The following is a 72,089-nucleotide window of genomic DNA, read 5'->3' as shown; positions in this document are numbered from 1 at the left end:
TTGCTTAAAACTATAGTAGTGTATAAAAGTGAAAGGGATGGGATACATTTTGAACATGAATATGTCCTTAGGCTGTAATCTTCTGATAACTTCATATCACATGGGAGCCTACAATACCTGTCGAAAGACCTTTTTACTAATATTATCACAGCCTATTTGTCCCATCACCAGTGTATGTGTTTGTCTTTACAAATAGCATAAAAACATAGTACGCTACTAATTTTTCTAACAAAATATTTTTTACAAAATATACGAAATGTAAAGATTCTTGAAGAAGAATAAAAGCCAAACAGCTGATTGATGATGAGCCAAAATGTGTTTCGTGGCCTCTGATGTTGGTTGTCCAATATCACCAGAGGCACTGAAGGAAATGGGATCTCTTTACCTAGATCCAAATCACTCCCTCACACCCACACTTTTAATTATCTCAGAATAATTACAATGCACTAGGTTGAAAAGACTTTTGCTCATAAATGAAATGTAACACTTCCAGAGACATTTGGTGCAATGATGTTTTCTAAGGAGGTGAAAATACATGTTGGCTCATCTAAGTTAGTCAGCCGGTTGGCTCCACTTCATGAATTAGCTTTTTCTATATTCTTCAGTTCTTTTCCTTGATCAGCAAATCTTCTGTATTCTTTATAATTTGCCATGGAGTAATACCTCCAATTAAAAATAACTAACTAACTTTCAATAGTAACTCTCCTCGTGCTTCCATGGGAAAATCACTGTTTCTGTTACTTCATGGTAAGAGACCACACCCCAAGCTATCTCCTTGGTAGATTTCTCAAGTCAACGGTTGTGAGAACGTGAACAATAACGCTATCTGGAAAAGGAAAGAAAAGAGGTAGAAGAGAGAAAAGTAAAGAACATTACAAGAAGTTTAATGGAGTCAAGGTTTGCAAGGTAAAAGTGAGGGGTTGAGTATATGTGAAGGTACCAGTAGAAGATGCTGCTTGGTCAAAATATTCCAAACTCACCAGTTTAGTTACAATCTTCGACAAATTTTTTGAAAACAAGTGATGGAAGAATTTAGGATATCAAAAGGATTTCTGTGTGTGTGTTTGATAAAGTTGCTGGCAAGCCATAGGAACCTGGAGATGGTGTGCATGATATCATGAGGTGATTAGTGGGTTCCTTGATTCAGAAGCAACTGGTTTGTGGTGGTAGTAGAAGAACATGCAAGAGACCAAAATATACTGATGACTATGTAACAAGTTAATTTGTAACTTGGTATGTATTTTGTTCTCAACTGTTACACTATATAGTGTTTCTTTAATTCACTTTTAATTATTTTTCCTGTTGTTGTTATCTTTTTGTTTTCTGTTAATTTGTATTGATTTATTAAAGGGGAATATGTGTGTCATCTTCCCTGTGTCTTCTTTTGGGGACCCTCTTCTGCTCAGACTATGAAACAGTTATGTTGTGGAACTGTTAGTTTAGGATACTTTAAACCTCAGATACATTCTGTATCAGTTCTTTCCTTCTCTTTCAGTGGATGAGTCTCTTAATAAAGCTCCATATCTGGCCTCCAGTTTCTGCATGGATTACGTTATTTACAAAGACGGTTTGGGTCATGGTAACATAGCCAGAGGTATATTAGAGGTTAAGAAAGAAAAAAGAGGAGGCAGAATGCAATACAAAACAGGTAAATATTGAAGTGAAAAGATGGGAAAGAGGCAATTCAGTATGATTTTAATCTATCAAATATACAGTACACTACCTCAACCTCTCTCATTCCTAGTGCTCAATAGATTCCAAGTGCCCAACTTGAGATTTAAGATGTGTTATTAATTAAACAACACATTTTATTATGTTTTATTAAAATTTAATTTGTAAATGTATAATAGTTGAAGGTTGGAAAGAAAAGCAAATTGTTAATTGGGACACAAATGTCGGCTAGCATATTGTTCCTTGGACAAGCACATTTCTTTCACAATTATGTATTACATGCCATATGTGTCAGATTGCCAAAATTCCTCATTGAGATGGGAATGTCTTTTTCTGAAAAGTGTTGATTGGCATATCAAAACCATTCAAACTATTCTCTGTATTAATCCTTTTACTGTATCAATGGCAATACATTTTACAAAATTCCTTGAACAATGTATAACTCACCCCTAAAGATCGTAATCTTTACTGTGCCATGACCTGAGAAACATGTACCTCTCTTATTTAGCATCTTTGGAATCCTGGATACCAAGACAGTATTAAGTCTTTATTGATTATATTCTCCTCAAATGGCCTTGAATAGCAGTTGTTACCCTTATGACTTACATGAACCTACACTTAATCTTTACCGGAATATGTGGAACCCCACTGAGCCATTAATGGAAACTGGGCCAGCCTAAGCAATTTTGGCGATTTAAAACTCAAAATAATACACACAAAAACAATAACAAGTATTCATTAAATGAACAAATGATAAAAGAAAAACTGCATTTAATTCATAAACAAATACAAAATTAAAATGTAATTTTGATGGGAAGGCTCAGTGCTTCTACAGTTAATTAAGGAAATGCATCCTCCATGCTGTATTATGTTTGCCCCCACTCATCAATCTGAGGATCCCAACTTAATTTATAACTACTAATTTCACAATCCTTCACATTTACAAAACATTTTAACATTTTCCATTTTAGATTCTGTGTCTTTATTTATATACACTTTTTAATGTTAATGTTATTTCATTTTCTAAACAGTCTCAGACACCCTGAGTAGACACCCTGGGCCCCAGGGGTCCGCAGACCACATGTTAAGAACTGCTGGTCTTGAACATTCATCTCCAAGTTTTCCGCTAAAGGGTTTGACTAATGACTTGCATTTCCGGAAAAACAGTTTATGAAGTTAGTCAGATTCAGTATGATTTAATCTATCAATCTATAAAATATGCACTACACTACCTCAACCTCTCTCATTCCTAGTGCTCAATAGATCCCAAGTGTGGAGAAGTGTGGGTCACCGATTAGAGCGGCAGACCCTGAAGCAGAAGTCTGGCTCGAGACCAGGGTTCAATTCCCGACGCGGCAGGGTCTTGGGCTCAATGTCCACGGACTCGATAGTTCTCGCCTAGGTGCCTACTCTAATCATGGGTCCCACTCTGCAACTCTGGGCAAGAGCTTGCTTAATCTCCACAACGGCCCCGAAAGCGCTAGGATGCCTGGCCTCACCTTGGAGGTGCCCAGTAAGGGGGCATCTCACAGGGAAAGCCAGGAAGGGTTCCACAGCGGTATACAGCGCCAAGATACTTTTCAGGTGATAGTGCGCTTTATAAGTATACCCACATTTACATTTACATTTTACATTTACATATTGATTACTCCCAAATTTGTAAAATGCCTAGTGTGGAATAATGGATTCCTATTTTCCTATGTAAGAATGCTGTGTGTGCAGCCTGCCAAGTTTACACTTTTACTACAAACTATTTACTATCACAATGCCTGTTCTCATCAGGATGGGATTAGTAATCAAAATGAAATATGGAATCAGAAAAGTATCCTGAGATTTCAGAGGTATATCCTAAAACTCAGAAGCCAATGTTTGTCTTCATTATCATTGTAATACATTTTTTTAAATCTCAAGTAGTGTAAGGCAACTTCCATGCAGCTATATTTTATTCCTATGCATTTTTCCTTGACTCTTACTTATAGAAAATATGTTTCGATGTAATTTTACATGTAATTTTACAGCTGTTGACCAGAATTAGTGTGTTACTTAGAAGATGGAGAAAGCGGGACATCTGTCAAAAAATGGGAACTGTCCTGTCCACCGACCCCGCAGATCCCTGTCTCAGGTATAGATGGGCGGACCTTCAAGTTACTCTTGGTAGAATCAATGCTGGCTCTGCTACAGGAAATCTTTTCTGAAGCCCATTAAATCAGAATTCCAATGCCACTTAAGGCAGCCCTTCCTGCATTCATTTTTTCTGTTCACAAATGGCATGATAGGCAAAGCAATTGCACACATGAAACAATAAAGACCTGCCCTGACACCTGTAGAGATAGCTCTTTGTACATCTTGGACATTTCTCTTTTTGTTTCACAATAATAAACCCCTGCTTTTAGATTTGTTTCTTTTACACACAAAAACAATGGCGAGCAGGCTGCCTTAGCACAGTGCCTGATTGACATACAGTTTTCACCAACAGTGCTTCTGCCGGAGCAACCGCCACACATTTCCCACTCACACAGTGGGGAAATCACAACTTAGCAGGCTGTCTATCGAACACCAATGCCCTGGCTACCAGTTATAAGGAACAAAATGAATGAATGCTTTTATGCGATCATTTTGTTCTGCATAAATTATGAGGTTTGGTATTTTCCTTATTCTTTTTTACTGGGTTCTAGGTGAACCAACATAATATTTCCAGACAGTAATCCCGGGTGTAAAAAAAGCATTATTCTTTGGCTGCAGCAGTAACCAAGTCTCATTTAAGAAGAATTTTAGGAAAGAAGCTTCCCCTTCCCTCCTTCCCTCCATCTCCTTCACCTCACCCACTGGCCGTGCAAACATTTACCACATGCTCAGAACTGTAAGCAGTAAACCACATGAATTGTGATATTCCATGTGATTTTATAACTGGAAAATCCATCCCATATAGTAATTCCCCATTCCATTCCATGGGGTCTTTATCCTAATTGCACTGTACGAGAATGATTTTACTGGATAGTGACGGTAAAATCACATATGATTTTACCATTGCCCTAGGACCGTGCAGCTCGGAATCATGGCCAAATTGACCCAATAATCTTTTAAATGACATAATGATTTGAAGTTTGTCCTTCCTCTTTGTTATTACTGCTGCTGACCATCGATTTAGAGCCCAATAATTTCATTTTAGCATCATGAAAGAACTGAGTTACTGAGGCCTCTATTATATGAGTCATTCTTCAATAATATGACAGCCAATAGCTGAATGATCATCATCAGCACAGCTGAGTATATTGTATTAACTAAATAGGGCTATTTTCCTATTTGATCCGTGCATATCCTCTTTGCACCCTGCAAAAGATATTCAACTGATGTAGTTGTTAAACCAAAATATTAAACAATTATATTTTTAATTTATAATAATTAGTATATATTTGGATACTAATGATTAAGTGGCGCACCCACTGAGCTTTTCAAATTAAGTGCTAATTACCTTTACTCAACAGTCAGTCAGATGTAAACATATTTCCTTCTTAGAAATGTTATTATTATTATTTATTAAACTGTAAGTCCCACCCGCTGATGTAATGTGTGTGGCATCTCTTTACAAAGCAACAAGAAGCACATAATTTTTATGGAAATATGCCAGTGAGGCAGTATTCATATCAAATCTCCAAAATCAGTAATTGCGCAAATGCTCATAAAGTCAACTTTAACATTGAAATAAATCAGAAAACATGCAGGGCCGAACGAACCAATTATTGAATTAATGCCATATATTTATAGTAATTGAATGACAATTAATCATGCAGTCAGACATATGTGCAGGGTGAGGACGTGCTTGTGCAGTGCATATAAAAGTAGTGATTTTACCTAAACATAAAACAACTCGATTCAGATTATTTTTGTAGGTCTACCTGTTATGTCCCAGTTTATAGTCTGTAATCAATGGGCTGATTATCGTATGTCAATAAAGGCCCAAATGGGGAGTTACAGTGCAGGCAGCAACTAGAATCGTCGATGTTTCGACCCTCTTATAAAATGTGTGCCTTCATTAAATCTAATGGGGTCTTCATCAGGACTGCTAAGGACAACCTGCTTGCAAAAGCATATCATGTCAGGCCTCATGTATTAACAATTGATACATGGTCGTGGAGAACCTTGAACCTTAGGTGTGACCAACCTGGAGTCGGAGAAAGACTTGTTAGACCTTCTTTTGAAAACCAAAACATATTACTCAAATGTACCACCTAATAGATTCCACTGAATGCCAAACAAGACGGTTTAATTTGTTGATCTTAAATAGGGGTCCCCTGCGAGGATGACTCCTAATGAAACGATAAAACTAGCTTGCCAAAAGTGTTACAAAAAAGAAGTATGTTTAATAAAAAAGGGGGATCACTACAGAATTCCTCCAATTATAGTGACAGATGTGTGTGGATTAATTTAAATGTTTCACATGATTCTAGATGCCGCCTGCACTGTAACTCCCCATTTGGGAATCTATGGACATATGATAATTAGTCTATTGACGAGAAACTATAAATTGGAACATAACTGGCAAGCCAACAAAAATAATCAAAATCGTGTTGTTTTATGTATATGTACAGTCAGTACTTTTTGATTCACTACATGAGCACTTCCTCACACAGCTTATATGGAGCATCTTATTGCCTGACTGCATGATTCATTGTCATTCAATCACTATAAATATATGGCATTTATTCAATAATTGCTTCTGTTTCTTATCCATGTTTAAGTTTACTTTATGAGCATTTGTGCAATTACTGATTTCGGTGATCTTCATCCGATGGACCATTGTTCTATGTACCATATGTTACCCATGTTAAGAGGAATATAAGGTTACCCCATGGTTGTTTAATGTAGTGTAAGAGCATTGTCAGCCATTGAAATGTGGAATAATGTGACCTCTGAAATGGCCACCAGCACCTGCACATTCACACAGATGGACCCAAAGCAACTGCTCCACAATTTCAAGAGGCAATATTAGCTCAAATACATCAAAAAGAAAATGCTTAAAAGATTGGAAGAACATGAAGCAAAATAAGTATCACAGGGAAAACCATAGAAGGATAATGCTATTAACCTTATTGGGCTAACCTGGAAGCAGTGCAATTCATAATGAATGCCTATGTTATGAAGTGAAATCTGTCCTAAATGACAATGATTAACCTATTCATTCACTGAAGGAATGGCAGAACCATAAAATAAGCCATTAGGACAAAGAAAATGCTGAGTGATTGTTAACATTCCCAGAGCAAGAAAGAAAGAGAAAGAGCTGAACTGCAATAAACCCATTGTAATAACTTCCTGCTTGGTCCTTTTCCTAAGAAGGCTCCTTCCGAATGCCCTTATAAAATGATGTGCCCGCAACGCACAGGGAATTACCAGTGCTGAGGGCTTGTTTTTAGGTTTGATGTGTAATATCGCTTATATTCTGTAAATACTCTATGGATCTTTGGTATCAGACTCCTACAGCCAATGGATTATTTGTCTTGTGAACCTTCAGCCATTGCCTGAGGTAGCGTAAATCAAATCTTGACTCAGCCAAGAGGAGTATTTTAGCCCAATTTTCTTTCCTTTAGTTGTAGCGTTTTGCCTCCTTTGGGAATGCATGTAGGACAATTTTACATTCAAAAAGTACACTCTGTCATCACTGACTTAATTGTTTACTTCATCTATGCATTGTTTACAGAAAGCAATGCTTTATTTATTTATTTTTCACTGCAGTAGGCATTTTTTATTTGTTTTTGTCAATGCTCATTTGTGAGAGTTAAACCTATTGCCTTTGCCAGTTCTTGTTTCCAGTCTGTGGTGCAACCATGTCCCGAAGACCTCCTCTGTCCTGAATTGGTATTGGGGATAAACCTGCCATTTTACATGATTCTCTTCATTCCGAGCTCCAAACCTGACAATATAGAACCAGGTGAACGTTATGCAATGACAAAACTGCCAGGTCCCTGCAACGTCATTATTTAGGGGACAAATCACATGTGTGCCCAAATCAGAAACAGCAAGGCACTCATCATGAGGGTCTAGATGTTTGATGAGTGCTCCTGGCAATGACCATGACATGTAGAGCACTTTGCTTTATTCTTTGCCACAACCTAACAGTAAGAAAAATAGAGTGCTCAAATAGTTTTGCACCTCTCCTCACACATTGAAACCTTCAGTGCAGTAGTACAGAAACATAACTGAGTAGCTGCATCCTCTGGATGTTCATATGCTCCTTAAGCACTCATTCCCTAAATCAAGCTATAATGTCATTCTATGCTGTTGATGTTTAAATATGTGTCTTAGAAAATTAGGCTCAATTTTGATCACAGTGGAAGGAGGCTTTAGATTCACTCTATGGTAAGTTAAGTACAATGTTGTGGTGCAGGTGGGAATTCAGAAAATCAAATGTGAAATCCATACCTTCACTCCATCATTTGCCCATCAAACTCTCATCGGGTCAGAATGCAGTGGAGTCATTCACTGCTGAGTTTGGCATAGCCGGGTGGCAAGGAAGGATGGCTGTGGAGTGGCGTTGAAGCCCGCTAGCTCTGATATGTTTACATTGCCCATATGTTCACAATGTTAGACAAAGAGAGATAAGCTGATTTCCTCACAATCACAAAATGCTTGGTCAAGTGCCAAAGGTGGGATTTGAACTCAAGTCATTTTGTGATTCACTACTTGCGTGTAGCTTCAACATTTTAGTAAGTACATTTTGAGATTGCAATCTGCTGATTGCTTTTGCTTCACATAAGCTAATAAAATTCGAATGGAAACAATATAAATCAGGCTCTTAAATGTAAAATCTTTTTCTCAAATGGCAACTACACATTGACTGCATTGGTACTAGGGTAGACCATACACACAGTGAAAGTAGTGCATGGATATAAAAATCTGAACTACAGGGAGAAGAATCATGTTACCATTGCACACGATAATGCTGATGGATAGGTACTGAAGTCATCTCATGAACCCTGGACAGAATCCAGTGAGGGACTAGCTGTATCCCAGCTGAAGGATGGCCTAATGGAGTCTCTTTATCTAAGACGTTTTCAGTGTAGAAACAGTGGTGCTGGATCCAACCCAGGTCCATGCCAGATTTTCAACTATGCATGTAACCATATCAATTGAACCAATTTGCAAAGTCTGTGGTCGTCGTGAACAACCTGAATGTCTGGCATGGAGCCATATGGACCAATACTGCAGTGCCAACACATATATAGATACCAACAGCTCCATCACAAAAGGGACCAACCTCAAATTGTTCACATTTGTGATTAGATGGGTGTATAAAGTTCATTCAATTCTGTGACCCTCTTAATAAATATTGTTGTGTAATGCATTGCTGAGGAAAATTAACACTTCCCCCTGACTTCAATGGAAAAGAACCTTGTCACAGCTTAAAAAAGATGGCCTCTTTGACCCTGTAACAAGGATGTGCTCTTCTACTCCATTTCAACCTCGCTATTGGACCTAGGAATCAGCCTGAACAATCATGACTAAAGGTCACAGGACACAGGATACAAGCAACCTAAAAAATATGGTACTGTTAATCAGCACGTCCTGTTCAAGTGGAGTATTGCATGATGTTTGAAATCCAGCTGGTGTGCAGATCTTGTGATGTGAGATAGTGTGATATGAAGTTGTATTGATATAAGGTATTCTATCACTTTTTGGTCTTGTGTGCCATGCCACGCTGTAATTGGTTCATATGTGCTCATTGTGTCCTTGTATAGTGGACGGCGGTGTGCCAGGGTGCTGTCAGGTGGAAGGTGCAGTAACGGGTGCGTATATGGTGTGGCTAAGAGGTATTGTGATCTGTTGAAAAAAGGTGTGAGGCTGAGTAATACAAGATGCTCTATTATGTGACATGGAATGGTGTAGCATCATTTTGTACGGTGTGATATGTTGACAATCAGTGTTCCATCTTGTTATGTGGTGGTGTATTGTGTGATGAGCTGTTGTGCAGTGTGGTATAGTTTGGTGCCCTACACAGGGGACTGAGTTCTGGTGATGTATTAGATGATTTCTCATGCACTGATATTTGAGATTTGATGTAGATTGGTGTGAAGTGTTGTGACAGAGGTCTGAATAGGTGCAGGATGTTATGTGTATATGGGGTAATGTGTTGCAGTGTGTTAAAGTAAGGTGTGCAACAATGCATTATAAGGGCCTGCAGAGCGGTGCAGTTTTGGGCTATGTGAGGAGGTCTTGGCTTCTGTTATGTTGTCTTATATAGTGTTCTGAAGTGTGGTGTATTATGGTATGATGAGGAGCAAGTAGAAAAGATGAGGTGTTGGATATGTGAGATGATTTGATGGGGTAGATGGGTACGAAGGTATAATTATGGTTATGTGTGATTTGGATTAGGAAATTTTAGTGTAAAAAGGAGTATTGTGAGCTGGTAACTTGTATGGTTTGGAATTTTAAAGGTGTTGTGGGGCAGTGTGGAGTGGGTAGTGAAAAACGGCGTGATGTGCTTTGTTAGGGTGTGCTGGATTTTGGTTCAAGCAGCTGAGGTGTGGCGTGACATGGAATGCTGAGATGGTAGTGAATGTGTAGTGAGGTGTGGTATGATACTGGACAGTCTTGTGTGCGATTGAATGGTGCAGGATGTGTTGTATAAAATTTTGAGGGTACCTTCTCCACAACAAAACAGGAACGGTAAGCGGGGATGTCAAGAGAGGCATAAAGCAAGTCCATATTAAGATGGGCACGGTCAGAGAACATGCGGTGAGGGGGGATGGGATTCAGTGGGTTCTGGGGTCTACACAGCAAGAGAGAATCTGTGGTTATAAGGCTGTGAGAAAAAGGAAGCTCGGTTGGAGGATGATCCTTTTCCTATATCGTTCCGAAGACCTGAAACTCCCTTTCTCTGCACGTCAGGCAATCACCGTCACTGCTTCAATTCAGGAAGGACCTCAAGACCTGGCTCTTCGACAGAATTGCAGAACCCCCCAGTGCCTTGAGACCCTCATGAGTGAGTAGTCACACTCTATACGAGCCTTGGTTGATTGATTGAAGTCTTCAGAGCTCTGGGCATGAGCATACTGAAGCACTGTGGAGACATGGTGAGTCAAGATTTGTAAGGAAGGAGAGAGCAGTGTGCTGTCGGAGGGTAAACTTAAAACACCCACTTCTGTACTGTACTAATAGAAATGAAATGAAATGAAATGAGGGCATTTTGTAAAGCGCACAGCTACCTCACCCGAGGTGTCCCGGCGCTGTCCGTATACCGCTTAGGAACCCTTCCTGGCTTTATGCCTGTGAAATGTCCACTCCTGGGCATCCCCAAGGTGAAGCCAGCCATCCCAGCGCTGTTGGGGCCGTTGTGGAGATTAAGCAAGCTATTGCCCAGAGTTGCAGAGTGGGACCCATAATTAGAATAGGCACCGAGGCGAGAATTATCAGGTCCAAGGAAATTGAGCCCAGGACCTACCGAGGCGGGTATTGAACCCTGGTCCCGGACCAGACCTCTGCATCAGGGTCTGCCGCTCTAACCGAAAGCAGCCAGGTCTCAAAAATAATACTAGGTGATATGAATTCCTGCAGACATGCTTGCAACAGCTCTCTGGTCTTTAGTAAGAAGAATTAACTGCAAGAAAATGAGAAAAAAACTTCCCCATAGGATAGATGTGCCAAATATATCACTTGATTTCACTTAATTAACTGTAACTTGAAATACCAATATGGACTGCTTTAATTACCCACTTTCACAATCCTAGTAGCCATGGTGATAACAATACAGAAAATACAATGCAATTACAACACATATTTGAAGCATTAGTCTGTGTATATTCTATTTATGTTATTTCATCTCCTGACTGAATTGATAAACTAAAGTAAAAATCACATTTCCGAGTTATCATAGCCATGCAAAGCATATATGTGAAGCTAAAGAATGCTGTAATCGTCCAAACTAATACCAAAATCCTGAAAAGGAGCATGCAATTGAACGTAATACCTTCATTAATTATGCACAAGCATGTAATTAAATATCTTTTTTCCCCAAATATTACAAAATGTTATGGGATCCACAAAATACACGCAAAAATGGAGTGCAAGGAGTCTTGAGATTTCTTATTTTCAATTATTCTTTATTTGTGGTCAAATGCATCAGTGGAGCCAACGCGTTTCGTTCAACATGGACTTCATCAGGGTTGGAATTGTCTTTTTGAAGATCGCCAAGATGTTTCTCTATTATAACCACCGTAGCATCTGTTAGATAAAGACTTTGAAGGAATTAATGCCTTCAATTCATATTGAGATTATCGTATTGATGATCACCCAGTAGCTTAATTTATTGCCCGATGTAGTGTCAATGCGCTGGTGATCACCGTTACATCCGTTCAACAAAATCTTAAAAGGATAATTGCTTTAGATCACTGCTAGCATGTTATCCGCTCTGGTATGTAAAGCCATCTGTCTATCCGTTGAGCTCAAGTCTTTGTCTAACAGATGCTACGGTGTTTATAATAGAGAAACATCTTGGTGATCTTCAAAAAGATAATTCCAACCCTGATGAAGTCCATGTTGGATGAAACACGTTGGCTGGGCTGATGCATTTGACTACAAATAAAGAATAATTGAAAATAAAGAAATCTCAAGACTCCTTGCCCTCCATTTTTGCATGTATTTTGTGGATCCCATAACATTTTGATAATTTGGTAAAGCAAAGATGTTTAACTAAATGCTTGTGCATAATTAATGAAGGTATTGGGTTCAATTTTATGCTCCTTTTCAGAACCTAATTACTTTGAGAAAAAGTATTTTCTCTTATATTTGTGCCTTCTTAGCAGTGGGGTCACTGGGAAGTTGTATTGAATACACAGGTGCAGCCCCTATTGCCCACACTGCTGTTTGCATAACTTCAAATATTACCAAGATCCCTCTAAATTGAAAAATAATGAGCACAAATATTTTAAGTAATATTACATATGCAAGAATGTTAAAACCCAAAAGCACATTCATGAAATGCTAATTTTTTCAGAATTTTCTTCATTCCTGGGAGAAAAACACTCCAAACCTCCTCCTTACAATGTCACAGCCACACCCCTTCTTAGCGACAAACATTCCTTTCAACTTTTTTAATTTCGGGAGATATCCCCCTGAACTCCTTTCTCAAATCACTCATTCTTTCTCAAATCACCTAGGGCCAGACGTACGACCCATGTTTGCATGTGCAAACGGGTTTGCGACCCGTTTGCACATTCAAAAACTGATAGGGCCATGCACAAACCCCATTTAGAAAGTCACAATTTAGTTGCGACTTGCTAAATAGGATTTGAGACAATCAATTAGGAAGGGGCGTTCCAAGGGCGTCCCTTCCTAATTGCGACTTGCTACCCTATGTAAGAATGTTTTGCGACCGCAATTGCGGTCGCAAAACACTCGCAATTTACCGCCCTCTTCAAGAGGGGACCCCTTCCCATTTGCAAGTGCGGGGGAAAACATTTTTAGGGGCAGGCAGTGGTCCCAGGGACCCCTATCTGCCCTTAAAAAATGGAACGAAAACGTTTCATTTTTTTTTTTAAATGCACCCCGTTTTCCTTTAAGGAAAACGGGCTGAATTTTAAAAAAAAAGCTGCTTCAATGAAAAGCAGTCCCATGCATGGAGGTCTGCTGGGAATCGCAAACTGTATCTCTGACACTGTTGTACATGGCATCTAACGACTTGCAAATTATGACTCGCAAGTGAGCGCAATTTGCGAGTAGCTAAAAGCCCCAATTGTTCATCTGGCCCCTAATCCCTTATATCTTTCCTCGTCGACCTCAATGATCACCTTTTTAAATAGGTCATGAACCTGTTTTATCATTGTTTGAGCACGATAAGTAATATCATGTTTTTACACCATATACATATATATATATATATATATATATATATATATATATATATATTCACGCTCCAAGGTTGTCCACCATGTGAGTAGCACGCGAGCAGCAGCTTTATTTATGTATAGGTGAGGATGGGGATCCGCTTGTAGACGCCGCTCCGTAATGGATCTGCCCGACGCGTTTCGAAGCTCCATCTGCTTCTCTTCAGGGGCTTTAACGGAAGCGGTGTGCGCACCCGCTACACTTCTCCAATTATATAACTCGCCCGTCGATGGGAGGCTCCAGTGAGACTTCTGGGAAGTGTAGTACGGAAAGCACACAATCAAGTCCTGTATGGACTCCACAAGTGGGCCCGTCCTCGATTCCATGTACGGCTGCTACTTCACTGCCGTGACCCCCACGTTAACGGGGTGGTGCATACTCTGCGGCTGGACTGCCGCATATAGATTCACGCTCCAAGGTTGTCCACCATGTGAGTAGCACGCGAGCAGCAGCTTTATTTATGTATAGGTGAGGACGGGGATCCGCTTGTAGACGCCGCTCCGTAATGGATCTGCCCGACGCGTTTCGAAGCTCCATCTGCTTCTCTTCAGGGGCTTTAACGGAAGCGGTGTGCGCACCCGCTACACTTCTCCAATTATATAACTCGCCCGTCGATGGGAGGCTCCAGTGAGACTTCTGGGAAGTGTAGTACGGAAAGCACACAATCAAGTCCTGTATGGACTCCACAAGTGGGCCCGTCCTCGATTCCATGTACGGCTGCTACTTCACTGCCGTGACCCCCACGTTAACGGGGTGGTGCATACTCTGCGGCTGGACTGCCGCATATAGATTCACGCTCCAAGGTTGTCCACCATGTGAGTAGCACGCGAGCAGCAGCTTTATTTATGTATAGGTGAGGACGGGGATCCGCTTGTAGACGCCGCTCCGTAATGGATCTGCCCGACGCGTTTCGAAGCTCCATCTGCTTCTCTTCAGGGGCTTTAACGGAAGCGGTGTGCGCACCCGCTACACTTCTCCAATTATATAACTCGCCCGTCGATGGGAGGCTCCAGTGAGACTTCTGGGAAGTGTAGTACGGAAAGCACACAATCAAGTCCTGTATGGACTCCACAAGTGGGCCCGTCCTCGATTCCATGTACGGCTGCTACTTCACTGCCGTGACCCCCACGTTAACGGGGTGGTGCATACTCTGCGGCTGGACTGCCGCATATAGATTCACGCTCCAAGGTTGTCCACCATGTGAGTAGCACGCGAGCAGCAGCTTTATTTATGTATAGGTGAGGACGGGGATCCGCTTGTAGACGCCGCTCCGTAATGGATCTGCCCGACGCGTTTCGAAGCTCCATCTGCTTCTCTTCAGGGGCTTTAACGGAAGCGGTGTGCGCACCCGCTACACTTCTCCAATTATATAACTCGCCCGTCGATGGGAGGCTCCAGTGAGACTTCTGGGAAGTGTAGTACGGAAAGCACACAATCAAGTCCTGTATGGACTCCACAAGTGGGCCCGTCCTCGATTCCATGTACGGCTGCTACTTCACTGCCGTGACCCCCACGTTAACGGGGTGGTGCATACTCTGCGGCTGGACTGCCGCATATAGATTCACGCTCCAAGGTTGTCCACCATGTGAGTAGCACGCGAGCAGCAGCTTTATTTATGTATAGGTGAGGACGGGGATCCGCTTGTAGACGCCGCTCCGTAATGGATCTGCCCGACGCGTTTCGAAGCTCCATCTGCTTCTCTTCAGGGGCTTTAACGGAAGCGGTGTGCGCACCCGCTACACTTCTCCAATTATATAACTCGCCCGTCGATGGGAGGCTCCAGTGAGACTTCTGGGAAGTGTAGTACGGAAAGCACACTATCAAGTCCTGTATGGACTCCACAAGTGGGCCCGTCCTCGATTCCATGTACGGCTGCTACTTCACTGCCGTGACCCCCACGTTAACGGGGTGGTGCATACTCTGCGGCTGGACTGCCGCATATAGATTCACGCTCCAAGGTTGTCCACCATGTGAGTAGCACGCGAGCAGCAGCTTTATTTATGTATAGGTGAGGACGGGGATCCGCTTGTAGACGCCGCTCCGTAATGGATCTGCCCGACGCGTTTCGAAGCTCCATCTGCTTCTCTTCAGGGGCTTTAACGGAAGCGGTGTGCGCACCCGCTACACTTCTCCAATTATATAACTCGCCCGTCGATGGGAGGCTCCAGTGAGACTTCTGGGAAGTGTAGTACGGAAAGCACACAATCAAGTCCTGTATGGACTCCACAAGTGGGCCCGTCCTCGATTCCATGTACGGCTGCTACTTCACTGCCGTGACCCCCACGTTAACGGGGTGGTGCATACTCTGCGGCTGGACTGCCGCATATAGATTCACGCTCCAAGGTTGTCCACCATGTGAGTAGCACGCGAGCAGCATCTTTATTTATGTATAGGTGAGGACGGGGATCCGCTTGTAGACGCCGCTCCGTAATGGATCTGCCCGACGCGTTTCGAAGCTCCATCTGCTTCTCTTCAGGGGCTTTAACGGAAGCGGTGTGCGCACCCGCTACACTTCTCCAATTATATAACTCGCCCATCGATGGGAGGCTCCAGTGAGACTTCTGGGAAGTGTAGTACGGAAAGCACACAATAAAGTCCTGTATGGACTCCACAAGTGGGCCCGTCCTCGATTCCATGTACGGCTGCTACTTCACTGCCGTGACCCCCACGTTAACGGGGTGGTGCATACTCTGCGGCTGGACTGCCGCATATAGATTCACGCTCCAAGGTTGTCCACCATGTGAGTAGCACGCGAGCAGCAGCTTTATTTATGTATAGGTGAGGACGGGGATCCGCTTGTAGACGCCGCTCCGTAATGGATCTGCCCGACGCGTTTCGAAGCTCCATCTGCTTCTCTTCAGGGGCTTTAACGGAAGCGGTGTGCGCACCCGCTACACTTCTCCAATTATATAACTCGCCCGTCGATGGGAGGCTCCAGTGAGACTTCTGGGAAGTGTAGTACGGAAAGCACACAATCAAGTCCTGTATGGACTCCACAAGTGGGCCCGTCCTCGATTCCATGTACGATTCTATATGCGGCAGTCCAGCCGCAGAGTATGCACCACCCCGTTAACGTGGGGGTCACGGCAGTGAAGTAGCAGCCGTACATGGAATCGAGGACGGGCCCACTTGTGGAGTCCATACAGGACTTGATTGTGTGCTTTCCGTACTACACTTCCCAGAAGTCTCACTGGAGCCTCCCATCGACGGGCGAGTTATATAATTGGAGAAGTGTAGCGGGTGCGCACACCGCTTCCGTTAAAGCCCCTGAAGAGAAGCAGATGGAGCTTCAAAACGCGTCGGGCAGATCCATTACGGAGCGGCGTCTACAAGCGGATCCCCGTCCTCACCTACACATAAATAAAGCTGCTGCTCGCGTGCTACTCACTTGGTGGACAACCTTGGAGCGTGAATCTATATGCGGCAGTCCAGCCGCAGAGTATGCACCACCCCGTTAACGTGGGGGTCACGGCAGTGAAGTAGCAGCCGTACATGGAATCGAGGACGGGCCCACTTGTGGAGTCCATACAGGACTTGATTGTGTGCTTTCCGTAGTACACTTCCCAGAAGTCTCACTGGAGCCTCCCATCGACGGGCGAGTTATATAATTGGAGAAGTGTAGCGGGTGCGCACACCGCTTCCGTTAAAGCCCCTGAAGAGAAGCAGATGGAGCTTCGAAACGCGTCGGGCAGATCCATTACGGAGCGGAGTCTACAAGCGGATCCCCGTCCTCACCTACACATAAATAAAGCTGCTGCTCGCGTGCTACTCACTTGGTGGACAACCTTGGAGCGTGAATCTATATGCGGCAGTCCAGCCGCAGAGTATGCACCACCCCGTTAACGTGGGGGTCACGGCAGTGAAGTAGCAGCCGTACATGGAATCGAGGACGGGCCCACTTGTGGAGTCCATACAGGACTTGATTGTGTGCTTTCCGTACTACACTTCCCAGAAGTCTCACTGGAGCTTTCCATCGACGGGCGAGTTATATAATTGGAGAAGTGTAGCGGGTGCGCACACCGCTTCCGTTAAAGCCCCTGAAGAGAAGCAGATGGAGCTTCGAAACGCGTCGGGCAGATCCATTACGGAGCGGCGTCTACAAGCGGATCCCCGTCCTCACCTACACATAAATAAAGCTGCTGCTCACGTGCTACTCACTTGGTGGACAACCTTGGAGCGTGAATCTATATGCGGCAGTCCAGCCGCAGAGTATGCACCACCCCGTTAACGTGGGGGTCACGGCAGTGAAGTAGCAGCCGTACATGGAATCGAGGACGGGCCCACTTGTGGAGTCCATACAGGACTTGATTGTGTGCTTTCCGTACTACACTTCCCAGAAGTCTCACTGGAGCCTCCCATCGACGGGCGAGTTATATAATTGGAGAAGTGTAGCGGGTGCGCACACCGCTTCCGTTAAAGCCCCTGAAGAGAAGCAGATGGAGCTTCGAAACGCGTCGGGCAGATCCATTACGGAGCGGCGTCTACAAGCGGATCCCCGTCCTCACCTACACATAAATAAAGCTGCTGCTCGCGTGCTACTCACTTGGTGGACAACCTTGGAGCGTGAATCTATATGCGGCAGTCCAGCCGCAGAGTACGCACCACCCCGTTAACGTGGGGGTCACGGCAGTGAAGTAGCAGCCGTACATGGAATCGAGGACGGGCCCACTTGTGGAGTCCATACAGGACTTGATTGTGTGCTTTCCGTACTACACTTCCCAGAAGTCTCACTGGAGCCTCCCATCGACGGGCGAGTTATATAATTGGAGAAGTGTAGCGGGTGCGCACACCGCTTCCGTTAAAGCCCCTGAAGAGAAGCAGATGGAGCTTCGAAACGCGTCGGGCAGATCCATTACGGAGCGGCGTCTACAAGCGGATCCCCGTCCTCACCTACACATAAATAAAGCTGCTGCTCGCGTGCTACTCACTTGGTGGACAACCTTGGAGCGTGAATCTATATGCGGCAGTCCAGCCGCAGAGTATGCACCACCCCGTTAACGTGGGGGTCACGGCAGTGAAGTAGCAGCCGTACATGGAATCGAGGACGGGCCCACTTGTGGAGTCCATACAGGACTTGATTGTGTGCTTTCCGTACTACACTTCCCAGAAGTCTCACTGGAGCCTCCCATCGACGGGCGAGTTATATAATTGGAGAAGTGTAGCGGGTGCGCACACCGCTTCCGTTAAAGCCCCTGAAGAGAAGCAGATGGAGCTTCGAAACGCGTCGGGCAGATCCATTATGGAGCGGCGTCTACAAGCGGATCCCCGTCCTCACCTACACATAAATAAAGCTGCTGCTCGCGTGCTACTCACTTGGTGGACAACCTTGGAGCGTGAATCTATATGCGGCAGTCCAGCCGCAGAGTATGCACCACCCCGTTAACGTGGGGGTCACGGCAGTGAAGTAGCAGCCGTACATGGAATCGAGGACGGGCCCACTTGTGGAGTCCATACAGGACTTGATTGTGTGCTTTCCGTACTACACTTCCCAGAAGTCTCACTGGAGCCTCCCATCGACGGGCGAGTTATATAATTGGAGAAGTGTAGCGGGTGCGCACACCGCTTCCGTTAAAGCCCCTGAAGAGAAGCAGATGGAGCTTTGAAACGCGTCGGGCAGATCCATTACGGAGCGGCGTCTACAAGCGGATCCCCGTCCTCACCTACACATAAATAAAGCTGCTGCTCGCGTGCTACTCACTTGGTGGACAACCTTGGAGCGTGAATATATATATACCCCAGCACAAGAACTAGCTTTTTTACGCATGCAGCGCCTCAGGACCCTACGCCCGCGGAACCCACAAAACAGAGGAGACGGTGGTGGGAAAAAGAAACAACCCCAGGGCCAAAAACAACCACAAAAAGCAGGAGGAGAAAAGACAGGAGGTGGGGGAGAAGAAACACAAAGACAAAACAGACCAAAGACCAGACAAAACAGACGCAGATATTGAACATGGAAAAAGACAATACAGTCATAAACCTTTCCAACATGGAGTTGTCCGCTCAGGAATTGGAAATTTTATCGTTAGGATTGACATTTTGCAGCAATACCAACTTTGACTATGCCCAGACACGAATTGATTTGTTCCTTTATGTCCGTAAATTAAAACTCCAGAAATATTTCGCTAGTTCAAAACAGAACTCATCTGAGATGGTAGTTTCAGAAGCATCACACACAAGGTTAAATGTGGAAGATATGGCAACATTACAAATCATGATTGATCTCGAACAGCAGAATGAAAATGAATCAGAAAGCATCACACTAAGTGGGGTAGCACGTAACTCAGAGATAGATATCTGTCAGTCTACCACAACTACTTTCAAACCAAAATCAACGTTTATGCCTATAATGCCAAAAGATGGGCTGGATCTTTTTGCCGAATGTGTAACAAGAGACCTCAAGGATCTATCCATTAAAAGTACCAAACAGAAATATTGGGAAAACATGGATCAGACACGCAAATACAATGACCTTATGGAGAAGATAAAGGCAAGATCAGACATTGTGGTAAGATGGTCCGACAAAGGCGGAAATATAGTGCTCTGGCCGCTTGAAATGTACAACGCAGAAGCATTGAACCAACTGCATGACAGAGAGTGCTACACAAGGATCAGCCCCACGCACATCGTAGGAATCCAGGAAAAGTACCATGGTGACCTGTACAAATGGAAAGGCAAAGGTCTTTTGAGCAGAAATGAATTTGAATTTCTGAAAACCGACTACCCAGTGACAGCACAACTGTACCTAATCCCGAAGATTCACAAAGATGACAGAACACCACCGGGAAGGCCGATAATCTCAGCGATAGGCAGTCTGTTTGAGAACACAAGCATATTCATTGACCAGTTCTTGCAACCAGAAGTCAAAAAACTACCTGCTTATATAAAAGACACAGGAGATTTCCTATCCAAAGTGTATGATATTGGATGGAAGAAGGAATATGTGTTCATGACACTAGATGTCCAAGCCCTATACACCAGCATCAGACATACGGATGGCCTAAACGCCATCAAATACTTCCTGGGAAAAAGACCTATAAATCTGTTTGAACACACCCAAATGATTTTGGCAATGACAGAATGGTGTCTTACGAACAACACATTTATGTTTGACAAATTGTATTACAAACAGGTACAAGGTTCGGCCATGGGAACTTGCTTCTCCCCCAGTTATGCGAATCTCCACATGGGCTGGTGGGAGGAGCGGGTGCTGTGGGTACAGCACAGAGAAATCATGGAGAAAAATGTGGTTGTGTACAACAGATTTATTGATGACATTTTCATTTTGTGGGAGGGCGATGTGCAGAGTGCTGTGGAATTCACGGAGAAACTTAATGAGAATAGTTTAAATCTAAAGTTCACTTGCAACACCAGCACAGAAAACATACAATTTTTAGATATAGAGCTGTTTGTTGAGCATGATAAAATCCAAACACGCACTTACCGCAAACCGACTGCAGGGAATGGAATCCTACATGCCCATAGTTTCCACCCCACCCCCCTCAAACAATCAATCCCTTATGCAGAATGCCTCAGGATGACACGCAATTGCAGCACTCCTGAGGGTCTTACCAATGCTAAAACTAATCTATTCTCACGACTCCAACAAAGAGGATACACCCCAGAAACGTGCAGAAAAGCTGAAGTGAAATGTGAAACCAAGAATAGAAAGGATCTAATGTTCCCAGTGGTAAATGAAACAACTACAAACAGTAAGGCGAGACAACCCCCCAGACTAATAACAGGCTACAACCGATATCACTCAAACCTCCGCAAAATCTTAAAGAGGCACTGGCCATTAATCCACAATGACCCTACTATAGGGAGCGAAGTAGGAGAGAGTCCACTGATATCGTTCAGGAAAGCGAAATCAATGCGGAACGCCCTGGTGGTGAATGCACCGGTTCTTAAACAGAAGAAAAACTGGTTACAGTCACAGAAGGGGTTCAAAAAATGCATAAAATGCAAAGCCTGCATGTATGGCATCAATACCACTGAGGTCCAGTTACCATTCAGAAGAAAGAAATACTCCCTGAGGGCACATTTCACATGCAAAACTGATTTTGCTGTTTACGTGCTAACATGCCAGTGCGGCAAAAGATATGTGGGATCGACTATTCATCCCGTCCATGTGAGAATTCTGCAGCACCTAAGGGCGATTGCGAACTTAGACCAAACGTACCCCGTGGCGCGCCACATCCATGAGGCCCATGGGGGCAATATGGATGGTCTAACTTATTTTGTTATAGACAGCATCCCCAAGAATCCGAGAGGTGGAAATCGGAAACTGGCGCTACGCCGCCTGGAGTCTAGATACATAATTCTAATGAACTCCAAGATCCCGGCAGGTTTAAATGCGGATGAGGCCCTTAGTGTCCACATTTAAACAAACACATCCCAGCGCCTCTCTCTGCCTTCCTTATCCCCAGTACCCGTGAACATATGCATAGTTTTAATCCATAATCACTGTAAATACACTTTATAAGCACTCATCACTTAAGGGAGATGACCGACCAATAGATAGTAAACATCACACATTGTGCCACACAGCAGGCAACCCCCGCCGCTACGCTCAGCAGCACTTGCTATATAACAATACAATGTCAGGTCCCGCTCGCCATCCTTAAAATAGAAGGAGCAGTAATCTACATTCAATAGTTCACTTGCATTAGGCTATCAGGCGAAACAAGAAACGCGCGCGCAGCGGTCTCACTGTAAACACTCACCGAGTCTGAACAATCCAGATGCTGCCCACTAGCAGAAGCGCGCCTCAGGGAACTGACACTTTTGAGATTACAGCGCCGGACCAATCCACATGTTTATATGAGCAGCAATGTGCAGCCTGTGTGCATGGACACACGGGATTCGCTGAAGCGCAGATACAAAACATGTTAACTAAAAAAGGCTGATATTGAGGGTTGCTGTGTCACCAGTAATGCGCACTCTCACAGTAATGTTGGGCACAATTTTTCAAACTGTACATATTAAGCACGTAATTGTTTGGTCACATATGCTGCAAGTACCTGTTACATGTGAATTAACAGTAACAGTAGAAAGACTACATGGATGTTCTAAATGTGCAAGTCATATGCTAAAGCAGCGTCATCACCTTGGGTGTAACCGAGGTAACTATAGCAACTGTCATTCAGCATTAACTGAGACTACCCAATCAGTGAGAATGTGCTTTTGTGTATATATAAACCGTAATGTCAGTGTGCATTTGTTAGTGATCAAGGCGGCAGGAGTCCGTCGAAACGCGTCTGAGCAGAAACTGAAAAGGAATAAATACGTTTGAATTGAAACTCACGGAGTCAGCGCCTTCTTGAATCAGAAGATTGGTTTGGTAATCAATATATATATATATATGTATATATATATATATATAAATACATATATGTATATATATAAATATATATATATATATATATATATATATATATATATATATATATATATATATATATATATATATATAGAGAGAGAGAGAGAGGGAGAGAGATAGATAGATAGATATATAGATAGATAGATAGATAGATAGATAGATAGATAGATAGATAGATAGATAGATAGATAGATAGATAGATAGATAGATAGATAGATAGATATTACATTGTATCACAAAGTTTCTCTATATTTCCAATATTAAAATAATATTCCTTTTTTAACCAAAATAAAAAAAATTGTTGGTTTAATTTTGTGGTTAGGTCATTTCTTGTAAAAATAATCACATAATGGCCATATTAGTACACATACACACATGCACTTGCACACACAGAAACACACATCATACACACACTCACCCACTGCACTCAGCAATATAGATAGCATGATCAATGACATCTACATCAATCAGAGATACTAACTGATATGATTTGACACTTCCCCATTAGCAATTCATTCCCAGGGTTTTAAATTATTAGGTAAAATTTGTTAGACCACTATGGGCCTCATAGGGTTTGGCCAGGTTACTGATGGCGGAGCCTCAGCTGGCACCTCTGTCAGGAACATCGTACCTGGCCCCTATTCATCACGGGGCTGCGAAGGCATAGGGACCTCCCCTGACCTATTTAGGATGAGGCAACCATCACCTGATTTCCTCACCTGGGATCAACTCATGAGGCAATGGGGTTTTGAGTAGGGAAATTGCTCTTCGAACTCCATGAGTGGAAGAACCCTCCAAAAGCAGCAGAAGTTTATTCTTGAACGAAGATCCTTTTCTGAGTGGGCACATCCTGCAGGGTGCCTGCCCAGCATACCTCAGGGCGTCCGCTCAAGGCGTAGAGATCCCTGACTGCCTGGTAGAGATCTCTAAATCTGGCAGGGATCATTTCTCCCGGGAAGCAGAGGAAGTAACATTCGCTGACCTGGTCATCGGACCAGTCCCTGCATAAGGCCCTCTGTCAGTAAAGCCATATGCCCAGGTGCCTGCATCTTCTTGGATATATGCTAGGTTTTCAGCTTCAGTCAGTGTTTAACTTGAGCTCGTGGTTTCCGGTGCTCAGCACCTAATAGTCAACACCGGAGCTTGACAGTGCCACAAGGTGGCGTTGTCTGGCTAATTTAGAGATTACCTCAACAACTGTTAATTATTAATTCAATATACATTCAAAATTACTGTTGTATGCACTTTATTCGATAAAGGATTTATCATAAAAGTATGTACATCCTTATACATTATAGATAAAAGAAAAGATCCATCAATCCAATATACATACAACCATAGTACAAATATTAAAATACGGTTTTAAAAATAGTATATGTACAATAAAACAAAGCACATAGTCTCAATATAAAAAGGTAAAAATGCCTTAATCAGTCAAGAACTCAACTTCTATAGAGGAGTTCTCTTTAGCAGCCTTAAACGTGTCTGCCAGGCGTTGCCCAGATACTTTGCTACCCCGCAAACTGTTACAAGGGACGATGTATCAGTGGTTAAAACGCGTAGGGCCATCTTGTGGCACCTAAGACCCAGCTCTTTACAGATTGGTTTTAACCATGTCTTCCTAGCAGCCCTGTATGCCGGACAAGCAAAAAAGAAATGAGCCACAGACTCAGTGGGGGCAGAGCAACCGGGGCAAGATGTTGTAATGGAGCCTGTCTTTTTCCAACCTGCTAGGGTTTCATATACCGGAACGATCCCGAACCTCAATTTTAAATAGAGCGATCTATCTCTAGGCTTTTCTATAAAATCTAGAAACGGTTCAAGCATTCTAACAGGTTTATGTACCAGGAATTGTTCTGTGAGGGTCCCCCATTTATAACAACGTAGCTCCTCCTCCTGCACCCAATCCCAATATAACTTCTTCATTATTTGTTTTGGAGGTGGGCATTGACTGTCCCAGATTTCACTCATCCCTAGTTTCAAGACCAGCCGCCTGAGATTACTCAACCACTTGATCTTGCTAGCAGTGTCAAGTTTAATTAATTCATCCAGGGCAGTCGCATAGTTTGCCAATTCCGGTGTTCTTCTAAGGCGAACCCAGAATAGTAAAGGGCGAAGACAAACTATGTCCTTTAATGAGCGCCTGCCCAGATCGTGGCGCAAGGGTTTTACACGGGTGGAAACGGGGAGTGAGACCAGCTCTATCAGAAACTTATTTTCTGATCTCACTAAATCAGTAGTATTCTCAAACCCCCACAACTAGGATCCATAAATTGCCGAGGACAATGCTTTCCCTTCATACACCACCAGGGCCGGGGCTATGGGTTTGCTCATGGACTCTCGATGTTCCCTTAAGATTGCTCCTGTTGCTCGCTTATGATTAAGAAGCATTTTGGCCAAATGGTTTTTCCAATTCAACTGGCTGTTAACCCTTACCCCCAAGTAGTCAAATGAGTCAACTACCTCCAATGGAGTACCATTGAGCGTGACGTTATTCTTAAAACGCTTTGAGGGTGAGATGGCCTTGAGCTTCGTCTTAGTAGTATTAGTAGTAAGGCCTCTTTCATAACAGAATGTGCTGAATCGATCTAACAACTTTTGAAGGCCTACCGGGGTTTTAGATATCAGGAGGGTGTCGGCGGCAAAGAGCAGAGTGGGTATTTTCTCCCTTGCCAGGGCTGGGGCATCGGCCGGGTCCTCCCTCAAATGGTCCACCACCCCATTAACAAAGAGAGAGAACAAGGTCGGTGCCATCACACAGCCCTGGCGGACACCCCTGCTCACAGCCCCCCTCTCTGTCAACTGTCCCTGGTCCCCCCATCAGATCTTTGCGTAATTCCCCTCATGCTATTTCTTAATGAATTCAAGGAGAGCAATGGGGAAGCCCAGGTCTTTCAGCACCTGCCATAATTTCGAGCGTGGCACTAAATCAAAGGCTGTCTTAAGGTCTATAAACGCTAGATAGAGACTGTCTTTCCTGATGGTCACGGTTTTCCAGTACACAGAAAAAAGTCTGAATACCTGGTCCATCGTTCCCACCTTACGTCTAAACCCAGCTTGGAAGTGGGAGAGAATATTCTCCTCCTTTATCCATGATCCTACCCTAGAGATGATGACCCTGCCAACCACCTTCTGGATCACGTCAATCAGACTGATCAGCCTGTAGTTGGCAGGGTCCTCTCACTCGCCTTTTTTATACACTGTTACGACCTCAGCTCCCTTCCATGAATCCGGAACTGGGTAACCCCTGGTAATCAGATTCGTTACTCGGGAGATGAAGTCTGCCCAGGTTGGAGGGTCATGTAGAAGCAGATCCCCAGGGAGCCCATCTGGGCCTGCCGCCTTTCCGGGGGCTAGATTCTTAATAGCCGTTTGGACCTCATTGGTGGAGAAGGGTTCTTCAGGAACCTGCAATTCTAGCCCATCACAGACAGGTACAAAAGGCGGGGGACAAGGCTCAGCTGCACCACAGTATAAATCATGAAAGTGTGAGTACCATTGCTGTTCCGTTATATGGTTAGAAATCCGATCAACTCCCCTTCTCTTGGCTTTATTAATTAAATCCCAGAATAGGGTAGAGTCTTTCCTCTGGGATGCAGATTTAAGGTCCTGCCAATGTTGTTCCTCCCAGTTGCGTTTTGCTTGTGATATTGATCTAGCGTAGTCTTTTCTAGCCACTCTTACTAATGATGGGTCTTTTTTGAGCAGAGCTGTGGTGAGCGCCTTCCTCTTTCCCCTGCATTGATCCGTGTACCAGGGGTTACTTGATTTTACTAGAGTCCGTTTCTGTATGCTGCCACCCTCAATAATAAAACACTGACCCGCTCTCTCAATTACGTCATTGTAAAGTGTAGCGAAAGAATGGCCCTGGAGATGGTCAGTATCACTTTCGAGTTGTTCCAACACAACAATCTTCAACGCTATATGCTCACTAATCTTACTTAATGTTTCTGGCTGGCATTTGACTCTATTCCACTTCAACCGGCGGTTACAATTTGATGGCATAACCTCCTTAGTTAGTTTTAACGGGGCCATAGTTGTATTTCCATTGATCATCCCCCACTTTAATTTCATGCACAAGGGGTTATGGTCACTGTCCTGGGACGATATTACCTCCATATCAAGCAGATTTCCCCAGAGACGAGTGTCCAACAAAATATAATCTATACGTTACGGCCCACTAAGCCTGTTGAAAGTATTGGCCCCATCTAGGTCAGAACCAGTTCTACCATTTGCAGCTCTTAAATTATATTCTAAAGTCAGGGCATTGATTTGAATTGCCCTGGGTGACCATTTTTTGATAGGCGCCAACGTCTGAGTAGGTATAGACCATTTAATGTCTTCCTCCGCGGCTCCTAGGAAGTCTTCCCCACTTAAGGGTTCAAAGGTACAGTTTAGATCTCCTGCCACAATGACTTTAGTAAGTGGGGAGCTATTAGCTAGCTCTGACTCTAGGGCTGCTATTGTGGTGGACATTTGGGCCCCTGGAGATCCTCTTGCGTAAACATTGTATAAGTCTACATTATTGCCCTTGTGGTACCCCTTGATTGTAAGATGTAAAATATCCTCTGTCACGGGGTTATGGGTACTAATGGCCCAGTTTAGTGCAATTTTAATCCAAATATGGAGGCCCCCTGCTGGACGACCCTTCCCAGGGCTTATTGCGGGGGTGAAAAAGGTGGAGTACCCAGGTTTGTATAATGGGAGTGTACTCCAAGTCTCCTGAAACAAGCAGACATCGAACTTGTTAATAAAATTGTTCCATTCCGGTAAGACTAGTTTTGTTTGTAGTCCTGCTATGTTCCAAGAGAATAGTTGTATCACCCTAGGTTTTACTGTTGGAACAACTACAAGGTCACACTTATGCCCACCCTTTCCATCCCTCCTACAGGGGCTTAGTACCGGACTAACCACACTTGATAAAATTACTCCTTCTGCCACCTCTTGAATTTCTGGTAGATAGGGCCAGCGGGGGGTTTCATCCAGTCAATCGACAGTGTGTCTGTAGACCAAAGGGGCAGACGCCTGATTTGTATTTCTGAATGTTTAGGGGGTGAGGTACGATATTCCAAGGCCACTAAATTCTCTGCTAATTCTGCATTAGATAGCTGTAGCTCAATGCTATCTGTCCGGGAACTGAATAGAGAAACCCTTTTTACCCTTACCATATCCTCCCTGATAATAGACCTGCAGCCCCTCATGTGCCGTATCCAATGGATTGCTTTGTTGTGGATGGCCTTGCTACTTTCGTAGCCGGAATTGCTAGTTAATTTGGGAACCGTAGTCATTTAAACTACTGTGGCTGAATTTCTTACAGGGGAGCTATTACTACTTGATCCTCATTGTTTAGATGACCCAGTAATTGTGTGTTGGTGGGCTAGATTGGTAAAAGATGGTCCCTGCTGCTTAGTACCAACGTCCTGAATTCTCTTCATAGCGCCTACACTCGATCTATTCGTAATTGTTACAGGTAGTAATGGGCTAGGTCTCTGCAGCGTATTAGTAGCCGACCTTGTTCCCCCCACTCCTTTGATTAGTGTAGGCGCTGGCTGCACCTTAGGTGCTTTACGTTGTTTAGTATCGGATTAAGGAGAGGGATTTGTGTTTATACTTGTGGTTACATCCATTTTCCTAATTAGTTCTGCCATCATCTCTTTTATCATAGCTACCTCCCTTCCCAGCGTATCCACTCTTTGCAGTATCAAGGCATTATTATTATCACAGTTTAGATACATTCGGGGGAAATCATTTGGGGACTCTGTGACACTACTTACACTTAATGTATCATCTACTAAATCCCCTGATAATGTTTCTAACACCGCAAATCTATTTGAACAAGGAATACTACCTGCAGTACTGACCCCGAGGGGAGGTAAATTATTAGAACCCACTACTTCTTTAATAGGGGTTTCCTTCAAGGAAATTACCTCGACTGGCCCTTCTGCTGGAATATGAACCTCACAGACAGGAAAGGTAGTAATTGATTTTTTGTGGAACATAGCAGGGATCGTCCTTTTCCTGGCTTGGATAGGAGACTCGACAGTATGATCATTACTATCCACTATATTGCTTTCGCTATTCTCCACTAAAACTTCGACACATTCCTCAACAATGGCTTCTATTCTGGTGAGCACACAGTTAGTAGCTGCGTGTGCCACTTTTTTTGCCTTTTTCCCTCTTTTCATAGAAGTGGTTACCATCCCTCCCTCCATGGCTTTCCTTTTCCCCATACTACACCCCCCTAAACACAAACAGATCTACTAAAGCGCCCCTTCTAACACCAACGCTACTGTTTATCGTTTCCTGATAACCCGGTCTTGCCACACGAACAGTACCTTATGTCCTTGTATCCTTATGTCCATCACAGTCAAGTACGGGATGTTAGGGAGGTAGCCCTGTCCTGTCTCTTCCTGTCGCGGACGGGCGCGGGACGTGCCCGCCCTTGACTCGTGCGCGTCCCGCGCTGCGGGAGGCGTTATGCTCTTTTAAGCACCTCCAGGCGCTTCCTGATGGTGTCGTGGAATGCGCGGCGCTGGGGCACTTGGGAAATGTAGTTCCCGGTCCTCGGTCCTCGCTCCCGGTCCTCAGCCCATAATCAAAGCGTCCTGAATCAGGGGGTCTTGGAAAGGGCTGCTTGCCCCACCGTGCTGCCTCTACTGCTGGTCCCGCGCTGCGGGAGGCGCTATGCTCTTTTAAGCGCCTCCAGGCGCTTCCTGATGGTGTCGTGGAATGCGCGGCGCTGGGGCACTTGGGAAATGTAGTTTCCAGTCCTCGCTCCTCGCTCCCGGTCCTCAGCCTAGAATCAAAGCGTCCTGAATCAGGGGGTCCTGGAAAGGGCTGCTTGCCCCACCGTGCTGCCGCTACTGCTGGTCCCCAATTCAAAATGACTATTATGTGCCACCCAAGCCATTCTTATAGTCTTAATCAACCTGTTTGTCTTACTAATTTACCCTTTATTCTGACATTTGGGGTGTCCCAGTGAAGCTTGCTTATGTGTTTACTAATCCTAATACGCTTGCAACCTAAAATGGCTGCTGCTACGCGGGAATTTCTTCTGCGCATGCGTCAGTCACACTCACGTGACGTGACGTACTCGCACTTTTGGTGGGAATCCTTTGCACTTGCGCACTCGACTTGAAATGGCCGATCTGTGTTCTCACATGCCTGATGCTTGCATCGCTGCTTCCGCTACGATGTTTGTTTTGCATTAATCCTAATGCTATAATTATTATAAAGTAATGGGAGTAGTATAAGGATTCATGGTGTACAGTGCAATTTATTTTTTCTGTGTTTTAAAACTGTTTCTATTAACTTTTCATGTATCATAAACCTTGGGCATGAGGGACGGGAATACTCCATGTTGAACTGCCTTTCTGCGCATGACAGCCGTCCGCAAGGGGATGAGCTCGGTGTCTTGAAACCAAGCCAGATGGAAGCACTAGCCAAGATGTGCCTGGGAACCATTCGTCTGACCCTACCAAGAAGATGATAAAAATACAATGTATAAATCAATAGACTGTCCATTGTTCCACAATCTGAAATCATCATGTGAACTTGAAGTTCACTGGGCGTGTATTAAAGATTCAAATAAGGGGCTTGAGAAAGTCAAATCCTAGGAGGTGTGATGACCTGTCCTTTCTATTGTCCAATCGAAAATGGGGATCCTTACACTTGCAACATTTGGGGGGTGGTACACTGACTCGAAAACAGTATAGCTAGCCTAGTTTAGCTAGAGAATTTGTCCGACTTGTCCGAATAGCTGACCTGTCACTGACCCTTCGCACTCAATAGCTGATTGAAACAGAGGTGCTGCGAAGCACTCTGTTCGACTGACTCACAGACCCATTCGAGGTTTTGAGAACCTTAAGTGCTGGCGGAGCACTTTGCTGGGGAAATCGAGAACCCAATCGGGGTTTTGGCTGATAGCTGCAGAGAGGGTGTAGTGCAGGCGTTGCAACTGAACTGCGGGTGCTGGTCTTACCTTGGTGGTCCTGTCCTGATCCTAATCTGGTTTTCCTGTCCTGGGTTTCCATTCTGCACCTGCTGGCCTACTGGCGACTGCATTCCTTGGGGTTCCTACTGTCCTTAACTGACCCGTGGCCAGGGTTGGTCTCCATACCGTTCTAGGTAACTATAATCTGTGTGGGAATACTCTTCTATTCTTTCCTTGCCTCTTTTTGAAACTACTATAAGTCGTATATGCGCATTTGTTCTTTTCCTTATCCTCCCTGTGCTGACCAATAAATAAAATTCATACTTTAGCTGTTTTATTAGCAGATTCCAATGTTCCCTTACCTTTTAGGTTGAATACTAAAAGCACTGGTTCTAAATAAATAGATGTTCCTTCTCTTTACCCTTCCTTTAGTGGACCAAAGAGATCCTTCTGAATTATAGCGTGCTCCATTTTCACACCTACCCTTTAGTTACATGGTTATATCTAATTCCGTGCCGTACTATCAAAGGTCTTTTTGCCTTACCCACCTTTGTGGGGTACCCAAACTGTGATATTCCAGCATGTTCCTTATTTTCACCGTCCTTTAGACTCTCCATGTCAAGTCTAATTTCCTGAAAATTCATATTAGCATGTTCCCTGTTCTTACCTTCCTTTAGGTATCTAAATGGTTGGTTTTATTTTACTTTTACATGGATATACAATTTTTATGATTTTGGTTGTTGATAGCTTACTTACTGTCAATTTCTGGCTTGCTGATATTGAAGAGAACTAGATAAAGGTTTTCAAATCTTCCTGAGTCTGTGGTTATTATAAAGAGTGAAAATATTATAAATGTTATGGTATTTTGGATACTAATTATTTTTACAGCTAGCTCCCTGATCCATTGTGATCATAGGTACCCGTGACGAGGATTGGTAAGACGGGTACATTGGTAATAAATAGGAAGGAACAGGGTTGCTGGTAGTAGAGTGTAGGTTACCCGATTATATCTAGTATGATGTATTAAAATGTATGGGCCCAAGTGTGCATGTGGTAAAATTATTAGTCGGGTGACCTGCGCGCTCTATCAGCATTTTTTCTGGTAGCAGTGGTGATGGTTAGGGACTAGTTAAAGGTAGATAGGACTAGTTAAGATAGGTAGATAGGTAAACTGCTGCTAACTGTGAAAAATTTGCTGCTAAAAATATCGATCGATCAAATGAAATTGTTTGAAATTAATTGAAATGTTTTTTTAGTTTTTTTAAATGCTGCTGTATTGATGTATGTTTTAACAAAAATCGTTAGTGATTGTTATATGTTTGTCTGGAATCCCCGGGGGCAGAATAGCGGGTGGTGAGGAGAATCCACCGTGCAGTGAGGTCAGTGGCTCGGGGAAAATTTGGTGCAGGTTGGGCAGAACTGGAAGCACTAATTAGGGTTTTCTGTATAATTGTATGAATAAATGATAGCAAAGAGTTTGCTGACAAAACTTCTATTGTGATATCACCTAGAAAGGGTCACACGGAAGGAGTAGCAGGTTCATCTGAGCTTGAGTGATAGCAAAGGGGTTCACTGGTGAAACTTTTGGCTTAGTATATATCCCAGAGTGGATGAGTTGAAGGAGTAGCAGGTTCTCTAATGCTTGTGTGAAGAGTAGGCAGAAGGGATCTACTCGAAGTATATGAAAAGTAAACGGAAGAGATTTACTTGCAGTGGAACAAATCTTTTCTTTCTAGACGCTCGAGTACAGTGGCAAATGTTTTTTCGTTGTAAATTAAACAGAGCACTTGCACTTTAAAAGGTAGAAATCATGGTTTCTGTTACCTTGTGAAGGAGGGAGTCAGTTGCGGAGCTGCGCTGATGTCACTCAGTCCCGCGCTGGTATTGGTCGAGACAGCGGGCGTGTAGCTGAGATAGTATTGTAAAGGAGGGGCGAGCACAGGAGCGTGAGAACTCGTTTTGCGAGAAACGCCGCGCACCCATTGGTTGAAGTTATTTGAAACTGCACATTTGATTGGTTGCAGAGAAAAATAAAAGAAGCATTTGTATTGGAAGTGATTTTGTAAACAAAGTAAATTGCGGAAAAGGTATATGTGGTATTCGCATCATCCCGAGGCCCGACCTAATCCTAGATATCAAGGCTTTGTGAGAGATCAGTGGAGAACAAATAGACATATCATTATGTATGGAAGCAAGAGGAAAATGACATTTGTCGAAAAAGTAAAAAATTATTTCAAGAAAGACAAGCCTATTAAAACAAGAGAAGGAGTTATCATTCCACCGCCAAATACTCCCGCATCATTTATGATGTTTGACAGAGGGTACCATGCTTGCGTGTGGTTAGAAAATTGGGTGGAATATACTAAAGATGACGGAATCTTAGCGTTTCCTCTAGAAGGTACATTTAATGGCAGGATTCTGTTCAATTTGAGAACCCGAATGAATGATTTGCACCCCAGACCAAGACTAACGCAATATGAAGCATTAGAAGAATGGGAAATAGAGGCTTTTGAGCGAGACAGACCCAGAAATGACAAAGGGTTAACACAATTTTACCCAAAGGTAAATAGAAAAAAAAGGGAAAAAGGAATGAAAGAATGGAGACAAAACATGATGGTAGAAGGACTGTACCCTGTATTGACGGTAGAAGAGCCAGAGGAGGGAAGAGAACAGAAAAGACCAAGCATTTAATGACCATGGGGGACTCAGACGATGAATATCTGGAGGATTTGTTAATGAAAGATCCACCACCTTATAATGAAGGACCCAGATCCTTAAGTGTGGGAGATACTTATCTAAAACCACCTTACCAGGAGGGATCAAGATCCTTAGGTGCGAGAGATACCTGTCTATGACCTCGTTATCAGGAGGAATCAAGATCCTTAAATACGGGAAATCCTTTTATAAAACCTAATTATGGTGAAGGACCAAGTATGTCACATCCGACTGCCCCGAATTATACTCCTACCTTAACTCCGCAGATAGTACATGAAACATCCATGGATAAGGTACTGCAGGAAAGGGAGCGAGAGGCTTTAATTAAACAAAGAACTGAATTAATCCAGAAAATCTCTCAATTAAATACCAGTCCTGAAGCTCTGACAATTCCAGTAACCATTGGACCAGTGGTTCCTTTGTACGGGGACAAGCAAAATAGCCCGAAAACACCAATTATAACCCCGTCTGTAGTACAGCCGAGAAAAGAGCCCTTAATTGTAGATGATCAGGTAAGTAAATGAGAATATGTGATTTCCTTGATGGATTTACCAATAAGGGAGCCAGAAGGGAGTTCACAGAGAAAGAACAGTCATTTTACTTCAAGAGAAGTACAAATTGAGTCAGCTTCTGGTACTAGAAGTGCCACGGTAGTGACTCCTGAAGAAATAGACAGATGGACCCGAGAATTAGAGAAGCCAAATCACCAGCCGAAACCATTGGACATATACAAGCTGAGAATAGAATTAGAGGAACTGATGGCTGGAAATGTGGGTTTGGACAGACTAAACACCCTGAGTGAAGAGGAATTGTTGTTTATTGTAAAAGTATCACCCGAAATACCCGAGTGTACCATGAGAAATTAATGGACACTGCAGCTAGTATGGGAATAGACATTAGCAGATCTAAAGTGTTGCAAAAACCCTACAGAGCAGAATTCTCAGACAAGGATTTAGAAAACATGAACGTGTCAGGGAAAAAGGTACAAATCAGAGAATTGCTAAACCTGTTACTTAAATGGGGAGATTTGGAAAAATGGAAAGCCAGGTGGGCAAAGAAAAAAGAAGATAGTAGATCAAAGCAAATAACATCTGAAGATGTTTTAAAAGAAGCAAAAAATGTAGAAAAATTATATCCTATGCGAGAAGTGCCAGGTGGAGGATATGTACATGTTCCATGGTCCCGACAGGATATTGTGTCCTTTACAAATGACTTCCCAAAATGATGAGAAAAACCTGTAGACTGGTACAGACAGGTCGAGAGATTTTTGAAAGTCCAAAAATGTCTCCTGAAAGATCTAGATGGGTTCTTTGACATTGTAGTTCCTGTAGATTTGTGGACTGAATGTAAAATTGCTGTTGATTGGCCTAGTGAGGAATTCCCGAGGGACCCAAAGACAGGGGCTCCTTCAGGGGACGTGATGAGGAAGTACGACCAGGTAATGTTGTAATTGAAAGGAAAGGTGCCTGCAAAGGAAACTGATTGGACCCGTATAGACAGAACTACCCAAAATCGAGATGAAACTGTGCATTCTTACTATGAACGACTGTTACAGGTGTTCAAGACCTACAGTGGTCTGGACAACATTTAGATGAAAGACATGACCCACTTTATTTACAGATTTGTGTTAGGGGTAAGGCCTGAGATTTCGCAGTGGATCAAAGACAATAAAATTTGCTGGCAGGCTAAACCAATCGATGAAGTCCTGAAGTATGCTAAATATTGCGAGGATGAACTGGCAGATAAACGAAAAGAATTAAAGGAAAAAGTCATGTGGGCACAGGTAAAATTAGCAGAGCACCAGGAACAGCAGCTAAGCAAAATGACTAATAACCAGAATCAAGGCCCCGGGGGTGGGGGAAAGCCCAGAGTAAATATGAGCAGAGAAGAGGCACGCAAGAAATTCCCCTGTCACGGGTGCGGGAAAATAGGTCACTGAAGAGACGAGTGTCCAGCTGTACAAAATGGTAATGTGCAAATTAATTATTTAAATCCACAGACGCAGAAAGAGACTCCACGGAAGACCCAGCAACAGGTAAAACAGAATCAGTTGCCTCCAGCCCCTAGGCCAAATTACAGGAGGTTGGGAAGGAAGGGAGGATAGAAATGCAGCAACTTCACAATTTCTGTTAAATGACACATTTCTCTGTGACGACACCTACTGACGGTGCCTGAGGGGGGAGGACGAGGAGTGCGTACTTGGCGCCTCCTTGCCGGTGGACCAGTCAGGGCCATACATTAAAGGAAAGGTTGAAGGAAATTACGTCACCTTTCTGTTGGACACTGGTGCTACCCGTTCTACTGTGAGAACAGCAGACGTTCCAAACCTATCCCTCTCGGGAGAAGCGATCCAAGTAGTGGGCGTTTCTAATCAGCTAATTAGTACCCCAGTTACAGAACCCATGGAGGTTAAAATTGGGAATTTTAAAGAAATTCATAGATTTGTTGTTTGTGATTCCAGTCCAGTTAACTTATTAGGACGTGATTTGTTGTGTAAAATGAACTGCACTATCTTTTCCACTTCAAATGGTGTTGAAATTCAGACCCCAGATGAAGACGGAATTTACAAATTAATGTTAGCAAGACCCGATTCAGAAGTTAAAAGACTGACAATGCAGGACTTACCCGAAGAGGTCCAAGAGACAGTGAAACCAGAGGTATGGGATTTTACAGGGAAAGATGTAGGACTAATGGCAAATGTTGATCCGATTAAAATAGTCATAAAAGAAGATGCAGTCTACCCAAATACAAAACAGTATAAAATGAGTGCAGAAGTGAAAGCAGGAGTTGCTATTGAAATAAAAAGATTGCTAGAAGCAGGCATTTTACAAGAAGTTTTGAGCAGTCCTTGTAATTCACCGATAATTGGCATAAAGAAACCTAGTGGAAAGTACAGGGTAGTACAGGACCTGCGCAAGGTAAATAAAATTGTGGTTCCTTGCTGTCCTGTCGTGCCAAACCCTGCAGTGATCTTATACCAAATACCGTGGAATGCTGGATGGTTTACCGTCATTGACTTATGTCATGCATTCTTTTCAATACCATTGCATCCAGAGAGCAAATTGCTTTTCTCATTTGAATTCGACAGTCACGTCTACGTCTGGAATCGTGTTCCTCAAGGGTACACGGAAAGCCCTTCGATTTTTAATCAGATCCTGAAAAGGTGTCTTGAAACCTTGGTATTGCCCGGAAAATCAGTCCTGGTGCAATATATAGACGACTTCTTGGTGGCGTCTAAAAACAGAGAAGACTGTGTTGTCGACACCATTGCCCTACTAAACCACTTAGGTGAAGGTGGACATAAAGTATCGCCCGAAAAGTTACAGTTCTGTACCACATCAGTGAAATATCTGGGACACCAGATAGAGAGAGGAATCAGGAAAGTTACCACAGAAAGAATTAGAATAATTCATAACATGGAATTACCCGACACTCAGAAGGAGATCAGAATGTTTCTAGGAATTGTAGGATACTGTAGACAGTGGATTGTGGGATTTGCAGTCCTAGCAAGACCACTGATAAAAATGACAAAGAAAGGAGCTAAAGACCCTGTGGAATGGGATGACGAAAGCATGACTGCTTTTGTAAAACTGAGAGAATGCCAGTGAACTGTTCCGGCATTGGGAATGCCTGACTATTCAAAAGATTTTGCACTTTTCTGTGACACACGAGATAATTGTGCACTTTCAGTCCTAACCCAGATTCATGGTTTGACTCGACGTCCTGTGGCATATTTTTCTGCCACCTTGGATCCCGTAGCAGCTGGATTACCTGGGTGTTTGAAAGCTGTAGCTGCAACATGCACAAGTCTTGAACAGAGTGAGTCCATTGTGATGGGACATCCAGTAACTGTATATGTTCCACACTCTGTTGTCGAGAACAAAAACGCAGTATCTCACACCTAGCCGGCTGACTAAGTATGCGAGAATCCTTATGGGTGCAAGAAATGTGACCATTTCCAGATGTAATATTCTGAACCCAGCTACCTTAATACCAAATTCATTTATCGCAGAAATAAGGGAAGAAACTGAACATGACTGCATTGATTTGACCGAATTCAGCACGAAACCACGTCCAGACATAAAGGAAAATCCTTTAATTGATGAAGATTATGAGCTATTTGTAGATGGCTCATGCATGAGACATGAGGAAGGAGGCCTAAACGCTGCCTACGCAGTGTATACGGTGGGAGGTCCAGTAGAAGCATCCTATTTACATGGAGTCAAGTCTGCACAAATAGCTGAATTGGTTGCATTAACAAAAGCTTGTAAATTTGGGAGGAATTTGAAAATAACCATATACACTGATAGCCAGTATGATTATGGGGTTGTGCATGACTTTGGCCAGTTGTGGATGCAAAGGGAGTTCCTGACTTCTTCAGGCACCCCTATCCGAAATGGAAATTATGTGCAGAATTTACTGGAAGCAATCCAGTTACCAAAAGAATTGGCTGTGGTCAAGTGTGCTGCACACAAATCTGGCGATGACAAAGTGACAGCAGGTAATCGATATGCTGACCAGTTAGCCCAGCATTGTGCAAAGTACCGAATAGCAATCAATATAAAGGTTGGGGGAAACGGAAACAGCTGCCAACTTTTGATGCTAGAAGGAGTGAATACATGGGAGGAAGTAAGAGATTTACAGGAAGCAGCAGAGCCACAGGAAAAGCAAAGATGGAGAAACTTTGGTTGTAGAAGGAGAAATGAAGATGGTGTCATTGTTTACCTTGATGATATGCCTGTGTTGCCAGACTGTATGCTTGCTCCTATGGCTAGGCTGATACATGGAGACACACATTTAGGTAGGGACGCGATGATTCGCCTGTTCCGCCAAACATGGTTCAATTCGAAATTCAGAAACGTAGCAGAGGCACTCTGCCAGAGGTGTCTGATTTGTCAGCAATTTAACCCTGGAAAGAAAACTGTGGTACTACCAGGAACAATTGGAAAGGCAGAGGGTCCCTTTATTCGACTTCAGATTGACTTTATTCAGTTACCCCCTTGTCGAGGAATGAAGTACTTACTTGTCATTGTCTGCCTGTTTTCAAAATGGGTGGAAGGTTACCCTGCACGTAGGAATGACAGCATCACCGTAGCTAAACTATTACTGAGAGAACTAATACCTAGGTACGGTTTCCCAGTCACAATTGAATCAGACAAAGGTGGGCATTTCCAGATGACATAATTAAGCAAATCTGGGAAGCATTTAAAATCACTCAAAAACTGCACTGTGCATATCGCCCAGAGGCTTCTGGAGTGGTAGAACAACTGAATGGCATAATCAAAGCAAGATTAGGAAAGATGTATGAATACACTCAATTGGAATGGCCAGATGCTCTGCCTCTTGTGCTGATGGGACTCAGAAGTATTCCAGATCGGAACACGGGCTTGAGTCCCCATGAGATTCTAATGGGAAGAGCAAGGCGGCAAGCATGGGTGCCAGGATACAAAATAATAAACATATCTGAGGATTTGGTGCTAGAATACTGTAAAGAACTGGCTGACCAAGTGCGTTCTATCTCTCACCAGGTTGGGGGAGACGCCGTCGCCAGGCCAACGACTCCAGCACATGACCTGAATCCAGGTGACAGGGTCGTAATTAAGAAGCACACTCAGAAAAGTTGTCTTAAACCAAGGTGGGGAAAGCCACGACAGGTGATTTTGGTAACCACCACAGCTGTGAAGTGTGCAGGAGTACCTCGCTGGATCCATGCCAGCCATACAAAGAAGGTGACTGAATCTGAAGAGACTGAAGCCGAAGGTTGCGCAGCTGAGGGGTCCCAAGATAGTGGTCCTGAAGTAGCTGAAGAAGAACAACCGAGCTCCAGTCAAGATGATTGGTTCCCAATAATCGACCTGACTAACGACCCTATATGAAGCAGAAGACAAATCTACTTAGATAGACTGTGGAATAGTGAGGACGAGACAGGTGAAGAAGAAGGCACTCAGATCATCGAAATCCAAGTCACATCTGATTCTGAGGAGGACCAGATAGGGAGAGAACAGGTAATTGACACTCCACCACAAACTCCTGAGCTAGGAGAGGGACAGATAGAAATTAGGGCAAAAGTTCAAGCGGAAGAAAATCAAGAGTTCGAAGAGCTTGAACAGGAACAGATAGGATTAGACAATTGTGTTCAGGAAGAAGAAATCGAAACAGATCAAAGCCAAAATCAGCATACACCTGAACAAGGCTAGTTCAGGGACCAGGCAGAAGAAACTGATGAAAGACCTGGACCTAGTTAGTTAGGGGAAAACACAGAAGGTGAACTTGAACCAAATGTGCCACAACAGAACGACAACAAAAGAGTGTTTGAAGAAGGCCGAGAGACAGTGCCAGTTAAAAGACTCAGAAAAGGTGACTCAGTACCCAGATTTGTGAAAAGACTGAGATTGCGTCTAAAGACAATAAATGAAGAATCTGAACAAGTAAATGAGGTCTCAAGTCAAACTGACCCAGCAGTGACAAAGCCTAAGAGAAGAAGTGCTCGTATCAAGAAACTGAATAGCAAGTATCCGAGCCCTGAGTGGACTTACTTTTGTGCTGGAAGAATTTGAGAATCTGGAAATAAGTGACGAAAGTGAGGAAGAATTGATTACTGATCAGACCAGTGAAGAAGCGGAACCAACCTGAAAAGTTGCTCGAGTAAGCAAGGTGTGCAGAGCTACAAAGAGGGATTGAAGCTTCCTTTGAGTCAAAATGTCTGATTCTTCTGTGAATGGGAGACCGAGACGAAGTTGTTTAAAAACATGCTACCAAGTATGTTTATGTAGTGTAGCTATAGTACTAATACTTTGGATAGGACTGTCAATAGCCATTCCTTCTATGATGAGCAAAGACCCGACTGTATACCCGAATATTCACTTACCAGAAGACACTGTAGAATCACACACTAGAAATACACCACAAAGAGTAGATACACTAGACAAGCCACTTAGCCTTAAGCAAACACGACTAGATTTAGAAGCACCAGATGAGGAAGGATTACATTTCAATAAGATCAAGAACAAAACTCATTTAAATGTTTTCGCAAACCTGTTAGTACATTATGTAGAAGCTATGGAAATAGATGATTGTTATGTCTGCATGAAGCTACCCACTTCAGTAGCTGAAGGTGTGACTTATCACCACTTGCCCTTAACCTATGGAATCTCCTGTAGTATTCTAACTAGTTTATTTTATAGAAGAGGGCCTTTACAGTATTATTACTCAGATCTTGACGTGACATTTTCTGAACTTCCTGTCCGCAGAAACCTGAACCCTGTACATACAACTAGAGATGTAGCTAAGTAAATGAGTGATTATTTCCTAACTGTAGGTAAAATAGACATAGATAGCGCACACAAAGATAACTTGACCTGTTCATTACACGAAAAGGAGAAAATGTTTTTAAATATGGTAGAGAAAAGAAGAGAAAGTTTCCAAAAGAAAGCAAAGGATAAAAATCAGAAAATTCCAAAATGGGCTGAAAGCATAGAAAGCACCTCAAATGGTGGAGCTAATGCTGCCATGTTGCTGGATTTCGAAAAGAAAGGGAAACTCTGTCTTAAAAGAGAGAAAACTAGTTATTATAACAATATCTTCATTGGTTCCAGTGAATGTGAACACAATTACAAGGTAATTGGGGGTTGGGGTTTCAAAGATGGGTCAGAACCTGTGTTTCCTGGAATTTATTTTATATGTGGGATCAAGGCTTATTTCAAATTGCCTGACCATTGGTACGGGAGTTGTTATTTTGGTATTGTCTTCCCAAAGATATACCATATGGGGAAAATCACTGGAAGCACTGAAAGAACTAATGAATTAGTACGTAGTAAACGAGAAAGCGTTGGTGAAATAGTATGTGATGTATTTAGTGCATTGATACCTGCAGTGGGAGTGACTCTCAACACACACAGAATTTGCAAATTGTCAACAGTAGTTGATCGGTTATCAACTGACACTGCTGGAGGTTTCCTGATGGTCAATACCGAAATGGTTGCGATCAGATCAATGGTTTTACAAAATAGACTTGCTCTTGATACGTTATTGGCAAAAGAGGGCGGAGTCTGCAGAATGTTGAAAGCGCAACATTGTTGCACTTACATATCTGACAAAAGTGTAGAAATTAAAGGGTATGTGAGGAATATTACTAATTTGGAAAAGGAGCTTAAACCACTGGAGGTTGACAGGGCCTGGAAGAGACTTACGGATGGTCTCTCTGCTATAAGTCATTGTTTTTTTAACCTAGGTAAAAGTCTTTTGAGTAAAGTACTGATGCCAATTGCGGGAATAGGGTTATTCGTGTTTATAATAGTAATTTGCTGCAAATGCCGAAAACACCAAAAGAAATACACTGTGAACAAGAGAGGAGTGAAAAGAAACGTTGATGAGCTTGAATTAGAGGAATTAAATAATCAGATTTATAAAAGGGTGAAAAATTCTCACCCTAATAAAGAGACTAAGGAAAAGCTAAATCGAATGTTTGAAGAGATTGAACTGGGAAAAATGTGAAAAGTTGGTATCTGGTTCTATTAATTTGTGATGATATAAAATATCATCAAAGAGGGGATTGATGGAGCAAGAATTCGCACGTAAAGCGTCTTGCTTGCATTCATGAACCTCAAATAACCCTAATGGTCTTAATCAACCTGTTTGTCTTACTAATTTACCCTTTATTCTGACATTTGGGGTGTCCCAGTGAAGCTAGCTTATGTGTTTACTAATCCTAATACGCTTGCAACCTAAAATGGCTGCTGCTACGTGGGAATTTCTTCTGCGCATGCGTCGGTCACACTCACTTGACATGACGTACTTGCAATTTTGGTGGGAATCCTTTGCACTTGCGCACTCGACTTAAAATGGCCGCTCTGTGTTCCCACATGCCTGATGCTTGCATCGCTGCTTCCGCTACGATGTTTGTTTTGCATTAATCCTAATGCTATAGTTATTATAAAGTAATGGTAGTATAAGGATTCATGGTATACAGTGCAATTTATTTTTCTGTGTTTTAAAACTGTTTCTATTTACTTTTCATGTATCATAAACCTTGGGCATGAGGGACGGGAATACGCCATGTTGAACTGCCTTTCTGCGCATGACAGCCTTCCGCAAGGGGATGAGCTCGGTTTTCTTGAAACCAAGCCAGATGGAAGCACTAGCCAAGATGTGCCTGGGAACCATTCCTCTGACCCTACCAAGAAGATGATAAAAATACAATGTATAAATCAATAGACTGTCCATTGTTCCACGATCTGAAATCATCATGTGAACTTGAAGTTCAGTGGGCGTGTATTAAAGATTCAAATAAGGGGCTTGAGAAAGTCAAATCCTAGGAGGTGTGATGACCTGTCCTTTCTATTGTCCAATCGAAAATGGGGAGCCTTACACTTGCAACATTTGGGGGGTGGTACACTGACCCGAAAACAGTATAACTAGCCTAGTTTAGCTAGAGAATTTGTCCGACTTGTCCGAATAGCTGACCTGTCACTGACCCTACGCACTCAATAGCTGATTGAAACAGAGGTGCTGCGAAGCACTCTGTCCGAGTGACTCACAGACCCATTCGGGGTTTTGAGAACCTTAAGTGCTGGCGGAGCACTTTGCTGGGGAAATCGAGAACCCAATCGGGGTTTTGGCTGATAGCTGCAGAGAGGGTGTAGTGCAGGCGTTGCAACTGAACTGCGGGTGCTGGTCTTACCTTGGTGGTCCTGTCCTGATCCTAATCTGGTTTTCCTGTCCTGGGTTTCCATTCTGCACCTGCTGGCCTACTGGCGACTGCATTCCTTGGGGTTCCTACTGTCCTTAACTGACCCGTGGCCAGGGTTGGTCTCCATACCGTTCTAGGTAACTATAATATGTGTGGGAATACTCTTCTATTCTTTCCTTGCCTCTTTTTGAAACTACTATAAGTCTTATATGCGCATTTGTTCTTTTCCTTATCCTCCCTGTGCTGACCAATAAATAAAATTCATACTTTAGCTGTTTTACTAGCAGATTCCAATTTTCCCTTACCTTTTAGGTTGAATACTAAAAGTACTGTTTCTAAATAAATAGATGTTCCTTCTCTTTACCCTTCCTTTAGTGGACCAAAGAGATCCTTCTGAATTATAGTGTGCTCCATTTTCACACCTTCCTTTAGTTACATGGTTATATCTAATTCCGTGCCGTACTACCAAAGGTCTCTTTGCCTTACCCACCTTTGTGGGGTACCCAAACTGTGATATTCTAGCATGTTCCTTATTTTCCCCGTCCTTTAGACTCTCCATGTCAAGTCTAATTTCCTGAAAATTCATATTAACATGTTCCCTGTTCTTACCTTCCTTTAGGTATCTAATTGGTTGGTTTTATTTTACTTTTACATGGATATACAATTTTTATGATTTTGGTTGTTGATATCTTACTTACTGTCAATTTCTGGCTTGCTGATATTGAAGAGAACTAGATAAAGGTTTTCAAAACTTCCTGAGTCTGTGGTTATTATAAAGAGTGAAAATATTATAAATGTTATGGTATTTTGGATACTGCTTATCTTTTACAGCTAGCTCCCTGATCCATTGTGATCACAGGTACCCGTGACGAGGATTGGTAAGTCGGGTACATTGGTAATAAATAGGAAGGAACAGGGTTGCTGGTAGTAGAGTGTAGGTTACCCGATTATATCTAGTATGATGTATTAAAATTTATGGGCCCAAGTGTGCATGTGGTAAAATTATTAGTCGGGTGACCTGCGCGCTCTATCAGCATGCTAGCATCACCAGAACCCTTCTATAGGTCGAAAACAATTACCACACATTTCAGCTGTTACTCCTCTGTTCTAAATGAGAACGAAGATGTAGAAGAAATGAAGTAATTCAAAGTTAATTGGGAAACTTTACAAATCTACTGCAAATAAACGTGATTATGTTACATTACCTACACAGGACGCACAAGTAGATGTAGGAAAAAAGGCATAAGTGAACTTTTTGCCAAGCGAAATTGACCTTACTCATGGTACAGTAGACATGCGTAATTTACAACTGCAGAAGTGGAAAGCTTTCATGAGACAATAAAACAGGAGTAACTTACACCTCATCTACGGCGTCATTTATGTATGTATGGTGTAAGTCAAACCTGTTTTTTAATCTGGCTAATGAATAATGGTATACACAATATGTGTTTTTTCCCATTTGAAACACAGTTTTTGGCTGAACTCCTATATTGAGATTGGTTTGGCTCATGTACTCACATTATGTTCGAATTTTTTGCCTTCATTTGAAAATTAATTATGATTATTTTCGCATTCTCACCACTTTCTGTTCGCGTAACCTTTGGACTGCTCCATAACATTTAGATGAAAATGCACTTTCGGTGGGTTCAATAAGGCCTGTAGTGTAATGTGCCCTTTCCAAAATGACAGTACTTATTGTAGGCAATTCGGGCCTTACCTTTGGACTTTTAAATACACCAGTGACATATATATATCATTCTAAGTGTCATTAGGAAAAAGCACGGGGTGGCGGTCACTTAACCTATTCTTTGCTTTCTTTCTTTCAGCAGGTTCCCTCTCTTAGGATTTCCAGATGAAGCATCTTCGGACGATGCGAAATCGTATTATCCTGTGGGGATGCTGGCCATGTGGGTAGGGAGAAACGTGTTTCTTAAACAGTAATATCGCTGTGATAAATGTTTTGGGGAAATTTGGCGAAAATTGTGTGCACTTTGGTGAAACTCATTTTGTGGTCTCTCTAGAGAAAATTCGAAGGCAATTACATATTTCGAGTTCAAATGTCACATAAGTTAAAGGCAAGAGGGCCTACTAGAAGCAGATTTCACGTGGAAGACATTTCTGCTTCAGCAGTATTTCCTTTTGGACATTTTCTGATCGAACCAGCTGTGGGTGAAAAAAACTGCAACATTTCATGCTGGGGAAATTCTCAAAATTACATGATATGTGGGTAAGATTTCGAAAATTTCACAAATATAATATTTTTTTCATCCATCTACTCCAGAGATATGATTAACAAACCCAAAAATGACAAACATATCATATGTGTTCAAAAGATAGCATTGAACTTGGTTCAATAGGAACCTAGGGTTTTGCGACGTGCAATAACCACAGTTGCGTTGTCGTATTTAATATGGAGCTTCTAGCCGCTGGTTCGTGTTTACCTCTAGAAGTGACAATACAGGCTTTCGGGGGCTTTTGACTGAGCATGGTTTTTGACCAGCCCAATTTTTCAGGGGGTCCTTGTCATTCACACCTGTTTTGACCAGCCCATTCCATTAGTGCCATTAACCCTAGGAGTACTTTCTGGAGATGGTACTGGAAGACAGCCAATGAGGGATGGACCACTTATGATTGGCTTAGGAGAGATTTGACATGCTGAACCTGCACAAAGGGCTAGATGTACGACTGTTTTTTTAGGTCGCAACCAGGAAATTGGCCCCTTTGCAACCGCAAAATCGGTCCTCCCTATGTACAAACCCTATTTTGCATGTCGGTAACCTATTACCAACTTGCAAAATAGGGTTTGTGACTCGCTATTAGGAAGGGGCGTGCCAAGGGCGTCCCCTTCCCCTCTGTGAATGGATGTGAAAATATTTTTTAAGAGCAGGCAGTGGTCCCACCATTTTTCTTTTTGAATGCATCCCATTTTCCTTTAAGGAAATCGGCCTGCATTTAAAAAAATATATAGACTCCAGGCTGTGCTCTTTTCGGAAGGAATCCTCGTTTCATCTCCTGTGCTGCTGCCCCAAACTAAACAATGATCGCATGCGCCTTCTCCGCCTGATTTGTATTGCCAACGAGGCAAAGACCTGCTGAGAGGCCTCAGCCATATGCTTCTCCAAACCAACTACAATGAACTTAGCGAGAATGGGGAAATGTATGCACCTGATTAGGATCGCATTAAAGGAGTCACAGGAATGCAACCTTGTTCCTGCAATGGACATGCCAAATGATGTCGAAGCAACTAGGGCGGCCCTCAAGAGGCACTAAGGGGCACCACCAATTCACCCAAAACTATTAAGTCCAAGCATTTTAACGTTTTTATGAATGGTTTCAAGCATAAATGAAATATGAATAACATTGGGGTTTGCACGTTGCACCCAAAGCTCTATTGTTTTTACTGTAATGATTTTAATTAATTGATCAGTTAATAATAAAATTCAACCCAAAAAAAAACTATAACTATAAAAAAATAAAGCAGTCACAGACATAGTGGTCTGCTGACCCCAGCAGGCCACCATCCCTGTGATTACAGGCCATTCCCATTGGGGCCGCAAATTGCACCTGCCTCATGAATATTAATGAGGCTGGCAATACGCGACTCCTATTAGGCAATCGCAAGCAGTGTCTGAGACACTGTTGTACATTCCTATGTGCGAGTCCCAAATTGCGAGTTGCAAAACGACGCAATTTGCAACAAGCAAATTGCAAGGGTTGTGCATCTGGCCTAGAGTCTCTTATTCAGAGAAATAATAGAAGTGAGCCAGTTGCTGATGTCTGGGATCAACAGAGCATGAGAATGGCCAAACATATTTCCACACGGCGAGTCATATCCTTATGGACAGAGCCTTGGAGCAGCCATCGCTGGTTGTACACAAATCAGACAAGTTCAAGGTCTGTGGAGTTCTCTATGGCCATTGTTTACCACTGTAAAATCATGTTATGAATGCAAGGATTTTGTAATACATACCAGCCACACAATCGACCTTACCTCTAGCTCCAAGGCACTTGGATGTGTATGTAAAGTGAAATGCCGTGTTCCACCCAAAAATTAGTTTACAGTAAAAAACACTATCTGTTGGTACTCTGGCTGTTTCCTTTATCCCTTCAAATGTACAGCATTCCGTTCAGGGCCTTTGAATAGCCACAATCTTCTATTGGTATGAAATCACAGTACTTTCAGCAGTCCAGCGGTGACCACTGGTCCTGACCTTTGCATCACAGACCAGAATGTGGTACAGCTCATAAAGTTGTGATGTCATTAGGTGTGAGTTTGTATGTCGTGTGAAGGGCGAATGTGTCCACTTGGAAGAGAGGTGGGGAATGATGTCTGTGTTTGATGAGGGAGACAGGATGCTGTACAGAATCATATGCACACACCCTAGGATGTTATCCCTGTCAATAGCCCAGCAGAAGTGTATGTGTGGGGATGGAAATGGGGCTAATAACAGTGGTTTGGGTGGCAAAATGGACAATGAATAGCATGTTTGGATTGTGTTAGGCAGGGCTTTAACTTTGGATGCTTGGTGCGGGAAAAATTCACGAGTGCGCAATTCAGACAGCTCCTGGACGTCCGACGCACACGCCACCGGTAGCTTCGAACGGCCGGGAGCCGTCCGATGCATCCAAAGGGTTAAGTGGGCCGGCTCTCACCAGTGGTGAGCACCGGCAGTTTTTTAAAGGGGGCCTCGAAACGGGTCTCTATCAGGCTCTGTTTGGTGCCCTAGCACAGGCGGTCCGTTTTTGAAGGACTGCAGTGACAGCAGGCTAATCCATGTGCCAGTGTTCACACTGCTCGCATCTCACCAGTGGAGACGTTACGGCATGACGTCATGCCAGGTGAGCGGGTTAGAGGAAGGGAAATCGTTTAAAGAGATTCATTTTCTCTCTGGATTTCCCTTCTCTTTTTGAAAGTCAGGAGCAGCAACATTGTCGTGGTGTCACCAGGGCTTTAAGGGGAGGCTTTTTCAATATTAGATATAAGCCATAGTTACTGCTTACTTATCTTATGCAACTAACAACCATTGACAAAGCCAATTGTCTTGACTTGTTGCAGGTATGATGTTACTTGTTGTATCATATATCTGGATGCAATGACAGAAACAGCAAAATACAAGTCGGGTGGCACACTATGCTAAGCGCAGATTTTTAGCTTACGTGTTTTTAAGCCATGCCCTTAATTACATTGGCCACTCCCAGATGTGAGAGACCTCCCAAGTTTTTTCTTCCCACTTAAAGACCTGGTGTTAGGAGTATTGAGTAATGAACACCTAAACCTCCAACAGTAATTCCAATTTGGCCATAAACAAGAATTTGCACCGAGTCAGGAATGCATTGCTTTGTAGTAATTACCACACTTGAGGATTCCCCCCTCGCAATTGCCAGCAGTAAAAAAATATGAAATTTATGTAGGGAGAAACTGGGTTTTTGTACCTCTGAATCTGGGAAAGCATATGGGGTTACCTTGCTGTCCCCACTATGAGGGGCAGAATGTGGACCAATCCCGTCATACTACACCTGGTAAGTACAGCCCTCAACCCTCGCAGAAATGGAATGGCCCGTTTGCTGTGTGACCGCACCAAAAGGCTGCAGGGGTTGTAATAAACCTCTGAATGAATTTTTGCGATATGAAAGGGCACAGCATGTACCACTATGATCATTGTGTTGTTACATATGCTGCAATATGTGTCTGGGTACAGGAAATGACTCAACTCCTTTGCCACAAAGAACGTTTACCAAGGACAAAGCAAAAAATAACCCATTAAAAGTAGAACGTCGGCTCCGGTGGCGGGGGTACGATGGCTGGAAGCGCGATCCTCGCTGCATAGCCATGTAAAGCGAGAGGATGTGGCCTCACGGCCAGAGCTGCCGACTTTGGAGCTGGGAAACCGAGCCTCAGAGTCAGCTCAGAAGCCTGTGATTCTGGGCAAATCCCCTAGTATTCTAGCCGTGCCTACCTAAAAAAAAGTTAAATAAATGACTGTGCCCTTGAGTAACTTAACTAGGGCTTATGTAAAGCGCTACAATACCTCCGGTCGAGTTCGCTATATAAATCTGCAAAAAACATAAATACAAAAAATTGCATGGTTACGCCTCTGCCGCGTGCATACCTCCCCTCAGACTTGATAACTTTGATTGGCTGCCCTGTTCACCTTCATTAATTCCCCTGATTAGCATCTGAATTATCTACCCTGTGCTGGAGTGAATGGTCGGGGGTGGCCGGGGTGCGTGGGTTCCCACGTCAGAGCGCCCCTCCATCCCGCAGGCGCTGCGGCGCAGCACGCCTGCGGGCCCGGGTCTTCCCCCTGCAGCTGGGCTGTTTGTGTTGGGGCGGCTCGAGAGGCCCAGGCCAGACCCCACATGCCGCGGGAGAACGCCTTAGAATTACTGATGCATTAAACATATGGCTGTGTATATGAATGGTTCGCTGAACAATGTTCACGGTCACACTTGTGCACAGCGGGAGCCATTATCGCTTCTGTCCGCACTTGGTACATATTGCACACACGTGGTCTGTTTTTAGGTCTCGCCCTGCGATTGCAGGCCAAAGGCCTGCTGTCGCAGAGCGAGACTATTGTCATCATTCTGGCTTTCAAGGACTGAAAGGGAGAGGACAACAGACTGTCACGCGCACGCAGCAGCAGCAGCCTGCCGGGATCAGGTCGCGCGCGTCAACACGCGCTCCGATTCCGGCAGGCTCTTCACAACACACATACAGCCCCCCCCCATACACACACATACATACATACAGAACCCCCTCCCCTCCCGCATACACACACGCACGCGCACACATACGCAGAGAACCCCCGGCACTTACACACACATCCCCTACCTCCTCTCGGCGTCTTCGCGCTCCCTTGCCCCGCTCCTCTGGTGTCCGCGCGCACCACTAGTTTCGATTCCCGCGTCGGCTCCTCTGTGGTGCGCGCGCACCACAGGTTTCTATTTAAACAGCCAATCAGGAGGCAGAACTCCTTTCAGAAATGCTCCCTCTCTGGTCCGCTATACATTTCCCTTCTCACCGCTCGAGTCCAGTCTGTCTTTTATTTTTGTGGCATTTCACTCGCACGTCATTTCAAACCGGCGTCTTCCGGGTTTCTCCATACTCGTTTACTTCGTGAGCACAATTCCTTTATCGCGGATGCACGTTAATTCCATGTAGAGCGGGTAAGCACTAATTTAAACTTACGGGCATGAAGGATTTTATTAACATGTTTATTGTTTGGCACGTTGGTACAAGTATCGTTTTCCTTTTCTATTTCTTGTTTCTTTTGCTTTCAGCACTCAGCCTCTCTCCCTTGTGTGCTGCGTCCCCTTCGTATCCCTTTCCCTTGTTCTCTGTATTGCCCCAGGTTCATTTACTCCAGCCCCCACCCTTACCTGTCCTGCTCAGTTTTTTAAGCCCCCCATAGCTCCTCCATTTCTCTCTTGTCTCTCACTGCTCCCTATCGGCAACGTTCAGTTTATCTTCCCTCAGGTCTCCTCCGTTTCTCATCTCCCCCTCTTATCTCATTTCGGGTTTTTACATTTACTTTTTTTAAAAACGTCTTAGTATGGCCTGTCGGTTCCCTTTTCACAGGCGCTCTCTGCGCCCCCCACCCCGCATGTATGCCGCGTTGGCGAGCCTCAGTGTCTGCTCTGACGCTTTTGTTATTTCTGTCTTCCCTCGTGCCCCTTGCATGTTTGATCGAACACTGAGATATCAAAGCTGCAATGATGTATCCCCAGATTTTTATCGCAAGCCAACCTGAAAACAACCTTTTTGTTATAAATATGTCTGTCGGAGAGAGTGCCAAGTTGGTGCTGTGTCCAGCAGCAGGAATGAAAGTATTGCAACACTGCCGAGACTTTCTGAAACCATCATAAAGATGGGTGTACATGCGTGCTCATTTATGCGCAAGCATAGGCGGCCATCTAAAACTGTTTGTATAATAAAGTTTTGCAAAAAAAGTTACATTGGCTGCTACACATGTGTTCACCACTTTTTTTTTCTTTTAAAAAAGCACACCTTGCCACTGCAGGGCAGCCCCTGGCACTGAAGAGGGCTGCTTTTGTGTGGACGTGCTCATTGTGTGAGGCCTGCATAACATGCTCATGGTGAAGTTAGCCAATGGCTGAAGAGGGCTGCCCGCTGCTGTATGGCCTAGTGGGTTGAAGAAAAGTAGGAATATAAAAGGGTACTGCCGGGAATTAACTGGTGTATTTGAACAGTTGGCTTAAAGTCCTTATAACTAAGTAAAATATTTGCATATATAAAATTAGACGAAAAGGACTTGGCTAAATTCAAACTTAAATCAGCCTTTTGACTTTGGCATTTATCTTTTTATGTCATGGTTTGAAAAAAACTTTAGTATTAGGGGACCTGCCAGGCCATCACCAATAAAAAAAAAAACATTGGCTGAAGGCACAAATATATTGTAATATTAAAAAACTCTTATTTCCGTACTAGTCCCTGCACTGGAAGGAATTACTTTGTTTGCGGATGTGCTCCTTGTGAAAGAGCAGTATGCAGTCACTCACAGTGAAGTTAGCTAGTGACTGCAGTGGCCGACCTACCGCCCCATGCTGGATGATGTAATAGGCAGAAGGGCATATGACTGACACAACAGATGATGCATAAAAGAGTGCTGGCTGAAATCCCCTATGAGCAAGTGTATCAGATGCAGAATTTTAGTAAAATCAAAAGGCCTCAGCTACGCCAGGCATACATCGGTTTTGGGAGCCTTACAGAACACGCATTGGCATAGCCAAAACGTCTCGCCTTTGAGACCTTATAAGTGTTTAGCCATGCAACAGTTGATGTTGTTGCACCAAAGATATTGTGCTGCATAACTAAACACTTATAAGGTCCCAAAAGCGAGACCTATTGGCTATGCCAATGCTTGTTGGAAGATGGACATGGATGCTTGTTGCTTATGTTGGCGTTCACGACTACTTAATCAGGGTGTGCGTGGTGCAGGGCACAAGTCCCAACAAAAGAAGTGAGGGGACGCTGACGTCACGACAGGAAGTGACGTCACAAAGGTGGCTTGCACCATCAGACTCATTGCCTCCCCTCGCCCCCCCCATAGATGCGATTGCATCAGATGAGCCAGTGCGTGAGCAGCGTTCTGAATTACCTCCGATCTCTCCCCAGAGAGGCCAAAGAGTGAATGTGTGGCTCCATTTGCTCCAGTAATCGAGCTCCTGGTAAAATAAGTGGGGGGACGCTGTCCACCCGCGTGGTACCTCGACTCGAGCCCTGGCGTGGTGCTTTACTTGTTTCTATGTAGTTTAGCCACGTCACAATTTGTCACGTGACCTAGTGCCTTTTTATCGTTGGAATTCCTTCTTTATCTATTCCCTTGTTCAAAGTGGCACGTGTCTTATATTTAACATCTTGTCCTTGTCCTTCCATACCACCCCTAAAAAATAAAAAATACAAATCCATTTGACTGCATTACATTTGTAACTCTGAGTCTCTTGACTGCGTTTGAAAGAAAGGATACGAGCCACATTGGAGGAGATTGGTCGCGAGGACAAAGCTCCCCGAAGAATCTCATTCGGCGCTAAAGACGCCCACAGACCTGACATCTGCGAGGGTAAAATAGCTACCGAAATCTGTACATAGGCATCAGGGGCACTAACAGCCCCTGCGGGGCAGGGTGGCCCCCAAACGTTCACAGAGGGTCAGTCTTTGAAGGGGCACATTCAACCCATGGCTAATGAAAATCTGTGAGATATGGGTAGGACCATTGGAATTATGCGTAGAAGCGGTCCAAGTTATGGGTCAGGGTTGAGTAAATTATGCGACAAGGAAAGGCATATACAGCCTGATTCATGTACGGGCCGTTTTGCGTGGCCCTAATAGCGAATCATAGCGACTCGCTATTGAGGACACGCAAAACGGCATTCATGTAGGAATTGCTAAATCAATAGCGATTCCTACATGTTCTCTATTTGCGAGTAGCAATTTGCTACTCGCAAAAAAAGGAATGACTCCCCATTCATTCCTATGGGCCAAAAGGCCCATAGGAATGAATGGGGAGTATCCCTCATTTGCGAGTAGCAATTTGCTACTCGCAAATCAGATAGCGATTTGAAGGGTGCCAGGGGTGTCCAAAGGACACCCTGTAGCACCCCTAAAATGCACATTTGAACAGGTGTTGCGCACACACATGTCCAAAGGACATGTGTGTGTGCAACATGCAACTTAGAAAAATGCTTTTAAAAGCATTTTTCTGAGTTTTTGCTATTTACCGAGAGGTCTGACCTCTCGGTAAATAGCGGCCCAAAAGTGTAAAATCGCAATTTTTTTTTGTGTCATGAATAGCATTTGAGGAATCTCTATTAGAGATTCCTTAAATGCCATTCCTCGCAAATATGCGAATTCTTAAATAGCGATTTTTGCATTTGGGATTGTGAATACCAAATGCAAAAATCGCACTCGCAAAGGGCCAGATTCTCAGAATCTGGCCCTTTTGCGAGCTCTATTAGCTACATGAATCAGGCTGTTAATGTGGCATAATGCTGAAAATTGTTTTATAGTATTACTTCATTGTTTTGTACTTTTTTCATATGTTGACACTGTCTGGGCATTTTTTGGCACCTTGTTAGTACCTGTTTAATATCTAAATATAGCAATAAGCAACAGAAAGGTGACCAGTCAACACTTTGTCATCACTTTGCTCACTCCTCTGAGGCAAGCCCTTCAACAATGTAGGCCCAGAGGCATGGAGCATACAGAGTCAAGGCCAGCTCTGAGACTTCACCATAAGGTGGCGTTATCGGGAAACCACCCTCTCCTACCAACCCTTTGTTGCTTAAGGAGCAGGAACTGGATTGTGAATTTTCTGTTTGCGCCAAAGGTCACTTGGATCTGTATGTGTCATGGTGACCTCTTCATAGGAGTTAGCCTAAGGGCTACGGTAGTCAACCTCGAATCTGGGGAACTGGTTTCGAGTCTCGGCAATGACGCTGAACATCCTGTGATTCTGGGTAAATCACTTAGTGGCAGATTTATGAGCCCCGTGTGCCACATTTGCGCCGCCGTTGCGTCACTTCTGTGATGCAGTAGTGGCGTAAACTATGTGCCACATTGTGCCCTATTTACAACTTGACGCATCTAGGGAGATGCGTCACGTTGTAAAGCCCTGCGCCACATGAAACCTGCGCCAGGTTTCATGTGGGCGTTCCGGTGCAGGGGGGGGGGTTCCGTCGCAGGAACGCCTGGGAAAAGTGCCTGAGTGAAATCTACAAAAACTTGCGCCTGCTTGAAGCAGACGTAAGGCGTGACGCACCATGTTGAGTATAGGCCCAGTTGGAACAGTGCTGGAGTTGCGTCGTGCCCGCAACATAATTCCAGCACTGCGCAAACCTTATGCCGACAGATGCGACACGTATCAGTTTATCCTTTCGCCATGATGCGTGCATTTGTGGTGGTGCAAGGGTAAACTTGCTTCACGCATCTTTCCTGGCGCATCCCTGCTGATCTGCCCCACGATCTCCCCGTGCCTAACAAAAATGAATGTGTGCTCATGTAATGAAACTGGTGCTATGTAAAGCGTTCTGATACCCGATTGGGGTCAAGTTCGCGCTATATAAAACTTTGCAAAATAAAAAAATAAATACAAAATCACGTTTTCACCTCTTTGTGATTATGAAGTGATTGACAGGTGGCAACTCGGGAATAACGCCATTAACAGTCAGTGCTAGCACACAATATTCCAGAAATGGAATTCGTCTCAGAACCGTAGGGCTGTTTACTTTAGCGCACATAGTTCCGCTGACGTCAATCAGGAATAACGGAAAGCCGGCGGAACAATGTGTCGCCAGTGTTATGAGTCATGGGAGTCGAACGTCAGCCCCAGTAAATAGTTATTTTATGAGAATAAAGATATCACTCCTCGATGAAAAAAAAGGAAATGACATTAAAAAAAAAGGTAAAGTAGGAAACGTAGCTATGAATAACCAATAAGGAAGACAAAAAAGAAAGCACCTAGTTTTTATTTTTGGACCCTCAAGCAAACAAAAAAAAACGAAAACAATTCTGCTTGCCCCTGATTAACTAATGGTGGGGCAGCGGCCATGCAAAGGTTTGGAAAGAGATACACACCTTGCATTAGGTTCTGTATTGTGCTGCATTGCAGTTTTATATAGCGCTTCATACCACTGACGAGGCGCTTGTACGCTTTCGGAGTGTTACTGGAAGGGTGTGGGTGTGTAGGGTGGCCTATTTGGGGATTTTTGGTGTTTTACGTAACGACCTGAGTGGGTCTGTGATTGCGTCATAGCCATCTTCCCCTCTGTTTGCAGATAATCGTACATTCTTGTTATATCTAATCATAAATTACACCTGTTTGGAGTATTTACTTAATTGTGTTGCACTAAATGTCACAAACTCCAAGTGACTGAGAGGAAGGTGCACGTGTGTGTTAATTATGAAAAGTAGGCTTATGCTTGCGTTCTTAATCTCACTTATTAATTTTTAAGCTCTCCTTAAGCTGCATATATCTAGCAATAGGAAAGGTGTCACATTTTCAATTTTGATACAGGAATCTCTTTTTGTACTTGAAAATACCCACCGCATGAAAATAGGAGTGACTGGTGCACCTCCCCACATTTTTTGCAGCACATTCACCTGTACTCTTAAGTATAACCCAGGTGTGCTGGAAAGTGTGGGAGGTACATTTACACATGGTTATGAAACGTCAACAAGGTACACCTGAAGGGTGTCCCTGCTGGCCATATTCCATAGGATTTCCCTAACACTTCTAGGAGTGTGATTTAGGGTTAAACTTACAAGTTTGTATGTCACACAGAAGTAAGTTGTGGGCAGATGTCTGACAGACTGACACGTGTTGTCAAACTCTAAAAAATGTGGTGTAACTTAAGTAACTGTAAGTGACAATTTTTCCTGGAATTTGTCTGTCTTTGAACGGAACAGTCATTCATAAATTGTCCCCACAGGAGGAAAACAACCAAAGGGGTTGACGGTCATGTTTGGCATGGATCTTGAGGTAAGAAATTACAATGCAAAATTTATAAGCATCAACACAACTTAAGAAAGATTGACAATTGTCTCAGTCATGGTTTATCCGCATTTTAAAATTTGGTGTGGAGAACATCTTAGGGCCACATTTATTTATGAGTTTCCAGACTTAAGACACTCGAAGGCCTGATTTAGGAAAGATTTTGCCCTGGCATTAAACAGTCCTAAAACTGTCTTTTCTGGCTTAAGACACTCTTAATGTAAAAAAGACAACTACTCTTGGCAACAGTCTAAGCGCCTACTATATATACTCAGTAGACATCCTCAATCATACAATAGTACTTCCCCAGTCTGGAAAAGGAAAAAGCAGAAATGTGTATATATATGAAAAAATCAGTTTTTTAATTCATTAAAACATAATCAAAAATGTACATTACATAAGTATTCACAATCATATAAGATATACATATCAGACAATAATACAAAAAAATTAGAAAAGACATCAAGAGAGAAAAATAATCATAGACATACAAATTGGTCAACAGCACTGGTTAATCCAACAGAATCAATCACAGTATTGGCAACATTTCATTTTATACAATCAATACTATTTGTTCTTTGGGTGCAACCCCACAAGGATAAGCGTCGACGCGTTTCGGTGGTATCAAAGTCGAATAAAAACCACCTTCTTCAGGACAATGTGTGTATTACCCCTCTTTCTTACGAACAACCTTTAATTTTTCAGTGACCCTCGCTCTAAAACCTCCAATCGTGTTAAAATACTTGACGAATTGGTCAAATTGATAAAATCATACCCTTAGGGGTATGCAGTCATCCCAGGTTCTATTTTTCCTTCTTAAATCTGCGATATACTTCTAATAAAACATTGTTATTACACATCTACACCCAACATTGCATGAGTGAGAATCGATAAAATCAAGGAGGTAATGCTATTCAGTCAGCCCTGTAGGTAGTGGTAACCTTTGTTTAAGGATGAGAAGTGGCGGGTACAATTTTAATAGGTATTGATCACAACCCTTTATCCTCTTGAAACCGGCGTCCGATATGTCCCCATGATTGGTGTTACAAAGTGTCTGTTTGTGATGAGTTCTTTGTGGTGGCATTCATCCGAAATAACGGAATTCTGGTATCTCTTTTTTGATTATGGCAAAGAATCTCTGCGTCTGATCAGCGCTGGAAGATTACAGTACCCTAACTCTTGGTAACAAGGGCTTACTCTCATGTTTTTACACTTTATGACAATTTTAAGACTGTTAGGCCCGAGTATTCCCTGATTCGAGTCATACTTTACATAGTCTTAAACGAGGGCAAAATTCTTCATAAATTCGGCATTCTTCACTTGTTTAAGGCAGCATCAAGCTTATCATAAATCTTCAAATCTATTTAGCAAATTAAGCCCTTAGTCTTTAAAATTGAGTCGAATGTATCAGGTTTGTAAGAGAGGCTGACCAGATTATTGAAAGTGTGGGTCATTTTAGGTTATATTCTGAAAAATAGAATTGCTTATGCTTCAGGGTTGCTGTTTGGACCTGTCGGGCTCAGCCTTTCTGTTTCTCACCACTTTATTTTAATTCCGCTTCCCTTTTCTTGTCATAAATATTTATTATTCTGGAACAGAATGCAATTTTATGAATTATATTTTCTTTTTACTCTTATCTTTCATAATGAGCGTATCATTCCTAATAAAGTATTTCATTATAAAGAGATTAAACCAAGCCATAAAAAGCAATTTCAAGTGATTGCCAGATAAACAAAAAAGGAATATATACGTATTCATGGTGAAGCTAAACACTTGTGCCCCATTTTTAGGTCTCGCCTGTCGATGCGCATGCGCATCGAGCAAGCGAGACTATAGGGGCTCATCTACTCTTTATCTAACTTGCAAGGAATCGTGGCGATTCCTTGCAGTGCCCGTGACTTTTAAGCTCAATGCGCATGTGCATTGAGCTTAAAAGCGCGTGCACAGCCGCCCGCATTCCTCCGACACCTTTGAAGTGAAGCTTAGCTTCACTTCAAAGGCCCGGCTTCTTCACACCCACATGCCGCTCTTCCCCGCTCCGCCCCCTCCCCTGAGTCATCCTGCCTCCCCCCTCCCCTCTCTTCCCTCCGTCTTGTTCCTGCCTGCCCCTGTCTCTTATGTAGGGCGAGCAAGCACGACTTTCCGTAATGGGAAAGCCTACACTATCTTTGGCTTCCGAAAATAAAACGGCAACCAGTGCACATCTTAAAGGATGCTCGAGCCAGCTCTGCATCCCCTTAAACATACATTAGTTGATATTTTTTGTTAAAGGAGTAGCTCCTGTTACCTCAAATATACATCATTATTGTGAATCGCCATTAACACTGCTGTGCTTATTACTCGCCCTGTGGTTTGTAAATACGTAACTTTTCTTACCCGCTCCGCCCCCTCCCCTTCCCGCCGTCTCGCATTTCCCCTGTCGCACTTCTCCTCCCCCCTCCCCTCTCTTCCCTCCGTCTTGTTTATTGTACCCGCTCCGCCCCCTCCCCTTCCCGTCGTGTCGCATTTCTCCTCCCCCCTCCCCTCTCTTCCCTCCGTCTTGTTCCTGCCTGCCCCTGTCTCTTATGTAGGGCGAGCAAGCACGACTTTCCGTAATGGGAAAGCCTACACTATCTTTGGCTTCCGAAAATAAAACGGCAACCAGTGCACATCTTAAAGGATGCTCGAGCCAGCTCTGCATCCCCTTAAACATACATTAGTTGATATTTTTTGTTAAAGGAGTAGCTCCTGTTACCTCAAATATACATCATTATTGTGAATCGCCATTAACACTGCTGTGCTTATTACTCGCCCTGTGGTTTGTAAATACGTAACTTTTCTGAGAAACGGATTGGGTGAGTTGGTGCCCCTAAATAGTTGTGCCCTCGCATTTTTAAACGTCCTGCTCTGCTTGCAGTCCATTGAAAGCGTTGCATTTCAGTTCATTGTTTGGCATTAAATGGGGACCTCCAACAATCTGAAACGAGTTAACATCCGCCTATTGTGTTTCTAAGTGCTCTCAAGCTGCAAGGCCGAAACCACCGTGTGTGGGCTTCCCTGCACCAGCCACGGCCCATGCACAATAATCATTTCAAGTCCCGGACAAGTAATTGGATCTCGCCCTTCATTTAACAGCCAATCAAACTCAGTTAGCATTCTCTTTTTTCGAGAAATTAAATCTTTACTGGCCTCAGCCTCCGAGTATCAGAACTCTGCCTTTTTTGCAATATAATGTCATGGTACTTTTACTGTCTATGCCCTGTCCGACAACACAACGAGCGAGACTCACTTCATGCGAATGTCTGGCGTTATAAGATCAGAAAATGTCTTCTAGAATTAGTTATATGGCTAAAAGTGTCATTTCCTACCCAGAGTGGCCTGGCAGAGGGCATGTTCAATAGAGGGTTAGGTGAAAACCTATTCAAAGCGGGTTTCTTCAGCGAACTAGTACCGCAGAGCCAGTCAACCTCATTTTGTTTAAAGGCATATCCAGGTCCTCCAAAATTAAAAGCTAAAAAAATGGGGGCTCTTGTATTTTTATCACGACTGTAGTGCCTGGGATTATCCCCCCCCCCCCTTCCCCCCATTCTTCTACCACAATGTTTACACATTTCAAGGCTGTCTGAACACGAGCTCCCTTCCAATCTGCAAACTCCGTGCAAGTGTTTCATTTGCGGCTTTACATAACAGTTTGCACCACTGCAATTTCTGGCATTCCATGCCCCGGCGGCAAAGTGTTACAAAATAAAACTTATGTCTTCACACTAAATTACTGTCTCGGGATACGTTTTACATAACTCTATCAGCTAAGTGTGTTTTCACGGACCAGGAATGCGACCCGTGTTGACCGCGGCCTTCTGGGGTCTAAGCAGTTATTTAAATTGTTGCATTTCGGGGGGCTATGCCGTGAAAGGCGCTCCCCATTCAGCGCCCCACAATAAAACCCGCGTTAACATTCCTCGCGGGGACGCAGTGTCGCGCCTTTGAGGGGAGGGCTGCCCCCCTCATTCGGCAAAAATAAATCCATTCATTTGATCGTGTAGCCATTGAGAGGCGACACAAAACAAGCCAAGTGTGAGAAATGCTATGAGATGAAGTAAACAAAAACATTTCCATGACAAAAAGGAGTCTCTGGCCCTTAATCCACCCACCATATGCAAGCGTTTTCATCAGCATAGCGCCTGATTTGATCTCGCATGACAAGACTGCACGAATGACTGCTGACATCAAATAATTGTTTGCGGGTTTTTGTGATTGCGTGTGTATTTATACATGTATACACACACACACAAAATGTAAACACGTGTAAATACACATTACGTCCATAAGAATAATATATTGCCGTCACAGACATATGATATTCAATATCATATAATGTATTGGAGAACTGCATGCATGCTACTGTACCGGCATGTATGTGTGAACAAACACGTGAAAGTTCAAAGAAAAGTCTACATGCCAAGTTATGTACAATTTACAGCATTTGTATCTACTAGTGCAAAAACTGCTGGATTAAACAGTGCATTTATGTAAATAGAGCGCTGAGACATTTATGTGGAAAGGGAAGATTTGAAAGCAAACTTATAACCTGATTTAATTATGGTCCTAAAGTTTTTTTCATCCAACAAAACTCACCCTCAACACCTCACTCACACTCAACTCCTCACTCACCCCCACCCTCACTCACCCTCAACACCTCACCCTCACACAGTGCAATAGGTCTCACAGGATTTTTAGTTAAAGCTTTTACAAATGTTTATTGCTTTTTTGATTTGTAATTCTTTAGCATTGGCTACAAAAAATAAAAATGCAAAAGATTTACAACAAAAAACCCATAAACAATTCTAAATGCACTAACTCTAATGCTGCGAGACCTATTGCATTTCCAATGCTTGTTTTTATCATTCTTAGTTCTTATGGCTCTGTGCTCTTGCTGCCTCGAAATCTATTAAGAGTGTGTAGCAATGCTGAGATGCTATCAGCCAGGAGAGGTCAATGTTTGAAAAATCTCAAGGAGTTTGTGATGTTTGTGAAAGGAAGTTATAAATGTTATGCTACGTGGCATTTGCAAAGTGTACTGTTTGCCACTGGCTTGGCCTGATGGTGTGCAGAGGTAATTTAGAGCAGCTTTAGATGGATTCTAAGGTAGGCAGTGGTGGTACATTGCTCTACCAGTGGACATAAGATGTAGTGTGATGAGAAAAAATGCAGGTTGAATGAACAGTCTTGCTTTCAGCCTATCACTAACCTCCTCAGATTGCCTATAAGGGAGCCATTTTTAACGCCTCTCGCGAGGTGGTTGTGGTGCCTTAAGTAGATGGGAGAAGGTACCAACATTCCATCTTCTGCCAGTGGCCTGTAGATTCCTCCACGGTTCCCAATGAACCTCATGTTTGTATATGGCATTTTAGAGATACGTGCAGCCCTTAGCGGGGCAGGTTTTAGGAACTATCACGAAGCCCATTGCCATCCGCTTCTGCCCAACAGCAGTCATTGGATGTTGCAGAGTTGACAGTTGCCTGACCACTCCATTCCAGAAATATTGCAACATTGACCCTGGAAAGTCGTGTCCACAGTATTCAGGTTGGTAGTTGTTATTGATTGTTATGTTTTGGAGTATCAGGCAGGCCTGAGGTGGACAGTGGCTAAATTTGTGCTTGTGTGGCTAAGGGCCTGATTATGAGTTTGGCGGTGCGACGATGGGACCACCCGCCGCCGCACCGCCAAACCTATCTGATCCCTGGCGGTTGCAGCCGTGCAACCGCCCTACTTATAATAGGAAGAGTACCACCCCTAAGTGTCTTTTTTTTTTGTGATCTAATGTAGTTCAGTGTTACATGTATTATGTCTAAAGATTTCTATTGTTTTGTTCACAACTTCCAGTATTTAACTGGAGTAAGTATCCATTTGTTGATTTTAGAACACAGGCTTTCATCCTCTTTTTGCTGTATATTTCCTCTACCTCGCTGCTGTCATTGAGGGGTTCCTTACATTTCTTTGTGTTGAAGCTTTCGACTGTGTCATCACAAGTGACCTCCAGACATCCAGGCTATCTTAGTCGGGAAACATCCTTTACAACGCAACTTTTACCACGCAGTGCCTTTACAACGCGTTGTGCTGGGGGGCGCTCTAGGATAGGGAATATATTTCATTTACTATCCAACACCTTCCCTACTATCCACGGGGACTGGAGTTGGAATAGTAAATTAAACTATTCACTATCCAGCACCCCAAAGCGCTATGCGCTGTAAAGGCATGCGTTGGGAATACCGCGTTGTAAAGGCATGCGTGGTAAAAGCATGCGTTGTAATGTCATACATCCATCTTAGTCATGTTGAGAACCATGGAAGTATTTGAAGTACGAAGTGAAGAGTAGGAAAGTAGTGTGTTTGTAGTTTGGCAAACTGGAAAGGATGACATCGTGATTTTACGCGGCTCTTTAGAAAATAGTTTTTCATAGGGAAAAGGAGTTTCACTGTATGCAAGAATTGCAAAAATACTGGCCTGTTTGTACTGTTTCACCTCACAGTTACCATGTGGATTTTCCAAGGTTGAATGTACGCTTGGCATAGGGTTGGGGAGTTCTCCAAGACAAGACGTGCCTATGCTTTTTAGGGAATCGCTAGAAAATATTAAGGCTTTTGGGATGGAGCAATATTGTTTTGGACTTTTATTCAGTAAAAGTGGCACATATGCCTTGCAAGACAGTCCTTTATTCATATTTTTCACGATGCTTTGCTGGTTCCAACCCTCTGAGGCAGATTTATTAAGACTTGGCGCAGCTGGAAAGTCATGCAAAGTGACACAAAATAGCACTGTCTTTAAAGGGTTTTTACTCCCACAGCAAAGCTTTTTTGCCCTGGAAAAGTGCCCTTTTTCAGGGCAAACAGTGAATTGCACAACTTTACATCAAGGATGCATTACAGGGGTGCAAATTGGTATTCCAGTACATGCACCCTTTTGTTTTTTGATGCAAAGCACTGTCTACTAAAATTACCAGAATGCGCCTTGTGTAAAATAATATCGGTTTCTTTGGGGCAGGAGTAAAGTGGGAGATATTTATTTCTCCTTACAGTTCACACATTGAATGTGTGCTGCATTCTACAGAACACATCCAATGTGTAATAAAAAAAAAAGAACTGTCTAAGCATAGGAGTTTGTACTGGAATAGTATATTCCCATCACAAAACCTGTGCCAGACATCATATACACATGTTTCAACCAGGCAGTCTGTCTGTGCACCTGTGCAGTGGAATAAAGCAGCTGCAGACTAGAGTTAGTAAATACAGCTATGCACTGCTGTCTCCTGCTTGATACATGCAGTAAGATTGGTTGCTGCACTGTTTCGCTACATTGTTGTTAATCTGCCCCTCTGTTTTTGAAAGTTTACAATAACAAAAGGCTAGTTTTCTTCATTTGATGAATTCAAAGAATTCTCAGAGAGAAAGAAAAAAGACAGACCACTCAGACACCAAATTCACCCCCCCCCCCCCACAGCTCACTGAACAAGACAGTGCCACTCAAAGAGAGACAGACCAGAACAGTGCTTGATTTGAGCCGGTGGTTTCCAGTGTTCAGCACAGGTACTTATTTGTCAACATCAGCACTTATGACAGACAGTCACATGGTGGCGCTGTTTGTCTAATTTTGTGATGAAGACCACATCATCGTTTAATAAATTATATATACATTTAAAATTAATAATACCTGCCACCCAAAGCATAAAAGAACAGCTTGTGCGGCAGGTATTAGTCATTTCTAATATATAAAAAGTCAGAATCGTCATTGGTAGTGTTGATATTGGCAATGGGTAATTCAAACTGCAGTGGTCTCCTGACAAGGGCCCTGGCTCTTATTTCATTACAAATTAGGTACTGGACCAGAACGAGTAGCCAAATCATCACAGGATAATTGACTCCGGTCTGCAATGGAAAGCACAGTGCACCCCAGACCGCCAACATTGCTACAATGTCTTTTTTGTAATAATAGGCTGTGCACCATGCAAGCACCAACAATATAACAAAAACACATCAACCAAGGAAACTACAATCAAAGGAAAGACTGAGGGCCAAATGTACGACCATTTTTTGCCATCGCAAATGGGAAATCGGCCCGTTTGCAACTGCAAAATAGGTCTGCCCTATGTACAAACTCTATTTTGCGAGTCAGTAACCTATTACAGACTCACAAAATAGGGTTTTTGACTCACTATTAGGAAGGTGCATGCCAAGGGTGTCCCTTCCTAATAGCGAGCCGCACTTCAATGTATGATTGTTTTGCAACTGAAATTGCGGTTGCAAAACACGTGCAGTTTACCACCCCTTTCAAAAAGGTGGTAAGCCACTCGCAAACAGGAAGGGGTCCCCAAGGGACCCCTACCCCTTTGTGACTGGTAGCGAAAATATTTTTTAAGAGCAGGCAGTAGTCCCACAGAGCACTGCCTACTCTAAAACAAGCATTGGCTTAGCCATAGGAAAATGGGCTGCATTTAAATAAAAAATAAAACTGCTTTGTTTAAAAAGTAGTCACAGACATGGTGGTCTGCTGACCACAGCAGGCCACCATACCTGTGAGCGCTGGCCATTCCCAGTGGGGTCGCAAATTGCAACCTGCCGCATTAATATTAATAAGGTAGGTCGTTTGCAACCCCATTGGGAATCGCAAACAGTGTCTGAGACACTGTTGTACATTCCATTTTGCAAGTCGCAAAATGACGCAATTTGTGAGTCGCGAATTGGAAGGGTCGTACATCTGCCCCTGAATCCTGAAAACTGAGAGCACGCAAGAGAATACACTCACAACTCTACCAGAACTCTGACTGCAAATGCTGTCAAATTCTGTTTCCAAAAATCTGCAACACTTACAGAACAGTCGTGATTTAGAAACGCTAACAAACGGCGTCTGTGTGTGTGTCAGTCACTTTTTTTACTCTTGTGGATTCTGATGTCACTGGAATCGCTCAATAGAATCACAGACTTGTTTGGAGATGTCTTACAACTGCGATTATGCATCAAACACATGACACAAATAGACAATAAAATGGCAATTACCTGTCAGAGCCTGTCTAAGAGCTCCTAATGGAGCAAAACATTGTGCATAGAAGCAGGAGCCGAGCAATCTAGCAATGTCAAGAGGCAAGAAACACAATACGCGTCGACCGACGATTTGGATCTGAAAATTGCTCAGCATGATTGCCCCGCCAAGTAAAAAGAAAGCAGAATAAATGATTTAGCTGCCCTGAAAACAAAATTAAAGACCGCCTGTGCTGTTGGAGTAGTGTAACATGAAGCAGATCTGGGCAGGAGGTAAGTGTGCAGTTAACAACACTGAACTCAGTCTCCGGATTGGGCACATTTGATGTCTTCGCTTGCAACCATGGGTGCAAAACGCGCTGAGGGCGGCCGGGGAGCTCTTGCGACTCTTCAATAAATATGTAAAGGTGGAAAACTAAATTTCCCTGCTGCTAATCTGGCAAATAGGATAGGATTTTCTATCCAGCCAACTGCAAAATTAGGCAGTTTGGAAACAGATTTCTTACATAGATTGGCATGATTAAGGTGGAGGGGGGTGTAGAAAGCGCCTTTTCACTTGTGAGGGCTCTGCCCAGTGAATTCAGCAACAGAATGTGGATTAAATGAGGCTTTGCAAAAGTCTGCTCCTGGAATGGAATGGAATGGCATAATCAGAAGCGGGTTATCAGGCGCAATCGCACACTCGTCTGTCGAGGTGACTTCTTCTCCACACACGCTGCTCCTGCTTCACTTGAAACAAGGCTTCCCTCTTTCATTGATGGTTCTCTCTCAGCCTCTTCTTGACCCTCAAATTTATTATTAAGTAGACAGAGATCAAGCAAGGTGTCTGCTGGTAGTTTTTAACTGTGACCGGGGGCCAATTCTAGTTCAAGAGGATAGTAGGAGATTGTCCAGGTCGCCAGCAGCTATACAACGCCACACCACCCATTCCATCAGCAAATGTTACCCCATTGCCGGAAGTAGAGGTGCCAAAATGGCGCTCAAGTTTGTAGCGACAAAATGCATACTCACCCAGTTCTTTTTATTCTTTGCATTGTGGTAGGTGTAGTCCTGTACCTATAATGGAGCGAATTTAAAACTACATGTAATGAAAATAAATTGGCAGAGTGCGATGAACATGTCACACCTGGCATGGGAAATTTGAGGTCTCTCCAATTTCTCCGCATAATCTGTCAAGTGTACCAAAAACTTACCAACTCAATCATCTCTTCCCTAGAGTTCATGAGGGGCGCAATTCTTTAGTAGCAGTTTTAAAATTTTGGCAAAGCATGATATTCAAGTCCACCCATTACAAATGGTTTCTAATAGAGCCATTGTCTAACCTATGGGATTTTGGATTTATGTCATTTGATCTAAGCATATTTCTGAGAAGCACAATTCCAGAAAGTTTGGATCACTTAACGCCATTTCAATTAAAACGTTATCTTTTGCTGTAACTTGCATAGAAATTGAAAAAATGTTAATTAAGAAAGGGTAATTATTTTCAATGAAAACGTCATTCTTTTGCTATACTTATTTTGTTTATCTAAAATGCGTTTTAGAAATACCTTGAAAACGAATTGGTTTCCTTGAACTAACTCTTACTTTAATCTTGCATGCTCTTGTTTATCCTGTCCTTAGCCTAACCCAAACCTTGCTTACAACTTGTTCCTAACCCTAACACTGACCGTGACCCAAGCTAACACTATCTATCGCACTTGCCATAGCATTGACGTTTACAATATCCTGATCAGTGAACTAACCCAAACCTTAAACCGGTCCTTAACTCATGCTACTATCAAATGCTAATATTGTTCTTGTCCTACCTTCTGTCTCCAACTGTACGGGGACTCGAGACGGCATTTACAAATATCGTCTGTTTTTACGCCGTGTCTATTGAGGATTAAGATTAAGAGAACTATTTGTGGGTCATTGTTTGAAGGATTCCTCTCGATGCAGAAGAGATTTTACATGTCTTCTCCCTCCTCACTTACTGAAACAGAATAAAGTGAGTTTGGGTGACCTGACCATCCGGTCACTATAGTAGTTCCCTCCTGGACTCAGAGGTACCCTAGGTTTATTCCTCTTTGTTTTTCTTACACACCTGCTTTTGGACTATACTGTTATCCCTACACTGGCAATTGAAGGACATTACAGTTGGGCTTCTCGCCATGCCCTTATTGTCTGTTTTTTTTAAAGTTTTGCACCCTGAAGAAGGTAGTGACCGCATTTGGGTTTGGCATCGAAACGTGCAACAGCACTTATGGTAGCTGAACCTGAAGACCACATTATCCCCGAGATATTATAAAGAAATTTAAAAGAGGATCTCTGATGTGGATTATCCTATCTCATGATTTATGGAAATCTACATATTTGCAAATTATGTTAGTGTTTAATTAGAATGTATAAAGAAAATAGGAAACATATATATTTATACACACACTATTAACAGATTGATATCTCCATGTATAGATCTAGTGTACAATAACTTTTTAACAAACAATCTGTATACATTCGTAGCTGTTGTCTTGGGGTTTTGATTTGACGTTTTAAATGGCCTTGATTGCATGTGATATTGCTTGAACGAATGAAGTAAAATTGGGATAGTCAGACTTTAGTATGCTAGGGGTGTAGTTTGAATTTATTTTAGAAAAGTCTTTGATGTATGTATTTTTATCTGTTGTGTATCCAGAATATTTAAAATACATGGTTGGAATATATGTACATGTGAAGTATAACATCTTCATATGCTAAACAAAAAAACTTAATATAATAAGAAATATATTATGAAATATACTATGGAATAAATGAATGCTTTCTAAAGAATATCCGGTATTGGAATGGGTTATTGAATTATAAGGCTTTAATGTGATTTTGAATTTATAAAATAAAGTATGAGTTATACCATTGTGAAATAATATAGTAGACAGTTTAGTTTGTTGCTGCTTGCCCAAACCTTGACCCTAACATTTAACCTAACTCTAAAATCTGAATTTAACCCTGGGCTAGATGTACTAACGCTGGGTTAGCAAAAAGTGGTCACAAATTGCGCACTGACTTTTTTGCACATCTAATGTAATTTCTTGAACTGACCTATGTACTGATAGGTAGATGCACAAAAAAGGGAATCATAGTGAATGGCAGATCGACCTTCGTAACTAATATTAAATTGGCAGGTCACAATTTGCACTCACTGTGATTGACTACAATTACGTGGCTGGTGGCCTGCAAGGGTCAGCAGACCACCATGCATGTTGATACCTTGTCAAGATTGTAATTTGTTTTTCGTTTTAACGCCTTAACCGCGGCGGGTTTTTTCCGCCGCGGTGCGGGTCGTTCTATTAGGTGGGCGGGGCTGCGTCGGCCGTTGGCCGACGGCAGCACTAGCGAGATAGTGCTGCTGTCGGCCAACGGCTGATGGCATCACGCAGCCTGATTTCGTCAAAAGAATCTGGGCTGCTTTTGTTTTTTTTTAAAAAGCTTACATTTTTTAAAGTTTCATTGAGGGCTGGCGGGGTTCCCTGGATAAGGGCTCTTAATCTCATGAAGACGGTTTAGATTGGCTGAAACATTTGCTTCAATTTTCCCAGAATATCTCACAGCATAGCATTTAAAATTGGCTATCTCAATTTTGTGCAATCACTAACATATGTAACTGATTTTAGATTTCTTAATAAAGCATGTTCCTAACATCTCAGCCATCGTCACTGTACATGTTGGGGAAATATCCTACACCTGACTAACCTATATGTTTTTCAATATCTCCTGTGCTTCAGAAGCAACTGCTTATTGGAATACTTTTGTCATGTACAGGTATGTACAGAAGTATACTTTAAAACTTCCCAACTGCCCACAAAGACATGCAAAACAAGATACACAAGGCAAGGTCTGATGTGAAGCCCTTGTGAACACAAATGGTTCTGTGTATTCTCTAGAGGGGATGTTCTGAGAGTTTATTGACTAAATGAAGCTATTGATTTCTTAAGAGCTTTCCTATTTCCTTTCATCGGTGGAGAAAGTGCAGGCTTCTCGGCTCTGTCATGAACACTAGGTGAGAAGTTCTTTAAGTGACACAATAAATTTCTATCTTAGCTCCTCTTTGCGGTGTAACAAGTATTTGGCTGCCTACAGAGACTACTTTAGCAATGTTAAAATCTCTAAAGAGTCCCCATGGGCGCTCGTATCATAGCTTGCGTGGCAACTCTACAGAAAATCACACGACGATATATCTACCTGCGATGAAACTTGCATTTGCATCTGAGTTGTTCACTCTTCTTTGTCTAGGCATTACTAGGGTAGCACAGTCACTTCTCTTAAAGCAAAATAAATTGTAATCAATTAATATGAATTCTAATTTTAAGTAGGTATCAAGGCAGTAGATCCAAAAAGTGCAAAGCCTTCTCCCCATTTCAGCATAACACTCATATTTAATAATATGTTTACATACAGTGAAATAATTGAATTGTTTTAATTAATTTGCTGGGCACCTTCTCTGTAGTACCTTTAGCTGAGGTACCCAAACTTCAGCCAGAAAGTGATATGCCAAATTAGCAAATCATCAAACTTGAAGCATAAATCCCATAAACAATTTTATTTAATTACCTTGAAAATAAAAAATCGAATTCTTACATCTCTTTATAAATCATTCTCTTTGTAGAAAGTCCATTCAAGTTGACAAAAGCAATTTGAATTTTTAATCATTATATATGTTTTAAAGCCTTCTCATTGTAGAAGGGACCATTTAATTTGACTTGAGTTTTTTTGTTTGTTTTACATGGCGCAAACTCGAGCTAAAGGTATCAGAGCGCTTTACATGAGCACCAGTTACGTCACAGATGGGCTCATTCATTTTTGTTAGGCACAGGGAGATTAAGTGATTTGCCCAGAACCACAGGATGTTGAGCATCCCTGCCGAGAATTGAACCCGCTTCCCCAGCTTCGAGGTCGACTGTTCCAGCTGTTAGTTTTGTTATGCTATGTTTCTTTGTACAGCACACAACACTCCCAGGAAGGAAAACTGGTGCTGCAGCAGGAGCTGTATGTGCCAAACGAAGGTCGGGGTGAGTTGACGATCCAGGTCCTCCATTTATTGCGGAATTCAGTAACTGAGGAGGAGGCTCTGCTGTACGGGGGCAAGTCATTCCAGGCTTTAGGAATGGGGTAGGAGAAAGCACAACCCGGTATCTGGTTTTTCATGTGTCGGTGGGAGAGTGTACGAATAGGAGTCGGGCTGAGCAGAGGTGCCTGGTAGGTACGTGGAAGTTTATGCCATTGTTGGGTACATGGGGCCATCGTTGTTTAAGACTTTGTATGTGTGCGTGAGGAGTTTGAAGAGTCCTTCTTTCTGGACTGAGAGCCAGTGGAGCTCTTTGAAGTACAGGTTGATGTGAGTAAATGGTGGGAGGTTGAGGGTGAGACTAGCCGCTGATGTTTGTATGGTCTGAAGTCTTAAAGTCAGTTGAATGTTATTTCCAGCATAGAGTGTGTTGCAGTAGTCCAGCTTGCTGGTGATGAGCGTTTGGGTGACAGTTCTGCGAGTGTTGGCGAGGAGTCATTTGAAGATCTACTTTATCATCTTGAGTGTGTGCAAGCAGCAGAAGGCGACTCTGGTCACTTGGCCAGTCATGGCCAGTCATGAGCAATATGAATCAACTCTGGCACCATTTTTCTCTTTCAGAAAATCCTCAAAACAAATCAAACCTGAGAAGAAGGCATTTGCCTAGCAACACTTTGCTAATTGAGGGCCTTCCATCTTAAATGGAAAGACAGTGGCAAAGACGAAGGGCCTGATTTAGGTATCGGCGGACGGGATAGCCGTCATCATTGTGACGAAGTAACCCGTCCGCCGATATCTAAATCAGGCCCTAAAGCAGCACTAAGTGCAACCAGTCTATCAAATAACGAAAACTCTGATAGATCTAAAATGTAAAGTCAATAAAAGTCGACCTTAAACAATGCCCATGGCATAGCTCGCTATTTGTTTACTGGCCATTTGTGACAGCTCTTCCTGAGCATAGATGGGGAGGGGATAGAGACAGGTCAGAGGCATGGAGCAAAGCAAACATGAAATCTGCATAAAAAGGTGTTAGGTTTGAGTTTAGCTTATAATAGTGAAAATAGCCGGGCCATTAGTTCACTACGGGTCCTTTGGGAAACAGTGTCAAAATGCATGCCTGTCTCGGATCCTCGATGACTAGAGAGACAGGAGGCTTGCAGAGGCAGACACAGTGGGGCAAATAGACAAAAGCATTTACGAGTACAGGATGTAGTACTGCAGGAGTACCCTTTTACATGCTCTTGCATGCCTGTGAGAATCTGCCCAAAATATCCAACTCAATATTTGTAAAAGTGCAAAGAGGGCACAGTTCTTTGTATTTGTACTAAATGTAAATGGAAAATCCCTGAATATTCCCGTTTTATTTCCATTGCAGTTATTTTGGGGCCAGTTCACAAAGGTGTGTAAAATAATACTCCAGGGGCGCTCCTTTAAGTATTCCAAAATGCCTTTGTGAATAGACCCAAGTGTTCACTATGTAGGCTATGGAGGTGGTGAGTTTTGCCTCTGCTAACTGCTAGACGATACCTTTGGAGAAGGGTATCATGGCCTCCAGAGAGTTGGTTTCCTTGCACCAACAAAAGTAGAGCCCAGGTTTGTTAATAGACAGTTTGTCCATATTTCTGTTGTATTACTACAGTTGCATATGCAGTCACGGCCGGTACAGGTGAGAGCGGTTAGGCGAGTGGGGGGGCGATGAGTCGACAGACAACGACGAGGGGAAAAAAAAGAAAACCACTTACCTTGCGCTCGCCGCAATGCTGACTCGGT

The sequence above is a fragment of the Lissotriton helveticus genome, chromosome 10, assembly GCF_964261635.1.
Source record: "Lissotriton helveticus chromosome 10, aLisHel1.1, whole genome shotgun sequence".
Classification (NCBI taxonomy): domain Eukaryota; kingdom Metazoa; phylum Chordata; class Amphibia; order Caudata; family Salamandridae; genus Lissotriton; species Lissotriton helveticus.
The sequence above is the reverse complement of the archived record's forward strand: the minus strand, read 5'-3'. Positions refer to the sequence as shown.